Source organism: Hyperoodon ampullatus, assembly GCF_949752795.1.
Source record: "Hyperoodon ampullatus genome assembly, chromosome: 9".
Taxonomy (NCBI): domain Eukaryota; kingdom Metazoa; phylum Chordata; class Mammalia; order Artiodactyla; family Ziphiidae; genus Hyperoodon; species Hyperoodon ampullatus.
The window spans coordinates 101,829,104-101,892,523 of record NC_136922.1 but is presented as its reverse complement, the minus strand read 5'-3'; the positions used below and the strand labels follow the sequence as shown (position 1 = coordinate 101,892,523).

The following is a 63,420-nucleotide window of genomic DNA, read 5'->3' as shown; positions in this document are numbered from 1 at the left end:
TCTGGAGCTCCTAACTTAACTACTGAGATCAGTCAGAACTTTTTCAACAACCATTCCCATAGCCTTATTTCCTTCCGAGTCCTGCCTCTAGAATCAGATTATGACTTCCCGTTGTGGATTCAAAAATCCTTTTTTTCATCTTCAATCCACAGCTCCCTGTTCTGGGAAAGCAGGCTAACTGGTCATTTCCAGTCCAATAATTAACTTTCTCTTTCTACGATCTTCTAAACTTGCAGGCACTTTAGAATCACTTGGGGGAACTTTAAAAAACAGAACATCTGGGCTTCCCTGGTGGCGCAGTGGTTGAGAGTCCGCCTGCCGATGCAGGGGACGCAGGTTCGTGCCCCGGTCCGGGAGGATCCCACATGCCGTGGAGCGGCTGGGCCCGTGAGCCATGGCCGCTGAGCCTGCGCGTCCGGAGCCTGTGCTCCGCAACAGGAGAGGCCACAACAGTGAGAGGCCCGCATACTGAAAAAAAAAAAAAAAAAAAAACCCCAACAAAACAAAACATCTAGGCCCCATCCCAGATGAATCAAATCATGCCAGGGTGAGCCCCGACATAAATGTGTTTTTTAGCTCCCCAGGTTATTCTAATGACCGGCCAAGAACAAAGTAGCATAAGAAGGGCTCCATGCTGTTCCTGAGATCCTTGTCTCAGCCCCACAAGATCTCCCTGGGGGCATAAACATCCCAAATTATTACTTACTGACTAATAATAAAAAATGATTGACTTAACTATTCTTGTTCATTGTTTTATTCTGCTGTTTACTCATTGAGGCTGGCTTGCAGATATTGTTTTTCTTATATAATTTTTTAAAACTATAACCTCAAAGCCAAGAACTGATTTGATGTACATAGCTTTACATACATCCTTAATTTTGAATTCTGTTTAAACCAATCTCTCCAGGAATGTGCCTGCCTTTCCAATTTGTTATAATTCCTCATATACATAAAACTGGTTATCTCGCCTGAGTTGCTGATAGAAGTCAGCACATTATATAGGTCACATTATATATGTCACCCTGATATTTTCTGCATCAAAATTTTTTTCAGTCTCTGCCCACATGTACTTCTGTTCTCTCACTGCTTCCCAAATTGCAGTCTCAGGCTAGCTTCCCCCCAGCACAGGCAAGCAAACTGGAAGTGAAGAAACGGCCACTGCCCAGTCTTGACTGAAGAGAAGCATCATTTAAGTAACATCCAGGAAACTGTTTAACTGATCAACAAGTAATTCTTCTGCACCTACTATATCAACACTTTCTTCTTAGGCTTGCAGTATGTTTCAAAGCACTTTTTAAGACCTTCCCTCATTGGAGCCTCACAACACCTTAGGTAAACTTGGTAAAGTGTATACTAGCCTCACACTACGAGTGAGAAAACAAAGCAAGAGGCTCCCTGACTTCCTTTTTAGGACCTCTTTCATTATGATAATCCTTATTCTTATAAAAGCATTAGAAGTGCTATATACAAAATGTTTTACATTACACAAAACATACAGGAAAAAGTAACCACTGAATGACCCCAGCACCCTAGAACAACTATTATTTTGCTGTGTCTTCCTATGCTTAAAAGTGCAGTCAAACATACTGTGTATTAAAACGAAATTTTATAGTTTTGCTAGAATTTTGTCAGTTTGTGTGGTTTTGGAGTAATCATAATATGGTTAGAATGAGACTCTTTAATCCATAATAACGCATACCTCTCCAAGGTGTTGATTCTGCTGTGTCAAAGAAATCACTCACTCAATAGGGCAGAATCTGGGGAGAAACCAGACAAGGAGAACAGGACCAGGAAGTAAAATCTTAAATTCTATGATTTTAGAGTTGGAAGGGACCTTCTACTACCACCTTGTTCAATCTGCCCATTAGGATTAGGAAAATGAGGTCTACACAGTTTAAGCGGCTTGCTCTGTACCAAGCAGGTCAAGAACGTTAAGCTACAACCAGAATCGCTTGTCATCCCTACTCAGGTGGTCCTCCCACCGCACGGTCATTCATCGAGCACCCACGTCCCTGACAGCACGTGGCCCCAGTTCTCGGGTGGCTTAATTTTTAGACCAGCTTCAAGATTTTACAGTAAATACTGGCTTTGCTAATAGCAGACACAAAGCCACGTAGCCCAATGAGGTTTTACCAAACATTTTATTTGAAATGTAACCTGGCAGTTTTAAGAGCGTTGCAGCGCAGTACTTTTGAGGCCTCTCTGATTTGACTGTACCTCTCTGCATTCTTCAGTGGGCAGTTGGTCTTAAGGGGTGGAATTATGTTTTGTTTTGAAGAGGCAATTTGACCAAGCTGACAGAAGTCACTGTGTATGTATGTATAAATAGAATTATGGCCAGAGTTACATATTTAAAAAGAAAGTGGAGCTGGGACAGAAAGGAGGAATAACACCCTAGAAAGTAACAAATTACTTCTTTTGCAAGACACAGAAAGAGCGCCTTCCAGGTCCTTTACGCGGGGGCCGTGAGCTCTGGTCTAGGATGTGCTGATGAAGTAGAAGCCTTTCAAGGAAGCCTGATACAGGTGAAACAGCCTTTCCTCTCCTCGCAGTACTAGAAATGCCCCCGTGCCACCGTTTGCCCATTCCCAAGTCAGTCTACCAGGCCCACAGATCCTGGGATCTGGGACCTTCCCTCCTGACTGCAGCTGACTGAACCAAGATGAGCCTGTAACCCAAGGGCAGCCAGTCCAAGGGTTGGATGGAGACTTCTGCGGCCTGGTATAGAAAGAGGAGCTGGGCCAGATTCCACGTTAGAACGTGAACTAAGAAAAGTCAAGAGGATCAGAACCACCTGGTGTCATGGCACACACAAACTTTTGGGAGCCAGGAGATACAGAAAAGACAGAGTAAACGAACAGGCTAAATGGAAGCAAAAGATGGAAGGCAAAAGCTACGTCATCAAGCAATCACGTGCTTTTGCAGAGCGACCTCAGTTCTCTGCACTTTCCCCTCTCTGGTTGGGCCTGCACCTTTCCTGATGGCTGCCCCCTGACACCTCTGTGTGCCAGGCTCTGTGCTAAGCACTTTCACAGTTTCCCCCCAAACCCTGACACCTCCGAGACATAGCACCATTCTATTTTACAGATAAGGAAACTAGGCTCAGGATGGCTAAATAATGTTATGTTACTTCTTATGATGTCAGGACTTGAATCTAGGTCTGAATCTAGTCCCTGCTTTAAGCCATTAAGCTGTATTAACCCACATAACATGTCCTTACAACGCCCAAGCACTCCCTACTCCCATCTCCCACCAGTTTGCCCTAACTTGAGGATCTTTTGCTTGTAAGAGCCTGACACTTCCCAAGTCAAAGAATGTCCTCTGTGTAAAACCCTGCGAGAAGACTGCTTCCTTTTTCGAGTGAAGGGAACAGGGTCAAAGGTGTCCACCGAGCACACAGAAAGAACATCTCTCTGATGATAACAGAGTCCCTGGTCTGTGAGAACCTTTCGGGGAGACTTGCTTTTCCTCATTGCTCCTCAGCAGCCCTCAGATAGCCGAGGAGGATGCTTTTTATCGTCTAAGACGCTACAATGTGGGATGTGGCTGTGGGACAGCATGCCGTGCCCCTCCTCCAGAGGAAATCTGAGCAGAAATTTGGGTTCTCCATCCCATTCGGAATGAACAGATAAAGGAAGTCGGGCCCTCTTTTATCAACAAGACCGTTGCCAACTGAGACAGTGAACGTTTATTACTCCCTAGTAAGCCATAAGGCCTGGTCCTGGTTGAGATAGGCATGGACACCCAAATATTTAAAAATGCTCCAAAAAGAAGCCCAGCAGAGTCCCCCAACAGAAAGTCCGCAGACTATTACTAATGATGAGGGAAGTTATGTAAAGCACTGCTGGGAAGTTATGTAAAGTAGCTAGAGCCCAGCCACGATGTTCCAGTAACAAATATCCCGCAGAAAAGATCAGGGTCTTCTTTCACTTTCTGGACAATCAACTCCATTTATGTTCACATCTGTGGCTGAGCCAGAGGTTCATCTTACGGTGATAATGAAAAATCTAGTAAGCAAAGAGTGAATCTGGTTACAGTCAACAGCTGGATCCACTCCAAGGAGATGGTGCCTATTTATGGGATAGTACAGACTTCCCAGCCCAGCGGGCAGACTGATGAAGAGCACATTTCTAGGTTTTCCTCTTTCCCACTGTGTCTGGTCAGGAAGACCAATCCTCAGTTACTGTTAAGTGTATGGTTTGTCTCAGGAGCCCTTGATGGACCACGTTTCTCCACCCACTGGAACCTCTCTGTTGGACTTATCTTTTCCACTGGTCTATTTTACTTATCCACTTTTGAATCTTAAGCAAACAAACTCGAATTAAGAGCTGGCCTGGAGTTCTACCTGGTAGAGGACTGGTGGAGAGAAAGGGGACCAGAATGTACAATAGCTGAACCCCAAGTTTGTTCAAGGGCTGAGGACTGGGTAACATCTACTTCCATCTTTCTGGCATGATGCTGCCCATTCCCTTTCATTCAGCTTCACGGCTCTTGCCTCACTGGTATTTGAACTCTGTTCACTTCTTGCCAAAGTGTGGGCCCCCGCTGGCTACAGTTCCTTGCAGAAGGGACCGTGGGACCTATCTGCAGCATGTTAATCCACGGGTCTCTTTCATTAACAAGCTCTGTGTCCTCAGTAAACCTCTGAGTAAAAAGGAATTTCCATCTCATCCATCATCACACCTAGTGTAGGAGTGCCTTCTCCAGCAAACCCTGGCGAATGCTCAAATCCATCTGTTCAGAAAAGGGACCTCACCACATAAAGATCTGACTCTTCTTCCTTTTCATTAGGAAGATCAGGATGCAAACCAGAGCTGGATCTCACACTCAGGTTCCTAGTGGGTCACCAGTAAAGCTGGAACCCTGGTTTTGGGATCCCCAGAACACCCCCCCCAATTTTCCATGGTATGGGTCCAGATTCTAGCTAGAAAACTCTTAATCCCATATGCCAGGGTTCTGTTTATCATCTCTCTCGGTTTGTCCCATACCCTTGCCTTTAGACTATAACTTATGACAGTGGAATAGGTCTCGTACACATTTCTTAGGCCTCCCATGATGCTTGGTGTTGAGAATGTCACAGATGTTCTATAAATGTGATTATCCTAAAGAGCAGCATGTTCGGACAGAGCATTCCCAGGAGCAAAGCTAGCTGGGATGACACTTTTTTCCTAGTGTAGTTACACATAACTAGGCAGGGTGAGGTTTGGGCTGGGTGATAAGGGAAAAAATGGGTCCTTCCCTTATCATTTCATCAAGAAAGTGTCTTGTCTAAATACTTGCAGACCCTGTCACAGCCATCTCAGGAAGATTCAGGGGAAACAGGAGAGTACAGGTACAAACAACTTTTCTACCCAAGACTTAGGACTTCTGCATTCTCTGTCTTCTACCTCAGTCTCCAAGCAAGAGTAAAACAACAAATCAAACTGATTTCAGTCAAGTTTCAGCAAGAATGTCGCTGCTTTGATTTTGCTGTCTTATTTTGCTTTGCCTGGATAAAAGCCAGAGATAGAGATAGGATTTTGGCAGGAGAAGGAATGTACAAAAAAAGGTTTTTTTTAATTCTAAAGGTTCACTTTTTTTCCTTTCACCAGCCTCATTTTGCAGATGAAAATTTGAGATCTGTAAAGGGAAAGTGGCCCAACTGCAAAGCCACTTGGGAATGGGACCAGGCTCAGATGCTTCCAGGTGACTGACTGACCCTGACAAAAGAACACACGGTAGCCAAGGTCCCCAGAAGCAAAGCCAGCAGGAAGAGGCTGTCCTCATCCACGCCTGGTGCTCAGCACTCAGGGGCCTATGAAGTCCCTCCACCTGCCCATCGCCGGCAGGGGCGGTGGTGGTGAACAGACACTCTGCTGGCTCAACAAAGCAGCACTGTAACTATCATCTCACTACCGAGGAAGTGAAAGGTGACAGGCCATTGGCACTTTCGAAAACTCTGTAATGCTTCTGGAAAGTGCTGTGACCTTTTCTGCTGATGACTGTCAGAATATCAGACACCGGGAATGGAAAAGCCAGCTTACTTGCTTGGAAACAATAAGGAAGAATATGACCTAAGTGACTCTAAGAAACATGGTTCAGGCACAAACTCTAGGCTCTTCTGTCACTTCTCGGGGATCTCTAGCTTTTAAAGCTGGGGCTGAGAATCCTGCTCCCAAATTTTTAACCAGGACCCCGGCAAAAGTTTCTAGCAGTTTAAATGGCAGTAAAAGCCTGAATGCTTCAAATTAAGCTAGTGAAAGAACTGTTCTCCTTAAGAAGGTTTTAAAGTCAGATTTTTTGCTCATCCAGTATTAAACAAAATATATTAGAAGAATTAATCTAGGAGACCTAGGAAGGCAGTCTTGAGTCATCATTTCGGGAGAGACAGCACCCAAGCATGTGAGCCAACTGGAGCCACTGTCTGGGAGGAACAGGGGTGGTGCCCAGGCTTGGGCACTTTCTTCCAGAACCATCCTACCATCAAGGAGGTGATGAAAGGCTCAGTTAAACATTCTCTGCCGCAGGATGGGCTTCAAGCCTTGGAGGCTCTTCCACGCACCTGACTCTACCTAGTGATGGATCACCAGAGGCCGAATCTTGCTTTCCAACCTCTCTGCAACATTCTTCTAACTTCTGCTTAGGTAATGTTTTTGAAAAGATGGGGAAGCTGGGCTCTCTTCCAGGTCTTCCTGGGTTTCACAATGTGCTGCTCTTGTGAAGTTCCGAAACTCAAGCACGGCTCTAGTCAAGTGCACAGGGCCCCAAATTCACTGACGTGCCAGGCAGGCATTACCACCGGGTTAGCGGGGTGCAGGGGCTTCTGGGCTTGCCTCTTGCCCCGCTGCCAGCACGGCTAACCCTGAAAGGAGATTTACTAAACCCCGCCTCCAGTCCCTTCCCCATACCACTGATTGGCCTCTAGACCTTCGGTGTTAACGCCCAGGCCAGCGGTTTCGAGCCCAGTTAGGAGGGGGCCCGGGGGGTCCGGCGGCTGTCCAGAGGGGTCACTGTGCCCACCACAGCCGCCACCGTGGCCCGAGCGCAGGTGGTCCTTGAGCGTCTGCTTGTAGCGGAAGCTCCTGCCGCACTCGGCGCAGGGGTAGGGCCGCTCGCCCGTGTGGATGCGCTGGTGCTTCATGAGGTGGTGCTTGCGGATGAAGCTCTTGCCGCAGTGCGCGCAGCTGAAGGGCCGCTCGCCCGTGTGCAGCCGCCGGTGGTTGAGCAGGTGCTCCTTGCGCATGAAGCTCTTGCTGCAGTCAGGGCAGGGGTATGGCCGCTCGCCCGTGTGGATCATCTGGTGGCGGATCAGGGCCGAGTGGCCGTTGAAGTCGATGCCACACTGAGGGCAGGAGAAGGGCCGCTCCTGCGCGTGGCCCCGCTGGTGGAGCAGCAGGCTGATCTTCAGGCTGAAGCTCCGGCCGCACTGCGCGCACCGGAAGGGCCGCTCGCTGGCGTGGGCTCGCCGGTGGCTGGCCAGGCGCGCCTGGTCGGCGAAGCGCTTGGGGCAGTCGGGGCAGGGGAAGGGGCGTTCGGTGCTGTTGTGGACCCGAAGGTGGTAGGTGAGTCTGGACGGGTGAGTGAAAGTCCTGGCGCAGTGCGGGCAGGTGGGTGGCGTCTCGCTGGCGGGCGGCTGGGGGCCGCGGTCGGCGTGCGGGGGAAAGTGCCTGGGGCACTGGGCACAGGGGGCTGGGCGCTCCCCCACGGGGCCGCACTGGTGGGTCAGCAGCATGTCTTGGCTGAGGCTCTTGCCGCAGTGGTGGCACGAGAACACCTGCTCCCCGGCCGGAGGCGGGAGGGGGTAGCTGCCCAGCTGAGTGAAAGTCACTTGTCCCTCAGAGGCTTCGGCCAGGTCGGTGGCTGGACGTCCAAACGGCGCCATGGGCGCAGACTGCGGGCTTTTGAAGGCCACGTCCGGAAACGTATCCTTAGCTGCTGCTGGTGGAGAAGAGAAGGTGACGGGCACCTCGGGGCACAGGGAGGCTCTGGCGAGGCCTTCAGCTTTGATGACAAGCTCTTCGTCTGAAAGAAAGGACTCAGAGTCACACCTGTCAACAACAGGTGTCCCAGCAACTCTCCTGTGTCCCTGCCCAGCTCTGACAGGCTGCTCTGAGCTCCTCATTGGCCCAGATAAGGAAGTCAGTGGAGGGCTGAGATAATAACCAGGGTGTCTGTAGTCCCTGAGGCCAATCGTCAGAGAATTTACTACTGAACCTCTTCAGCGCTCCCCGTTTGGACAGGAAGAACCCTGGCATCAATCTTCCCAGCATTACTTTCGTTAGGATTCACCTCTGCTCACAAGCTCTGACATGTTCTCTGTTGCCTGTTGTGATTAGGCCTGAAATCATGTATTTATCTAACCTTGTGCCTTTGTATTCTGCCAGGTAAGTCCTTCACTATAGTCAGCTGTCTCCTTACTTTCCTGGAAAGTAAAGTACACGTTTCTGCTCATACGTCTTTGACCATTCCGCCCTCCCTTTTGTAGAATGCATCTCCTCTCTTCCCATCTTCCCAGATTATACCCAACCACACAGTACCAATTTTCTAAGGCCAATTCTAGCTTCACATCCTGGCTTGCGGGGATCTCAGTTCCCCAACCAGGGGTGGAACCCAAGCCCCCTGCAGTGCAAGCGCAGAGTCCTAACCACTGGACCACCACGGAAGTCCCTTCGCATCCTTCTTTAGGCCTTATCTAAATACCTAAACTAGGGCTTCCCTGGTGGCGCAGTGGTTGAGAGTCCGCCTGCCGATACAGGGGACACGGGTTCGTGCCCCGGTCCAGGAGGATCCCACATGCCGCAGAACGGCTGGGCCCGTCGGCCATGGCCGCTGGGCCTGCGCGTCCGGAGGCTGTGCTCCTCAAAGGGAGAGGCCACAACAGTGAGAGGCCTGCATACCGCCAAAAAAAATAATAAATAAATTAAAAAAATAAATACCTAAACTAAAACTGATGTGATGTTCTCCGAACTTGTTATTTCTTGTATATAAGTCATCCGTCCCACTCACCCTTGACATTTAATAACAGGCATGCCTAGTACTGATATGTGTGTCCCCAATATAAACTTCTTGAAGAGCAGAAACTGTCTTTTTTTTCTTCCCCCAGGGTCTAAGCACAGAGCATAGAAGTTAAACAGGTCGCATTAAGTTGCATAAACGATCATGTCTCTTCTGACCTTGAGATTCTCTTCTGGTTCAGATGGCAAAATAGAGATGGTGCTAAATGTCTTAGAAGACGCGTGTTTCTTCTCATGTCACTGTTCTTCCTGAGGGAGACCCCTTCATTAACATTCCCATTTGCGCCTCTCCCAAGACACTGCTGTCTCCACTGCTTGTCCCTCCCACCCCCTAGCTTTGTTCTGGCCTTCCTGCATATGCTCTTCAAATGTCCTGTCCTTCCCCATCCTCATACTTCTGGTGCATCTGTATGCACTTGTTTTTCTTCCTCGGACAATTCTAATTTGTCTTTACACTTAAGAGTATGTTTTCTCACTTAAAATCTATCTTGGTTTCATTTCCGTTTCATTTCTAACTTACTTGAACATGCCTTTTTTCCCCTTTTCCTCATTCCTCACCCACTTCCTTGCATCCACAACCCCACTTCCTCTGCCGTTTCTTCTCAGTGGTCCTGGCATAAGCTGGGTCTGGGCGGCTCAGTACTCACCGGCATAGGTGCTTTTGCACATGTCACTCTCCTTGGGTTCCTGTGGGGTGCCGACCTGGGTCTCTTCCTCTTGTTTAATCCAAGACAGAATATCCGATGTTGAAATGCCAGGCTCTGTTTGTGGGGGAAGACAATGGCCTTCAGGGCTTGACTCAGAAGGTGGAAATAATCATGTTGGTTTGCTGAATATTACATTTTGCCCAAATATTTATCTCTAATTAACTATAACAACAAAATGAAACTAGCCTTTTAAAAAATGCATATAACATTTAGAGAACCAGTTCAAAATGAAACCAAATTTATGAATCTTTACGTGATAGACTCACCTTGATTCACTATTTTCGGTGAGCCCATTTCAAAACAAATCAAAATTTTTATATTAGAGATGACACTCTGAAATAATCTAGATTCAATTGTACCTTTCATTTCATTAGCACACTTACTTTCAAAGTATTTTCACCTTTTCTCTCACAGCTTTTTTATGAAATAATGAAGCAGGGAATATTTTCTCCATGTAAGCAGGGGGGGCCCTCAGAGGTTAAGTAAATTGCCAGTAAGGAAGTATTTACAGTGAAAAGCTGTATTATCAAAGATTTGCTTTAAAATATGCCAAAAAAAAAAAAGATGAACCGAAAACTTTAAAAAAACGTTAATTTGAAAACAAATACAGGGACTTCCCTGGTGGCGCCACAACTGCTGAGCCTGCGCTCTAGAGCCCACGAGCCACAACTACTGAAGCCCATGCACCTACAGCCCGTGCTCCACAACAAGAAAAGCCATCATGATGAGAAGCCTGCGTGCCGCAACAAAGAGTAGCCCCCGCTTGACGCAACTAGAGAAAGCCCGTGCACAGCAATGAAGACCCAACACAACCAAAAATAAATAAATAAAATTGATCCTTTAAAAAAAAAAACACATTTCCAGAATTACAAAGTTAGGTTTAAGCACAAATGTGACTGCTCAGAAACATTTTTCAGGTTCCCAATTCTGGGTTCTTTCCAAGAGATCATATTACTTCTGCTTATTAATGATACAGGTTATTGTTTCCTGAACACTGGGAGTGGGGAGAATAGTATTTGCAAGTCCCTCAGGCCTTGGGGATTCTTTTGGAAAGAAAAAAAGAACAGCCTCTAAAGGCTTTGCACATAACATGCCTCATTTGGTCAGTACAGAAACAGCTGTGCTTGCTATTCCAGCCGAGGTCTATATAGCCTTTTTTGGCCTAAAAGGACAAGCTGGCATGCTGACAGGGTCCAGAGAGTAAATTCAAGCTCTCTATATTATTTATGAAAAAAGCCTTATACAAAGGTTATGGTTTTATTCCTAGCAAATGAACAGAACTCAGTGTTTTGTTTTTTGGTTTTTTTTAGAACTCAGTGTTTTGCTCAATGCCTTTCAAATCAGTTAGAGACCACTGAAATCTAAAGTCGTACCCAAAGGAGAAATAAGAGGTTGGACAAGACTAAGGCCCAAAAGACTGTCAGGTTATGCAGACAGACGGAAAAATACAGGTTTTTGCACACGTGGCAGTTGTCCTTTCAACTTCCTACTTTGAGCTACAAGGCTGAAGTGTATTAACCGTAATCCAACCTTATCTTTTTTCTCCAAGATTTTATAAACACACACATATATAAGCAGGCAGTGAGAGACTGAGTGTAAGGAAGTGGATCTTTTAACAGACATCCAAAGGATGAACTGTCTACTCATCAAAAATATGAGACTTTTAAAATGCTTAATTGCTTCATTCGTCAATTTTCTGAATGAGTTAGTGCTCTAGAACCTCCAAATGTGACTCAAGTGGTTTTGACTTTTTCTTTAGTTTATCACTATGAACTCATAGAATGCTATACACTGGATGAGTTTCAATCCATTGCAGTCATTATTTTTTTAACCATTTTTAAAATTGAAGTATAATTAATTTACAATGTTGTGTTCGTTTCAGGTGTACAGCAAAGTGATTCAGTTATACATATATATGTATATATTTTCAGATTGTTTTCCATTATAGTTATTACTGAATATAGTTCCCTGTGCTATACAGTAGGTCCTTGTTGTTTATTTATTTTATATATAGTAGTGTGTATATGTTAATCCCAAACTCCTAATTTATCTCCTCCTCCTCTCCCCCCGCTATCCCCTTTAGTAACCTTAAGTTTGTCCGTGAGTCTATTTCCGTTTTGTAAATAAGTTCAAGTCATTATTCTTTTTAACGCTCAAATTGTCCCTTTTTGGGCCAGCGGGAGCCCCTTCAGATCATTTTTGTATCTTTTCACATCATCAAACATCTAGTTTCCTTTATTTCTGGTATGACAAACTAGACCAGGTTCATCTTGTACATTTCCTGCTCCAAGCACACAATCAATAATCTCTCTGAGAATTTAGAGACAACAATCTGGATGATAAGGATGCTAACTGCTAGTAGGTTGTCACTGCTTCTAGGTCTTTTCAATGGACAAAGTTATAAAATACATACCTTTTAGAAAAAGGAAAGTGTCATGAGTTTATATTAATATTTATGATTCATATTTAAGATTACAGGGTTTTAATTAAATCCTTTGATTTTATGCTTGTGTCTTTTCCCTCTTATCCTGAGAATCTTGGTTCCTAATGACACCATAATCTTTGCTTTATCTGAATGTACATTTCAAAATAATACCAATATTATTAACAAAAATATGGACTCAATTTAAGATTTTTTTGTAGTATACAGTTTAGTTATTTCAGTGTGTGCTTGATTTTTATTTTATTTTTTTATGTAAAATATTTACAAAGCTCCAAAATCAAAACTATAAAATAAGCTACATTCAGAGAGGTCTAGCTTCCATCTCTAATCTCTCCCTCCCTGTGTAGGCAGCCATTCTCATTGGTTTTTGTTTCAATCTTCCATTGTTTCTTGGAAAAATATAAGCAAACATGTATACATCTTTGTATTTTCCCTCTTCATGAGGTATATGACACAAACTGTTCTGTACCTTCATGTTTTACTTAACAATATATTCTGGACATCTGTCTGTAGCAGTATACAGAGATCTTTCTCATTCCTTTGTGTAGCTGTACCATTGTTTATTCAAGAGTCTCCTACAGATAGGCATTTGGATTCTTTCCAATCTTTTGTTACAATATTAGTCAGCAGCCAACCATAAAAGCTATGGAGGACTAAAAGAACAAGCCAGTTCTCCAGAAATGCGAGTGGCTATTGTTATTACAGCCACTGGCTCAGTATGTCTTCACTGAACTTGGGGAACCCCAGGAAGGTAACCCTTCTTTTTGAATAATGATGCTAAAGTTCCTCTGGTCATTTAACTTACCAGATCAGTAAAACTAAGTAAATACTTATTTTATCGAATAACTGGGTCTTAGCACTGTTGTAACTGAACATGTGTAATATGGCTGTGTCGACTACACTTGGTGGGAGTGGTGGGAGTGCGTAACTGAGGGCCTTTGGGAAGTGAAATAAAAGGAGCAGGAGCACTGGAATACTAAGGGGCCTCATGCAGTCACCTGCCTGGTGACAGTAGGGCAGCTACTGGCCCAGTCACCACAATAGCACTCAGAGTACACCTGCACAGGTCTGAGGAATCCCAACAGTGGATACTTAAAGAGACACAAATGAAAGTAAAATCATTGGTTCCTGCAAGCAGCAGGCTTTGGAGAAAGCCAGAGAAGAGAGAAAAAGTGAAAATAGTGATCAGGTAAGAGGAAGTCGATAAATGCTGAGGTTTTAGGTTTGAGGGGTAGTTCAAATAGAAAGGCTGATCCCAAGAAAATATAAAATTTTAATATCTACACTGGTTGAATGTTATTTTAGCTATGAGGAAATCTTATTGTATGTGTGTGTGCATATGTTTTAAACAGGTAAGGCCCCAGGCTGTCTGAAAAGGAGCTGGAACCTTGAGGTTCTGGGATGTATACAAAGGTATTATGAACTAAATGAGTTAAAACAAGTGCTGAGGGACTTCCCTGGTGGCACAGTGGTTAAGAATCCACCTGCAGGGCTTCCCTGGTGGTGCAGTGGTTGAGAGTCTGCCTGCCGATGCAGGGGACACGGGTTCGTGCCCCGGTCCAGGAGGATCCCACATGCCGCGGAGCGGCTAGGCCTGTGAGCCATGGCCGCTGAGCCTGCGCGTCCGGAGCCTGTGCTCTGCAATGGGAGAGGCCACAGCAGTGAGAGGCCCGCGTACCGAAAAAAAAATAAATAAATAAATAAAAATAAAAATAAAAATTACAAGGTGTATTAAAATTAAACAAAAATTAAAATTAAACAAAAACAAGGTGTATTAAAATTAAAATTACAAGGTGTATTAAAATTAAACAAAATTAAACAAAAATTACAAGGTGTGTTAAAATTAAACAAAATTAAACAAACCCTGGCGGTCCAGTGGTTAGGACTCCAAGCTTCCACTGCTGGGGGCCCAGGATCGATCCCTGGTCAGGGAACTAAGATCCTGCATGCCCCACAGCACGGCCAAGAAAAAAAAAAAAAATTAAGCAAACATGATGATGTTAAAGAAGAGAGAAGCTGCCTGCTCAAAAATGAAAAGTTTTGATTCTTTCTTTTTATAATAACAAGATGTTAAAAATGATATAAATGGTTAAAGTGAAGAATAATCTACGAAAAAAATACTTTATTAGTTCTGTCACTAAAGTGGCCCAGCATTAGTATCTACCTGGCATCCGTGTGGACAGTCTGTTATGCACCTTGATGACCAGACAGTTAATACTATTCTCCACTGAAAGGAACCAGGACATTTTTAATGTGTTAGGAGAAGGAAAATCTAAAATAGGCTCCTGTTAACACAGCAGTCCTGAGACTGCCTATCCTTAGAAGGCCTGCTTGCAAGGTCGGCGCTTGGCTGGCAAATAGCTCCCTATGCTGCTATCAAACTTTCCTATATGTTGAGTGCCTAAGCTGTTTGTACAAACAGTGTGGTTTATGTTGAACATCCACTTTCCTTCTGGGAGTCTGGAATCTTGGTACATGCCAGACAGAGGGTGCCTACGTGACCAGCCTTGGGTGCTGAGTCCCCAGAGAGCTCCTCTGGGAGACAACACACTGCACGTGTTGTCACAACTCATCGCTGGAGGAATTAAGTGTGTCCTATGAGACTCTAAGGAAAGGGGACTCTGGAAGCTGGCCCCTGGTTCCCTCCAGACTTTGCCCTGAGTGCCTTTAACCTTTGCTGATTTTGCTTTGTGTCCTTTTACTGTAATAAATCTCAGCGCTGAGCGTAACTATATGCCGGGTCCTGTGTGTCCTCCCAGCAAATTACTGGGCCTAGGAGAAGTCTTGGAAATCCCAACACAGCCTGGAACATATTTTTTTAAGAAAACGAGTACTGAGGCAGTACTAGAAGGATACAGGAGACACAGGAGATAGTTTAAAAGTCCTCTCACTTGTTGACAATTTGAGCAACCAAAAGAAAACACCTGAATTAAATGAATAAAAAGGCATTAAAATATAATTAAACCTAAAAGGGGGAAAATATTAAGGGTTCTAAAGGTTAGAAACATATGAATTTTTTAAAGGCTATATATTGATCAGTCCAAATTATATGACTTCTATCCTCAAGTTCTGGTAAATATTTAGGTTGGTAATCACCAATGCAAGCTAAAACTCTAAAGAATAAAACCAGAGTACTAAATAAATGCAATGTTTACACTGTTAATTCTAAATAAAAATGTATTAAAGTATAAAGGGTGACTACCCACAAATAGAGGTTTTTTTTTAAGATTTTTTTTTTTTTCTTTTTTTTTTTCTTGAGTCAGTATCAAGATGATACATATTCTTACTGCTTTAACACCTGAAAATCAGTAGAGGCTTTATGCCTCTAAAACTTTCATCTGAGCCATAAGTTTACTGACTTTTCAGATTTGAAATTTAGACTCTAGGATAACTTTCTGCCCATTGCTTTTTAAAATGTATAGGTCAGATAGAATACGTGAATTCACAAAATTGTGATCTTTTGAGATCAAAAGCTCTTTTTCTAACTGCCTAGTCCATCACAAACATAATCTCATACTTAGGAAGGAAGAGTATTTCAAACATTTATATATCAAGGAAGGTTTTATCTAATTGTTAAGAGGTAGTTAATTCTATATAACTGGAGTAAGCTTCACCTGATACTGACCAAATATCTGAATGAAAAGTTGGAAAAGATCTGTCTTTTTTTTTTTTTTTTTTTTTTTTATTTTTTGCTTTATCACAAATTTAATCAGTTATATGTATACATATGTTCCCATATCCCCTCCCTTTTGCGTCTCCCTCCCACCCTCCCTATCCCACCCCTCCAGGCGGTTTTTGCCTTGCTGCTTTTAATATGATTTCTTTGTGTTTAATTTTTGACAGTTTGATTAATATGTGTCTTGGCGTATTTCTCCTTGGATTTATTCTGTATGGGACTCTCTGTGCTTCTTGGACTTGATTAACTATTTCCTTTCCCATATTAGGGAAGTTTTCAACTATAATCTCTTCAAATATTTTCTCAGTCCCTTTCTTTTTCTCTTCTTCTTCTGGAACCCCTATAATTCGAATGTTGGTGCGTTTAATGTTGTCCCAGAGGTCTCTGATATTGTCCTCTGTTCTTTTCATTCTTTTCTCTTTATTTTGCTCTGCATTAGTTATTTCCACTATTTTATCTTCCACCTCACTTATCCGTTCTTCTGCCTCAGTTATTCTGCTATTGATCCCATCTAGAGTATTTTTCATTTCATTTATTGTGTTTTTAATCGATGCTTGATTCATCTTTAGTTCTACTAGGTCCTTGTTAACTGTTTCTTGCATTTTGTCTATTCTATTTCCAAGATTTTGGATCATCTTTACTATCATTATTCTGAATTCTTTTTCAGATAGACTGCCTATTACCTCTTCATTTGTTAGGTCTGGTGGGTTTTTATCTTGCTCCTTCTCCTGCTGTGTGTTTTTCTGTCTTCTCATTTTGCTTATGTTACTGTGTTTGGGGTCTCCTTTTTGCCGGCTGCAGGTTCGTAGTTCCTGTTGTTTTTGGTGTCTGTCCCCAGTGGCTAAGGTTGGTTTAGTGGGTTGTGTAGGTTTCCTGGTCGAGGGGACTAGTGCCTGTGTTCTGGTGGATGAGGCTGGATCTTGTCTTTCTGGTGGGCAGGTCCACGTCTGGTGGTGTGTTTTGGGGTGTCTGCAGACTTTTTATGATTTTAGGCCACCTCTCTGCTAATGGGTGGCGTTGTGTTCCTGTCTTGCTAGTTGTTTGGCATAGGGTGTCCAGCACTGTAGCTTGCTGGTCGTTGAGTGAAGCTGGGTGCTGGTGTTGAGATGGAGATCTCTGGAAGATTTTCGCGTTTGATATTATGTGGAGCTGGGAGGTCTCTTGTGGACCAGTGTCCTGAAGTTGGCTCTCCCACCTCAGAGGCACAGTACTGACTCCTGGCTCCTCAATTTGGGATGATTTGTTGTCTATTCATGTATTCCACAGATGCAGGGTACATCAAGTTGATTGTGGAGCTTTAATCCGCTGCTTCTGAGGCTGCTGGGAGAGGTTTCCCTTTCTCTTCTTTGTTCTCACAGCTCCCGGGTCTCAGCTTTGGATTTGGCCCCGCCTCTGCGTGTAGGTCGCCGGAGGGCGTCTGTTCTTCGCTCAGACAGGAAAGGGTTAAAGGAGCAGCCTCTTCGGGAACTCTGGCTCACTCAGGCCGGGCGGGAGGGAGGGGCACGGAGTGCGGGGCGAGCCTGCAGCGGCAGAGGTCGGCGTGACGTTGCACCAGCCCGAGGCGCGCCGTGCGTTCTCCCAGGGAAGCCGCCCCTGGATCCCGGGACCCCGGCAGTGGCGGGCTGCTCAGGCTCCCGGAAGGGCGGTGTGGACAGTGACCTGCGCTCGCACACGGGCTTCTTGGCGGCGGCAGCAGCAGCCCCAGCGTCCCACGCCCGTCACTGGGCTCCGCGCTTTCAGTCGCGACTCGCGCCCGTCTGTGGAGCCCCTTTAAGCAGCGCTCTTAATCCCCTCTCCTCGCGCAGCAGGAAACCAAGAGGGAAGAACAAGTCTCTTGCCTCTTCGGCAGCTCCAGAGTTCTCCCGGACTCCCTCCCGGCCAGCTGTGGCACACTAGCCCCCTTCAGGCTGAGTTCTCGCCGCCAGTCCCAGTCCTCTCCCTGCGCTCTGACCGAAGCCCGAGCCTCAGCTTCCAGTGCCGCCCGCCCCGGCGGGCGAGCAGACAAGCCTCTCGGGCTGGTGAGTGCCGCTCGGCACCGATCCTCTGTGCGGGAATCTCTCCGCTTTGCCCTACCCAGGTATGTGGGGAGTTTCTTGCCTTTTGGGAGGTCTGGGGTCTTCTGCCAGCGTTCAGTAGGTGTTCTGTAGGAGTTGTTCCACGTGTAGCTGTATTTCTGGTGTATCCGTGAGGAGGAAGGTGATCTCCGCGTCTTACTCTTCCGCCATCTTACCCCAAGATTTTTTTTTGATGTGGACCACTTTTAAAGTCTTTATTGAAATTGTTACAATATTGCTTCTGTTTTATGTTTTGGTTTTTTGGCCCCGAGGCATGTGGGATCTCAGCTCCTCAACCAGGGATCGAACCCACACCCCTGCACTGTAAGTCAAAGTCTCAACCACTGGACCACCAAGGATTAAAAACCAAGGTAAAAATAAATTGACAAGATGGAAGCTAAATCAAACTTTCATATATAATCTCAAAACCAAATTATTTATACCTTTTCCATTCATCCCCAAACAATAAAATGATACACTCATTTTTTCTCACTGAGGACTATGTCATGTAACTAACAAAGGTGACCAAGGAGCCATTTCCAATAATGAATTTTTCTGCAATCAAATAACCCATCTTTACTTGTGATATGATTTTAGACTCATTATTTATATCCATGATATAGAGATTAATAAAATTCAACCTGTTACACTGCCTAAATACAATCACCTACACATTCTTAAAAATAGTGGGTAGCAGATATATACATTCCTCAAAACTCAGAGAATGGGACTTTCCTGGTGGCACAGTGGTTAAAAATCTGCCTGCCAATGCAGGGGACACAGGTTCGAGCCCTGGTCCGGGAAGATCCCACATGCTGCGAAGCAACTAAGCCCGTGTGCCACAACTACGGAGCCTGTGCTCTAGAGCCCGTGTGCCACAACAAGATAAGCCACTGCAATGAGAAGCCCGCACACCACGATGTAGAGTAGCCCCCACTCGCCGCAACTAAAGGAAGCCCGCGCACAGCAACGAAGACCCAACGCAGCCATAAATAAATAAATAAAATTTAAAATTTACATCAAAAGAAAAAATATAAACAAATATTGAACTCTAGGTAAATGATATTCATGCTGAACTAATTAGGGGGAAATGTATTGATATCTGCACTGATTTTGAAATACATGAAAAATAAGATGTATTGATGCCGGGATAGAGGGATGCAGGGATGGATATATATGTAACAGGGAAGTACAGTAAAATGTTAGTGATAGAATCTAGGTGATAGGTATCTAGGTGTTCGTTGTAAACTTATTTCAACTTTTCTGATTGTTTGAAAATTTTCATAATAAAATGTTAGAAAAAATAACAGTGTATGGGGCGGGGGTGGGTTGTCAGAGAAGTTCATCTAATAGACACGTCTGGAGGATGAATCTTCTGTGAGCTTTCTATCTATCAAAGAACAAAAATTGCATGAGGACAGGCTTCCCTGGTGGTGCAGTGGTTGAGAGTCCGCCTGCCGATGCAGGGGACTCGGGTTCGTGCCCCGGTCCGGGAGGATCCCACATGCCGCGGAGCGGCTGGGCCCGTGAGCCATGGCCGCTGAGCCTGCGTGTCCGGAGCCTGTGCTCCACAACGGGAGAGGCCACAACAGTGAGAGACCCGCGTACCACAAAAAAAAAAAAAAAAAGAAAAAAAATTGCATGAGATTTTTCTGGTAACAGAGGTGGGACTTGAGAGAAATAATACAACTGGACTTTTTTTTTTTTTTTTAAGACAATTATTTTTATTTTTATTTTTCTTCCTGCAGCACGTGGGCCTCTCATTGTTGTGGCCTCTCCCGTTGCAGAGCACAGGCTCCGGACGTGCAGGCTCAGCGGCCATGGCTCACGGGCCCAGCCGCTCCGCGGCATGTGGGATCCTCCCGGACCGGGGCACAAACCCACGTCCCCTGCATCGGCAGGCGGACTCTCAACCACTGCGCCACCAGGGAAGCCCTACAACTGGACTTTGACTAGTAGTCTTCCCCACACAATATCAAGGAGCTGCCAACCAAAAAAACTAGGGAGAGTTAACTAATGATAGCTGGCTCCCAAATTGGGCAAAATCCACCTTGCCCAGGTGGATGCCATCAGGGTCTGCCAGTTAAGTGCGTCCCCGAGGGACCAGGCAGACTCCCAGCCCCTTAGCACTTCTGAACAGCTGGGCACACATTCCCTCAATAGCCCTTAGGTGTGTGGTACTGATGAACAAAGGCCTTGGACAAGGTTATCTCTAAGCTCTATTTAAATGCCTGATGACCCATTCGCAGTCTACTTGCTTTAGGACTGAGAGGCTCTAGAAGCCCCAAGCCCTGCTTACCTTAGTTCTGAGCCATCATCTCTGACCAGGAAAGGGAGACAGGGAGTGGATACTCTCTTCTCTCACTCACCTTCACTGGGATCTGTGGGAATCTCACTTTCCTCTGGCCCTGCCTGGTCCTCTGTATTATGGTCCCCTTCTGGCTGAATCTGAGATAAGACATCAGGTTGATTCATGGCATAATCTAGGAGAGGAAAACGGGAAAGAGGGTATGACAAAGTGATAAATGAGGATGACAACTAATGGCCATAAAAGCTGAACTGAAGGCTGTGAGGTCCACAGGCCCAGGGAATTTCTTTTAGAGTCTAGATCACCTCCCCCCATCCATTCACCTCCAACTATGGACGCTATCTATTAGGAAACAGGTAAGGGGAGAGGTGAGGTGTGGGAAAGGCACAGGTGCTACTTGGGCACCGCCTGCTACTTCCATGGAGTAAGAGTGAGTGTGCCTCAAGGAGGAGAGGCAAGGCCCTTTCAAAGTGAAGGATACCATGGAAACCACTGCAGCTGGCACACCCATAACCCGTAACCTTGAACTTCATTCTCTGTCCCATGATTTGGCAGAAGGAGAGATCATGCTTTCCTATTTAGCAAGGGTGAACGGGAAATCTTTTGCTTGGAACCAGAAGTGCGTGAGGACAGAGTGAAAATGAGGACACTGGAGGAAAAGGGACCATTCTGAGACTTCTTGGAGCTGCTGTCACCTCATTCAAAAGGTGCCAACTTAGCCTCACCCATGGAAATGAGAGACTCGTAGTTGCCCTTCATGATATTCTTGTAAAGTTCCTTTTGCCATTCTTCTAATTTTTCCCACTCTGGAGTGGAAAAGTAGATGGAGATGTCATCAAATGTCACAGGCACCTGAAATTACAACACTGGGCTTAGTTTCTCTCACTGCAATTTAACCATTCAATAAATCTCTACGAAATGCCTACTAGTTACAAAAAACCTATGTGAGATGCTGACAGGATACAGGCAATATTTAAGACACAGGTCTAACCTCCAAGAGTTGACAGTGTTTTCACTGTGATAAACTTTAGGGCTATGAGTTCTAGGAGAGTGTAAACAGTCACTCATAGAGGTAGGTACAAATGCAAAGCAGGATTTAATTCACAGAACTCTACATATTGTGAATATCCATCAAGTACAAGGCTTATCCTAAGCACCAAGATTATAAATATGTCATTTCTGCCTAAAAGGAACATATGACTATACTCAAATTAATGACATGGACAAGAAATTTTGGAAACAGAGCTATAATGCGGTTGGGATGAGTCTAGAAAAGATGGGACTTTGCCCAGTCCTAAAAGACAGGTAGGTTATAAACAGGCCTAATGTGAATGGGAAAAACATTTAAGCATGGAACATTGGAGAGTGCATTCAGAGAACAATTATAGATTCTGCCTAGTCGGAGTCAAGGTTTCATGAAGGAAATGGTCATATACAGAACAGAATCCTCCCACCTTCCAGCACAATTCTGTATAAAGCTAGGAGCTTATCCACAGGCAAATGGATATGTTTCTCTGGAAAGAAATACAAGAGTTGCCTGGGGAATTAAGGCACCAAGTGTGGGCACTATCCCCTAGTGTGAAGCTCTTCTCCTTCTGCCATCGTCATAATGGCTAGCTCTTCCTTTTCCTGCCTGACAGCTTTCAACAGTTTTATTCTTAAATATGAGCTTATTTCTAAGTATCAGTGACCATTTAGAGAAATCCTGCCACATGATCAAGAAAGACTAAAAGGAGGGAAAAAAATAACTGTGGAAAAAATAGAAATACCTAGGCAACAGAATTTTTTAAAAACCTTAATTAGTAATCCCATAAAGATTCAAGAGATATTAAACCCATAAAATAAAAACAGGATGCTACGGGAAAAGAAATATCTGAGAGGAAGAAAGACTCCGTGTAACTAATATATATACATATACTTTTTTCCCCCAATTAAAAAATTCAATTAAAAGATACTCATCTTCATAAACTTAACATATCCTTTAAAATACAAAGGTCTATACAATTCTATGAGGCAATTGATTTCTCTCTTATTGCTTCATTTGTGTCATCTTTTTTTCCCCAACCATAAATTCTGTTCCTTAGGAGCTAGAACCATAAATTACTCATTTTACATCCTGCTCAGCATCTAAAACCAACTGAGGCAAATGTAGATGCTCAATAGTTAATTTTTTATCTAATCTCACTACACAAAAGATTTGTGATAGCTTACAACAGAAACGCACGTGATAATATAATGACAAAAATAAAGGATTGAGATGGGCTTCTGGTTCAAGATTGTGAACTAAACACACATGTACTTCCCTTTCCACCCAGAGTTCCATTGAAATGACAGTAAATAAGAGCAGGAGGGACTAAATACCAGTACCAAGAAGGAGAAGGAGAGGCCGTCACTAGATCAGAATTTCTGATGAGTTTCTCACTGAGACCTAGAGGATGCACCCGTGCTGGGGTCTAAGGTACGAGGAAGCTGCATCTCTGACAACACACAGGAAAGGACTGCAGTAAGGAATCCAGAGAATTCCAAGCTCAAAGCTGGCAGAGATGCTGAGTAGGGGTTACTGGTTATAAACTGCAGTCTGGAGGTCTACCTCTGGAATAGCGGGGCCCCCTGCCTTGTCCTCATCAGCCCTGGTAAAGCAGCATTTACCCCAAAGCTGAAACCCAGACCTCAACTCTAAAGAAATTTAAAAACCCGCCTGGAGGGCTTCCGTGGTGGCACAGTGGTTAGGAATCCACCTGCCAATGCAGGGGACACGGGTTCCAGCCCTGGTCCGGGAAGATCTCACATGCCGCGGAGCAACTAAGCCCGTGCACCACAACTACTGAGCCTGTGCTCTAGAGCCCATGAGCCACAACTACTGAGCCCGAGAGCCACAACTACTGAAGCCCACGTGCCTAGAGCCCGTGCTCCGCAACAAGAGAAGCCACCACAATGAGAAGCCTGTGCACCGCAACGAAGAGTAGCCCCCACTCGCCACAACTAGAGAAAGCCCGTGCGCAGCAAAGACGACCCAACGCAGCCATTAAATATTTTAAGAAACCAAAAAAACCTGCCTGGAGACAGCACCCGGTCCCAATGCGGTGCTGACAACTTAGAGTACCACCTTACTCCTGGCCTCTGGGTGGCCCCCGCACTGCCTGTTTGCTCCTTGCACAGCACCTTAAAGTGAAGCCCACCTATATCGGGCACCTATGGAGAGAGCCTCTCCTGCAAAGGAAAGATCCTTTGGTTAAACAGACTTACATGGTGGCAGAGAAAACACGCCAGCTTCCTCAGATTAACCTCTTAATTAACCTACAAACAACCGAGGATTACTCGATATTGAAAAAGTAAAACTAACAGCATCAAGATGAACACACACTACAAACAATCCTAGAGAATTTAAAAAAAAAAAAGCTCTAATACATATTCTCAGAGACATTCAAGTAGATACTGCATCCATTAAAAAAAAATTCAGGCTGCTTTAAAAAAGGAGAAAATAAATATTCTGGAAAATTAAATATATTCTTGTTAAAATAAAAGAAAGACTGGAAGGAAACGTCACAGAACTCTAGTTTAAACGGTGAAAAATATGAAGGAAAAGTTAAAGACACAAAGACAATAATCCATCATCTGTCAAACAGTAATTCCAGAAAGAGAACAGAAAAAAATGTGAAAGGGGGAAATGAAAAATTATAAAAATAGAATCACAGAAGAAAATTTTCCAGAGTGGAAAACATATCAGTCTTCTGACTGAAAGGTCACACTGAGTGCCCAACAAAGATTTTAAAAGACCTACACCCAGACACATCCTCAACAAATTTTAGAAAAACCAAGTACAAATAGAAGATAAAATCTTCCAGAGAGGAAAAAAAAACAAAGAGATTTCTTACAAACGAATGAGAATTGATTTGTTATTAAACTTTTCATCGATGGCATTTGATGTTATGAGACAAAGGACCAACGTCTGTAAAATTGTGAGAGAAATGGAATATTATTCAGCCTTCAAAAGGAAATTCTGACACCTGCTCCAACATGGATGAACCTGGGAGAGGTCATGCTCAGTGAAATAAGCCAGTCCTATGGGGACAGATGTCAGACTGCATGACCCTACCCGGATGAGGACCTAGAGCAGACAGATTCACAGAGACAGAAAGCAGAAGCGGGGCTGCCGGGGCCTGGGGGAGGAGGGGAAGGGGGGTTCTATAGGTGCAGCATGACAGTGTTGCAAAATGAAGAAGTTCTGAAGATGGCTGGTGGTGACAGCTGCGTAACAATGTGAATGTACTTAAGGTCACTGAACTGTACACTTAAAATGGTCAAAATGGGAAATATGTTTTCTTTTTTCCTCTCTCCCACAAAATGGTAAATTTTATGTCATATGTATTTTACCACAATTTAAAAAATTAAAATGAAGAAAAAAATTCTGAGGGAAAATTATTTTGAGTTTGGCATTCGAAAGTAAGGGCAGGATAAGAGCATTTTCAACAAATCAAGGACACAAAATTTCTTTGTGGCCCATGTTTCAATCTAGTAAATCTTCGATATATTTCAATTTCATGAAGAAATCTTTGAGAGAAATCACATTATTTTATATATGACTTTGGAGTTTAAGATGGACAGTTTAAATGTTATCCATTCATCCAGGTAAGACAGTAAGTAACTTTATGGCAAATACTAAGTTTAAATTACCCAAAAACACTTCTGGAGGTGCTCCAGATAACACAAACAAAACACACCGTGGGGAAGGTTCTCTCTAAGATGCTGACTCTGACTCCTCCGCCTCCTGCTCTCCTCTGTTCCCCTCCCCTGCCAGCCTTAAAGGAGCCTCCATCGCCTCTCTTCCCGTTTGCTCTTCAGCGTGCTCCACCCAGTCTTCTATCCCCGCCACTGCACTAAAACAACTCTTGCAAGGCCCCCAGCGAGGCTGTGTTGCCAAGTTGCATTCACCATCCTCATCCTTCTAGCCCACTCAGTAACACATTAACCCACACGACCACTGTCCCTTGACCCTGTGACCCACACACTCACTGGCCACCATTCCCACTCATGGCGCTCGGTCCTTGGACTCTTTCTGCTGCTTCTCCACATTCTCTCCCGAAGTAATCACCTCCGGCCTCATGACTTAACAATACAACCTGTACGTCAGTGATTTCCAAATATCTTTCACCTTTGAGCTTCGAAAATCACTTAACATCTCTCCTGAACGTATCCCAGCCGTCTCAAACCAATGCTGCCAAAGGAGAACTAATTCCTTCCCACCCTGAAGCATCCCCACCTCTGTAAATGCCAACACCATCCATCCAGTCCTTCAAGTCAAAAGCCTAAGAGCCCGTGGTTAAGAGCATACGCTCTGGAGCCAACTGGGTCACAGTACAACTCCATTATTTATACTTACTGACTGCATGAGCTTGGGCAAGCTAGGAGTCTCATTAAAGTAACTAAAGCACTTACAACAGTAAGTGCTCAGTAAATTATCACAGTTAATTTACAGCTCTTGTTCTTAATTCCTCATTCCCTAATTCCCATGAGTAAGTCCTACCGTCAATTTTACCATCAAAACAGCCTGAATCTGTCCACTGTCTCCATCTCCACTGCTGCCACCCTCACTCAAGCCACTCTCGGCCCTCCTACTATTACAGTTGCCTTATTGTTTTCTCCCTGCTTCTGTTCTTACCCCCAGGACCCATTCGGCCCAGAGCGGCCAAAGAGATTCTTTCAAAATACAGACCAGATATAACTCCTCCGCTAAAAAATCCCCCAATCTTCCCATTACACCCAAGATAAAGTCCACATTCCTTACCTCGGTCTCCAGTGCCCTATGTCAGTGGTTCACAACCGCAGTTGCATATTAGAATTATCTATGGAGTTTAAGATTAATGATTAGGCCCCATCCTGAACCTGTTAAGTCAGAACCTCTAGATGTGATGCCCATCAAAATTTTAAAAGCCCCCCAGGTGATTCCTGTACAGCTAGGGCTGAAAAACACTGCCCTAAATGAGCTGCCCCCTGCTTCTCTAGCCGTGCTCCACTTATTCACTGCACACCAGCCAACTGGTCTTTTTCCTTCCCCTCAGTGTTTCAAGTTTGTTCGTGCCTTTGGGACATTGCACCAGGTATTCTTTACACCTGGAAAGCTCCTCCTCAGATCTTCTCCCAGTAGGTTCCTTCCTATCATTTAGTCTCAGCCTAAAAATTAGCTACTTTATGAGACCTTCTGTGACATCCAATCTAAAAAATACATCACCAGATAGCACTTTTATTTTTATCAAAGTACTTAAATGGATTTATTTTGTTTGTTTATATTGTCTTTCCCCCTAAAATTTAAGCTCCAGGGTAGCTTACAAGAATTGTTCACTGCTGTGCCTTCAGGAAGTAGATATCAAGCAAATACTAAGTGTTCAAGAAGTATTTGTTGAATGAATGAATAAATAAATGGGCATGTTTGGAAACTAGCTGCCTCAAGGCTGTCTTCCATAGCTCAAGAATGATGTTTATTTCCTGTTGTTTTAGGGACTATTCCCTTCAGAAAGGCCGGGCCCTAGCACTGTGGCACACTCTGTAAAGGAGGCTGAAGGACAGGACCCACGTGGATCCTAGACCCACAGACAACCCCAAACCTTATATTAACCACTTAACTCCACATCCCTTCCTCTGGCCTCCCCTAACTTTTTTTTTTACCAGAATTGCCAACAAATTCAAATTGACTGATTTAAATAATATTTACTTTTGTTTCCAACCAAGACTGTAGCAGACAGGTTAATAAAGAAAAAAGTGACTTGGGGGTAATGGGCAGGAGAAAGCAAAAGAGAAAAAAACCCAACTGCCGGATAGCCAACTTTGGATTGGGAAGAGTTTTCCAATCTGAAGTTTGACACTTCACATGATCACTAAATTGAACATGGAATGCTTCCAAAATAGATAAAACACAAAACAACTTCTTGGTTCCTTCAGCCAAACTGATTGACCAAGACGACCCCTTGCTAATAGTCGAAGGTCTAGTGGTAACACTCTGCTCGCAGAAGTGGATGTATTACCTTTGGGATATCTCCTTTAATACCGGGGGGCAGCCGCAGGATCCAGAAGTTCCTGTTCCTCAGCAGATTCTCCAAGTTCTCCAGCCGCCTCTGCAGCAGCCCGTACTCCTGCAGCAGGGTCCCCAGCACCGCCCACTTGCCCTCCAGCTGGTTCCCGAGGTCAGCCACTGTCTTTTCGCAGCTGGCCAGCTTCTTCTCGGCTGTCCCTGTCCGTCCTTCCAGGTGCAGGAGTCGCCGGCTGTGGACCTCCACCTTTCTCTCGATAGCCTGCACGGCCGCCACCACTGTCCACAAGGAGATGGCCGCAGTCTGCAGGTGTGCTTCATTTGCTGCTGGGGGTGTGGGAAGAGGAAGTGCCTGCAGGGGTGTAAGGCATTCGGAGTCCCATTCAGAAGTCTGTGTGCAGCGGAGAGAGGAGACAAGACATTGAGGGTTAGAAGGAGCCCTAATCTGAACTAAAATGAGCTAAGCGCTGCTTAAGTGGCCAGCGGAGATGAATCTAAATATAGTATTAGTGGTGCCTGCATAAGCCTCATCTTTATGGAGCTCATTGACATCAAAAGCCAAGAGAATGGCTTTGGTGGTTGAGGGATGGAGTAGGTAAGACAGTGAACAGGTGAAACTGGAGCAAGAAGCAGCCTGGCACAGAGCCAGTCACCCAGAGGCCAGGCTGCTGCTGCATCCTCTGTCTCTGGAAAAGCTCTAAGTGCATCAGGATCTTTCCAGGTTTCAGTGAGCTCAGTGCCCTTCTGACAAACCCCTTATTTATTGACTTGGGCTCTGGCCCCATCCATCACCCTGCTGACAAGCCACAACCATATCATTCAGTAGTAGTTGAATAAGCTGAGAATGTTGAGTATGGAGAAAGCTTGACAGCTATTTTCAAATATGTAAGGGTCATAAAACAGAAGGCAGGACAGACTTGTTTACTCCTACACTGTGTTACTCCAGAGGGCAGAACTAGAACCAACATGCAATTTTCAAGAACGTGAACTCTGGCCGATATAAGTAAGTTCTGAACTAGATCTTTCCAAGAACATAACAGGCTGCCCCGCTCACTGAACCTACCTTGGAACAAAGAGTGTATAGGAAATGAAACTCCTACAACAAACGGGAGGTGGGACGAGGATGACCTCTGCAAAGCCTTCTGACTCTACGAGTTTGATGACCGGCTCTTTGGCCGCAACCTCCGGTCTCTGCGGCTCTCCCACTACCTTTTTCTCCTTTCACCCGCTCTGCAATCCCACTGAACCCTTGACCGTTCCATTTGCTCCTGGTTTACCGGCCTGCTCCGGGCTTTGCTTTCTTCCTGGCTGATCATTTCAGCTCACGTCAACCCCTTCATTCGTCTGCCTTTCTGTCCCACCTGCTCGGCTAACCTCCAGCTTTGAATCAGTTCAATTGTTCTCATTCTCTGTTCCTGGAAGCAGGCTGGTAAGCCCTACGAAATGAAGTCACACAACCAGGTACACTGGTGTCACCACACACCCGTGGTCTCTAAGCTCAGCAGGGACTCAGCACTGCCCTGTGCCCCATGCTCCTCTTCCCATTCCACAGAGTGGCCACTCCAAGCCCCCGGCCCTCTCCAGCTTTTAGTACAGCGCTTCTCAAACTGATGAGCATAAGCATCATCTGGAGGTCCTGCTAAAATGCAAGACTGATTCAGCGGGTCTGGGAGGAAAACTGGGAGTTTGCGTTGAAAACAAGGTGATGTTGCTGTTGCTGCTTCAGGGAGCACAGGCTGAGCAGGAAGACTCCTGTCCGCTGTGGGCCCCTCACGCTCAGGAGATGACGCGGCCTCCTACTCTGAGAAGAGGGTTAGAATGATTAGTCCTCAACTCTCTCAACGTTCTCCTCTTTCTCTTCTTTGTCTTCACCCTCCTTCCCACTTCAAACTCATCAGTAGCTCAGTCCATGCTTCCTTCTGTTCTTCCCTCAGGAAAGGTTCATCCTATTTAAAACTAATCTCTCCACTTTATGCTCGGAATGCCACCTCCTTCCACATTTTTACGTACACGAATCTTTTCTCTTGTTTATGGTCGATGTTTCAATCTCTCCTGGGTCTTCTCCATGGGACAGACCTGCACTGTTCAATATGGTAGCCACATGTGGCTACTGAACACTTGAGATGCATTTATTTCCATTGAGATGTGCCGTGAGTAAAAAATACACACCAGGTTTTGAAGACTGAGTATGGGGAGAATATGTAAAACTTCATCGATAATTTCTTAATACTAATTACACACTGAAATATTTTGTAAGCCTTGGGTTAAACAGAACATATCATTAAAGTTCATTTCATCTATTTCTCTTTACCTCTAAAATGTGATTACTGGGAATTCCCTAGCATCCAGTGGTTAGGCCTCCGCGCTTTCACTGCCGAGGGTTCAGCAGGCCACTGGGCATGCATGCATGAATAAATAAATAAATAAATAAATAAATAAAATAAAATAAAATAAAATAAAATAAAATATGACTGCTGGAAAATTTAAGGTTATATATGTGGCTTCTATTATGTTTCTATTGGACAGGGCTGGCATATAGACACATGCTCATCTCTACCATACTGAAAAACAAGATCCAAAAGGGAAAAATAGGTCTGAGGGCACAGATGACATTCCCTCTGCTCGATCCCCCACCCCCACTGCTGCTGCTGCCTTTTTCCTCCACTTCCTCTCACTTTCGGGTCACTACTCTGTAGGCCAGTCTGGCTCCTGATCCACTACAATGACTCTCTTTGGGGTGAGCAGAGGCTTCTTAGCTGGCAAATCCAAGGCATCGTTTCCGGTCCTGTTACTTGACTAGTCCCTGCTGGTTCTGCATGGCTCTTGTGTGCAGCGACTGTCTTGGTCAGCTCTGCAGGCTTGGCAACTGACGGAGCGGGCTTGGCACGCGGCAGGCCTGCAGTAAACATCCGCGTAATGAATAAAACACGCAGAAGGTAATCCCGCCCTCCGAATCTGCACCGGTCGTTCACTCTGCAAGCCCGACGGAGGGCCTCCTGCGTGTCCGGCATCGTCACGGGCTGGGCACTGGGGATCCCTGTCCTCCGGCGGTCCTTCAACACACCTAAGTGCTGCCGTCACCACGGCATCCGTGGCTGCGCGAGGCTCACGGAGGCGGCAGCGAGGGTGACTGTGGGGTCGGCTCCCAGGGCTGGAGAATGGCTGATGAAAACCCCAAACCAAGCCAACCCTACTGCCCCGCGTCCGGCAGGCAGGAGCGGGGCTGGCACCAGGCGAGGATCGCTTCACTCATTCCTCTTCCATTGGTGTAAGAGGCTCTCTCCGCTGGAAACCTCCAAACGGGATGGGCGAGCCGGGGCCTCACACCCAGGCGCAGGGACCCAACAATGGGGGAGGGCGAGCTGTCCCAGACCCGCGCTCGGCGTCGGGGTCCCCCCCAGGCCGCTCCCCTGCCGGCGGGACCCCGGGGGGTGTTTGTGATCGGCCGTCCGGGCTGCGCCCCGCTCCGGGGCCCCGAGCCTGACAGGCCGGGCTCCCCACCCTCCTCCCTTCCCTCGGGTCCGACCGCAGAGTCCGAGGCGCCCCGACCCTCCCGGGCTCACTTACCGGAGCCGGGGCTGCCTCGGCCATGGTCCTGCGCTGTCCGGCCCGAGCCAGAGTCACCGCCGCTGCCGCCGCCTCCGCGCTGCCCCACGCAGGCCGACCCCCGGCCTCTCCGTAGGCGGCGCCCGCCCGGCCCTGCCTTCCCGACCCGGCTCTCGCACTGCCGTCGGGCCCGGCTGCTCGGGGCGCGGGGACGCGGCAGAGGCGCGGGGCGGCCGGCCGGTGGAGATCGGGTGGCGGGCAGGCTCAGCCGCGCTCAGCCCGCAGCGGCCCCTCAGCTGGCGCTTTGTGGGCACCGAGCGCACCCCGGGGACCGCTCGGGCCTAGACGCGCCGCCCGCCCGCCGCGGCAGCGCGCCCCCTGCCGACGCCGGCGGCCACTTGCGCCCCACCGGCTGGCTGGGCTTCGCTCGGCTCCGCTCGCGAACGGTTTGCTCTACGGAACTAAGTGGGTCTTGTTTTCTCACAAACCCCGAGAGTGCTCAATAGATTGGTGCTTAGGGCCCAGCCACAAACCAGGGCTCATTCTGGGAAGTGTTTTTCTTTCTGGAGGCCCAATCAGCAGGCCCCGTCTAAAGGGAGGCGCCAGGGGGAGGGCAGTCCGATGCAGGAAGGTGGAAATGGGCGGAGTGCGAGGGCCAGGTGCCGGACAGGGCGTAGGGAGACAGTAGGTTAGAATCAGAGACCATGAGGCACAGATATGTGATGAAGACGACGTTCATCACTTGCAGAAATTGCAAATGTGGCTCCCAAGGGGAAGCGGTTCACATCCCACGTGGCCGGTGTTAGGACCAAAACTACAGTCGTCCTTATATCTCGGATTATTGAAGTTGGGGTTTGCTGGGTCTGTGCTAACGGACAGCAAAGAACCAAGTGCTATCTACGGAGGTTGTGTATCTAAGGCTGACAGAGCGTATGTTACAGTAAGACAACCACATAACCCTGAGTTTCCAGCAAGGCCCTCCTTTCAAACAGGCTGAACGTGACCCAAAGTCCTCCCAAACCTGTATTTCAGCAAATGATTGTCAATGCCCATAACAGTTAAAGAAGCTATAAATCACAAAAGTATGAGAACCGTCCTGTTGGGCCTGCTCTTGAGCCTACTAAGCTATTTTTAGACTGTAGCTACACCTGCAGTATGTAATTTGAGGTCTACCTCAAATTAATATATATTTTGGTCAAATGGTGAATGATGGTTAAAAGTTGTCCTTGAGGGCTTCCCTGGTGGCGCAGTGGTTGAGAGTCCGCCTGCAGATGCAGGGGACACGGGTTCGTGCCCCGGTCTGGGAAGATCCCACATGCCGCGGAGCGGCTGGGCCCGTGAGCCATGTCCGCTGAGCCTACGCGTCCGGAGCCTGTGCTCCGCAATGGGAGAGGCCACGGCAGTGAGAGGCCCGCGTACCGCAAAAAAAAAAAAAAAAAAAGTTGTCCTTGTAAAGCAATTATACTCCAATAAAGATGTTCAAAAAAATTGCTATTCTCTGAATCAGAATATAACCATAACCGAATGAACTTCTAGAAAAGAGAGGGGAAATCTGAATTTTCTTGGAAAGGAAATTCATTTTTGTAATTTTCTTATTAAAAATGTAGTAATTAAAACTTTCAAAAATTTAAAGTTTGAACTTATCAGGCAAGAACAGCAACTGCTGGACACTCCTATGACCATTAAATAGAAACAATTGTATTACTGAATAAGATGCTTTCAACTGAGCTTCTTGGGGCATAGGTCTAGTTCTGCCAGTATAATATGGTAACATTACCATTAAATATTCTTTCTTCTAATAGGAGCTTATTAAGGTAAAGATTTTCTCTTTTTTAATTCTTAGCCTTGAAAATTTGGGGGGATGGTGATAGCATTTCATCAAAGCAACTTCACTGACTGAAGTTTTGTGCACTGTTTCAAGAAAATGCATATTTTCAGAAGCAGATTTAAGATGGCCATCCTCACATTTTTAATTTCTAATTCCTTTTTTAATATCTTTTTACTTTATTTTATTTTTAATTTTTGGCTGCATTGGGTCTTCGTTGCTGTGCGTGGGCTTTCTCTAGTTGCTGCGAGATGGGGCTACTCTTCCTTGTGGTGCGCGGGCTTCTCATTCTGGTGGCTTCTCTTGTGGAGCACGGGGCTCCAGCAGCTGTGGCGCACAGGCTTAGTTGCTCCGCGGCATGTGGGATCTTCCCGGACCAGAGCGCGAATCCGTGTCGCCTGCACTGGCAGGCGGATTCTTAACCACTGCGCCACCAGGGAAGTCCCTAATTTCTAATTTCTAATGTTTTAGCCTGTTCTTGCCGCTATACATACTCACTGGAGAAAAATTTGTTCTTAAACTTTGGATCTAGAAATGGGACAATGGAGCAATTTAACTGGTTTTCAAGTTAAGAAAATAATTGAAGTTTCCATCTGCATCTTGGCTTTCCTGGTATGCACATCAATTTCAGCATCTTCCTTGGAGTAGAATCAAAAGGAAATCTTTTTTCAGCAGCAATGATGTAGGAAATACTTGCATTCTCAAGGCACATCAATTTATTCAGCAAGTTCCAGCAAACAAACTGCTTTCCATGCAAATCACCATTGGTTATTAGTAAGTCTTGCTACGTTGATAACGTTCTCTGGAAAATACAAAATTAAGGCCTTCTTTATTCTATAAGCCTTTGACGGATGTAATAGCTGTTGTTCTATCTTGTTTAAATATTTTGCATATGTACACGACAAGACAATTTCAAAGGTTCTTTTTTAACAAAATTTGTTATTGGTTGAAGAAAAATTGTGGAAGTGGTCTACAATCTTTCTGCTTGAAGGCACTCATTTTCTATTACATCTTTTAAAGCTATAACCATTTTCTGAATATAGAACTGAAGGGAGTAAACAAATTATATGCTTGTACCCATAGCCTTTACCATATTTGTTCTGTAGTCAATAATTTTGTGCATTTCTCTTTACAGATTTTACATTCCATAAATGTTTCTCAAAGTCAAATTCACTATGTGTGTGAGACCCAGGAATCTTTCAAGTAAGGAAAGAGGAAACATAGTTGAATTAATCATTAATCCTCTATGTTGTCAAACCTAAAAAAAATTAAGGTTGATTCTTCATGTCCAAATGTCACACATACCATATACGTACTGTGGTAGCATATTTCATAATTTCAATAACCTTTTTGTGTACAGCAAAATATAAATCAGGAAAAAGTTTTTAGGAATGTTTTCTAAAATAAATCAATATTTAGAATTAATAGCTTGGGCAAATCTAAAAAAATCCTTTCTCTTCAACAGCTTAAAATGGTTATCAGTCTACAGTAATTATTTCTACAAGCTTTAAAAAATATTACGCTTCACAGATCCCAAACCACAAGGCATTGTCTAATTAAAAGCATTCTTGTAAAGTCCGTTGTTTAGAGAGAAGAAATGTATTTTGGGTGTCTCATTTTATCTCCTTTCTCCTTTTTTTCCAGGCTCTCTCTATATTTTTAATCATGTCTCATTCACAGATGATTAATCATATATGTCTTGTACATGACTTTTTTTGTCCTTGTGAAATTTTGAGGTAGCCATGTTGACATTCTGCATTTAATTTTACCCTCCTAATATGTGAAAAATTACCAAATAGGGCTTTTTCTTTTTTAGGATTAACAGACCAAATGGAATTTAATTAAACGTTAGTTTCTAAAGATTACTTAGTGTTATGAATGCAATTGCACCAAATAATTCTACAGTAATTAGAATTGTGATACAATCTAATCTTTGTTATTTTTGCCCTGTGGTCATATTTATATTTTTATGAACATCTGTAGGTTCAAAAAGATATATATATTTTTTAAGTTATCTGGATGACATTCTCTCAATATTCACATTAACTGTTAATATTTAACTATCTGAAAGTTCTCATTTATTACATAAAATCAGCACCTTTCATAATCCTCAATAATTATTGTAGCATTTTACTTTTGCAATATTAAAAATACATTCATATATACCTCAACTGTTAGCATTTCAACATATAAAGCACATCATCGGATTCTGCACTTCTAGTTACATCTAGAATTTCAAATATTTAAATTTGAAAGCAGATATTCATATACCAACAATGACTGATATGCCATGTTCTTTTTAAATTACTTTTTATTGTAGTATAGTTGCTTTACAATGTTGTATTAGTTTCTGCTGTACAGCAAAGTGAATCAGTTATACCTATACGTATAACCACTTTTTTAAGGTTTCCTTCCCATTTAGGTCACCACAGAGCAATGAGTAGAGTTCCCTGTGTTATACAGTAGGTTCTCATTAGTTATCTATTTTATACATAGTAGTGTATAAATGTCAATCCCAGTCTCTCAGTTGGTCCCATCCCCCCCTTCCCCCCTTGGTAACTGTAAGTTTTTTCTCTACATCTGTGACTCTATTTATGCTTTGCAAATAAATTCATCTGTACCATTTTTCTAGATTCCACATATAAGCGATCGTATACAATATTTGTTTTTCTCCTTCTGACTTACTTCACTCTGTATGACAGTCTCTAGGTCCATGACATGCCATGTTTATGTGACTGAAGATTGATGCACTGATGGGATATGATGGAAATCTACCCAACAGCGCAGTCTTACTCATGTACAAGTTTAAGGATGCCAGAAATGGCATTGAGTAAGCATTCAACTATTCCACTTTGCAGTGGCCAAGGCTGAACACCACAGCTGAACAGCAGAATTTGGCCAAACACTGAACTTGAAGCCAAATAGAAAATAGTGCACCCCCAGTACATGTGCATGTAGTTCTCATCTGGGCATATGTGAAAGAGCTGGCAGTTGTGCAGTGACGAGATTACTGTGATTGTAGATGGAAATTTCCAAGTCTATTATCCATCTCGGTTGAAAGTATGGATGTTATTTTTCATTTAAATATTTTTATATTTATATGATGTGAATAGGTTGAAAATATTTTCTATTTTTACTACCAATGGCCACCAGAATTCTGAGGCTAACGCCTTTACTTTTTCTTTTTCTCCATTCACGTTTATTATTCTTTTTCTGTGCTTTGCAGAATATTTGAATTGTACAGCGATTATAAAGAAGACAAAAGCCACCTATAACTGCACTATTCAGAGATAATCACTCAGCATTTTGGTGTCTATCCTTCCAGGCCTCTTTCTTCTATGTATATTTGTTTGTTTGTTTAACATAGTTGGAACCATAAGTACTGTTTTGCAAGCTGCCTTTATTACTTAATACACTTGAATATCTTCCCTAGCATTAAATATTCTTCTAAAACATAAATGAAATGTTTACATATTACTTCACTGTACAGGTGTTTAATAATTTATTTATACATGTAGGTTCTGATTTTTACCACAACATAAATTTAAGATGATTCTGCTTATCCATAATTTTTATAAGCTTTCTTGATTGTTTTCTTAGATGCAGTTGCCAGGAGTGGGAGATTACTGGGCAAGGGCATGATTATTTTAGACTCTTGAGATATGTGGCTATCCAGAGAAGTTATGCCAATTTACATTCCCACCAGCAATACAGAACTCTCACTTTTGTTTTTGTTGCTGTTGCTGTGTCTTTTAATGTTCCAAAGTTTAGCTTTTATTTATTATTTAAAATTTTTTATTTTATTTTTTGGCCACGCCACGCAGCTTGTGGGATCTTAATTCCCTGACCAGGGTTTGAACCTGGGCCCTCGGCAGTGACAGTGTGGAGTCCTAACCACTGGACCACCAGGAAATTCCCCAAGTTTATTTTTATGTAGTCAAATCTGTCAGTGTGTTTCCCTTTATGCCTTCTAAATTTGTGTTTTGCCATGTTACCCTAAAACTACAAAAATAGTTTTACATTTTCTTCTAGTTGTGGGAAAAATTATATTAAAGTCTTTCCTTTTCATGATCTCTTTATAGCAATAACAACTAACATTTATTGAGTACCAAATGTCAGGGGCCATGCTATGCTCTTTACATGTATTATATGATCTAATCTTCTCAACTATTCTATAATAGAGATAACATGCCTTAAAAGTCAAATGATTTGCCCAAGGTCACAGGACTAAGAAGTGGACAAGTAGGGATTCAAATACAAGTTCCTTTGACGTCCCAGTCCAAGTTGTTTTTTTCTTTTAATTTTATTGAAATATAGTTGATTTACAATGTTGTGTTTAATTTCTGCTGTACAGCAAAGTGACTTAGTTATACATCTATATATTCTTTTTCATATTCTTTTCCATTATGGTTTATAAAAGTATAGTGAATACAGTTCCCTGTACTATACAGTAGGGTGTTGTTTATCCACAGCCCAAGTTCTTGACTACTCTACTGCACTACTTCCCCACTTTTCTTTTTTTAATATTTACTTATTTGTTTATTTGGCTGCGTGGGGTCTTAGTTGCGGCATGTGGGATCTAGTTCCCTGACCAGGGATCAAACCCAGGCCCCCTGCATTGCGAGCATGGAGTCTTAGCCACTGGACCACCAGGGAAGTCCCCATATTGCCTTTAAACTAAATATTAATGTGAAATTGTTACCTGAATGGGGTAAGAAGAGAGAGCCCACCAATCAGAGATGGCTGAAGAAGGTTATAGATTTTTCACTGAGAAGACATTACAATTTGAAACATTCAATGATATGCAAAATTGTCTTTTCACTGCCAAGTGTAAACTGATTAAGAACTTTTGGGTTTTGGAAAAGTCAACAATGATCATTGACACTATAATATTTCTTTTACGTTTTACAATCATTTATGAGTGCCCCCATGTGCCAGACATTGTACAGGGGATAAAGAGTGGAATAAGATAAACTTTCCTCATGGGGCTGTAGCTTTACTTAGCAGTGGGAGGTGGCAAGAAAGCAAATAATTTCAACTCAATGCATATTGTGTAATTATGTGACGTTGGATTCATTTCCTAGGACTGCCATAACAAAGTACCACAAGCTGGGTGGCTTAAAACAACAGAAATTTAGTTTCCCACAGTTCTGGAGGCTATAATTCTGAAATCAAGGTGTCGGCAGGGCCATGTTCCCTCTGAGGTTCTAGGGAGAGTCCTTCCTTGCTTCTACCTAGCTTCTGGGATTTGCTGGCAATCCTTGTGTTCCCTGGCTTGTAGAGGCATCACGATCACTCCAATCTCTGCCCCCGTCAACTCATAGTGTCTGCCCCATGCCTCTGTGTTTCTGCTTCTCTTCTCCTCTTCTTATCCGGACACCAGTCATATTGGATTAAGGGCCCACCCTACTCCCATACGACCTCATCTTTTTTGTTTGTTTGTTTGTTTGTTTGCGGTACGCGGGCCTCTCACTGTTGTGGCCTCTCCCGTTGCGGAGCACAGCCTCCGGACGCGCGGGCTCAGTGGCCATGGCTCACGGGCCCAGCCGCTCCGCGGCATGTGGGATCTTCCCGGACCGGGGCACGAACCCGTGTCCCCTGCATCAGCAGGTGGACTCTCAACCACTGTGCCACCAGGGAAGCCCTATTTTATTTTATTTTATTTTATTTTTAATTTTATTGAAGTATAGTTGATTTACAATGTTGTGTTAGTTTCAGGTGTACAGCAAAGTGATTCAGTTATACATATACATATATTCATTCTTTTTCAGATTCTTTTCCCATATAGGTTATTACGGAATATTGAGTAAAATTCCCTGTGCTATACAGTACTTCCTTGTTGGTTACCTATTTTATATATAGTAGTGTGTGTATATTAATCCCAAACTCATAATTTATCCCTATCCACCCCTCCCCCACCAACATTTCCCCTTTGGTAACCATAAGTTTGTTTTTGAAATCTGTGAGTCTGTTTCTGTTTTGTAAATAAGTTCATTTATATCATTTTTAAAATTAGATTCCACATATGAGTGATATCATATGATATTTGTCTTTCTCTGACTTACTTTACTTGGTATGGTAATCTTGAGGTCCATCCATGTTGCTGCAAATGGCATTATTTCATTCTTTTTTTTATGGCTGAGTAATATTTGATTTTATGTATGTACCACATTTTCTTTATTCATTCCTCTGTCGATGAACATTTAAGTTGCTTCCCACTTAATTATTACAGCAACCTTTCAGATATGGAAACCAAGATTCCAAGTGTCAAGTGACTTGCTTGGTGTCACAAAGATGGCGGACGGTATGGCCTATATCCAAAGCCAGGTCTTTCTCACTTTAAACTCAAGCTCTTTCCACCATAGCTGGCTTCCTTGTGTAATAGGACTCCCTGAAGTCAGCCAGAAAGAACTCTGGGGAAAATGGAGATGTGCAAAGTTGGTTTGGGATGGCCTAAAACTTGGGGCAGGATTCTTGTGAGGCCGTGTAGGGAAACACCTTCCTCATTCATGGGGAACAGAACCTGGTACAGATGGTTTAGGAAGCCAAGCAGAATTTTACAAAAATAGCTGTATTCATGCCTATTTGTGCGAGACTGGGCTGCCATTTACACACCAAGTGTGTAATAGGTAGGGGTGTCCTTCAGGTGCTCACCTTTCTGGTCTCCTGGGAATATCATTTGAATGTCCCAGTAAAAGACATTGTAAGCCCAGAAACTTCATTAGGCTGAAAACTGTAATCACTTGAGGAAAATCCATACCCCCAACTTTGAGGCCCCAGCAGCAGCTTTAGGAGAAATAATCACTGGCTACCACAACAACAGTGACATGCTCATTGGCAGCAGCAGAGGGACAACAGTGGAGACACTACAAGAGTCACTAAGGAAGCTTGTGAGCCCTCCAGACACACATAAAGAGGAAGGGGTTTCAGTGGCTTTGAAGTCTCAGGAACACTACTAGTTAAGGGCATAAAGCAAATTTCACTGTGATAGAGCAAAGGCTGTCCAAGTAGTACGGATGGATATTAGAATAATAAGAACTACTTTAGATCCATATCTAACACCATAAACTGGATAGTTTTATATAGTTAAACAGTTTATCAAAGAAAATAAATTTGTATTTACTACTCACTGTATATACAGAGAAATTCTAAATACTTAAGTATCAGATTGCATCAAAGACAAAAATAAGTGAATTTGAAAATATACATTTGAAAAATCTGATAAGTCAAGCTACTGAATAAGAAATGTATGAGAAACATCACTGGATTATGTGATGTGACCGTGATGTGATATGGAATTTATATAAGTATGTAAGATCATTTTCTAGGATCAAATAGGGAATGAAGAAAGCGTTACAAAGGAGGAAAAACAAATTAATGCATAGAAAAGCCTAAAGCCTCATGGAACTACCCCCACACACAAATTAATAGAAGTGAAACATGGGACCTCTCTGCATTATTTCTTATAACTGCATATAAAACTACAATTATTTCAATAAATTTTTCAATGTAAAAAAGTCTATAGCGTCAATAGTAATTAAAGAAATGTAAATCAGAACAAAGTTAAAATAAGACTATTTGACGCGAAGAGATATTTCACCAAAGAGGGTCTGTGGGTGAGAATTAGGCACATGAAAATGTGCTCGAGGTCCACTCCTGCGGTCGGCGCAGCGCGGGCGGCTCCCGCGGCCGGCGTTCGCTCCTCCTAGCCGCAGGGGGCGCTGTGGCGGCGGAGCGGCCGCCAGTCCCAGCGTGCACCGCGCCCGGGCCGGGCCGGCTGGTCTGGGCGGAGCGCGGGACCGCCGTAGGGGAGGTTCCGCGGCGTCGCCTGGATGCTCGGGTGGCTGGGTGGCTGGGGGGCCGGGGTCGGGCGGGACCGCGAGGGGACATGGCCGAGCCGGCTCGGGTAAGAGGGGCCGTGGAGGATGCGGGCCCCGTCGCGATCTGGAGTGGGCTCCCGGTTCAGGGAGCGAGGCGGTGGGAGCCCCGGCCGGGGATTGTCTGTAAGCAGGACTGCGCTCCGACCCCGGGCCGGAGAAGGCGCGGTCTAGGTGCTCGAGTTGTTGTGAGGTTGATCTGGGAGAAAGGGGCCCCGTGGAGAAACCCAGGAACTCGCTCGTGGTCCGTTCAGTTCCCCTGCTGTTCCCGTCCTGTGCGGGGGTCTCTGAACGTCCTGGTTTCTCTTGGGCTCACGTTCCGAGCTCTGCTGACGTGGAGTTTCAGAGAAGCACATCTTCATGAGCAAATGAGGAAAAGTTGGAAGAAGACTGGAGACTGCTTCCTCTAGGAAAAGACGGAAAACTTAACCAGTTTGGGTGGTTATCCTAATTCAGATTTACCACGAATACTCTAGTGATTTAATGGAAAATTTGAACACTTGGTTTTAGAGTTTGAAAGACATATCCCCAGCCTAATCCAGGAAACTCTACATTCAATTAAGTATAACCTGCCTAAGTATGCAAGTTCTCCTTGTATCTCCACTGAGATTTCCTATCTAATAATCCCACTCATGTAATGCATTTTCTTTCCTTCTGCTTCTCACCCCTCTCCCCCAGCATTCCTTGGCAGGTACCAATTCTGTTCAGATTTCTTCAGGCCGCCTCTCTTCAACGTCCTGGAATATCTTTCTCTGTTCTGTGAAACTTGGTGGTTTGTAATAGTTCTTCTTTGACTATAATTTTGAGTCCACAGAGAAAGCTCAAGTGATGTCAGCTTCTTGGCTGTTGTGTTATTGGGGGTAGGCAGGGAGAAATCAGCATTTTCTGGTTGATTTTCCTTTTCACTGGAGCAGTTCAGTGCTAATTGTGAGAATGCTCACAGAAAAGTCTTTTGTAGGTGGAAAGCACGTGGGTGAGTTGCAAGTAAACAGTAGAGGAATTTCTTTGAAAGTCCCACCTTAAATGCAACACCAAGTTTAAACTTGTTTGTTATACTAGCTGATACTTCCCCTTTGGGCGCCTGTAATAGTTTTGATGATGGAATTTGATCTCTGCCACTTTTCTCTTCAGAAAGTGTCAAGTGGCCCTGGTTGTGGAGTTTCCTAGATTCCTTTATTGGGAGAGTTTACTTTGTAGCATTTGGGACCAACATTTTTCATATACTTGTGAAGAGCCCGAGCTGTCTTGTGAGTTGCCCAGCACTTGCCTTGGTAGGCTCTCATCTACATTTGTAGCACAGAATTTGAAAGGAGTGAAATGGAATCTTCACAAGCTAAATTATGTATCTTCTCTTCCTTCCCTATTGTCACAGTGCATCTGTCCTTTGAACCTCCAGGAAGAGTGGTCCTGGTTAGTCAGTCCATACCAGAGGTTGTAGATTAAACGTCCATGAACAAATTGTGGCTCGAAGCTGTGTGTTTTGGGTGTTTGTTTGTTTGTTTTTAACCATTCCTTGTTAAAATTGTGAATTTTAGTTGCCAAAATGTAAAAATCAGGAGAGTTCACATAAAACTGTCACATCCAGGGACTTCCCTGGTGGCAGTGGTTAAGACTCCACACTCCCAATGCAGGGGGCCCGGGTTCGATCCCTGGTCAGGGTACTAGATCCCACATGTATGCTGCAACTAAGAGTTTGCATGCCACGACGAAGGAGCCCACGTGCCGCAACTAAGGAGCCCTCAAGCCGCAACGAAGGAGACTTCAAGCCGCATCTAAAGGAGCCTGTTTGCCACAACTAAGACCCAGCGCAACCAAAATAAATAAATATATATGTGTGTGTATATATATATATATATATATATATATATATATATATATATAGACTGTCACATCCAAATGTAAAATGTTAAGCTCTAAGATGACATTGGAGAAAACCTTTGGGACCTAGGACTTGGTGAAAAGTTCATAGATATGGCACCAAAAGCACAATCTATAAAAGAAAAAAATGATGAGTTGGATGTCATCAAAATTAAAAACTTTTGCTCTGGGAAAAATTCTGTTAAGAGGGTGAAAAGACAAGCTACGGATGGAGGAGGGCATATTTGCAAACCACATATCTGGCAAAGGACTTACATCTAGAATATATAAAGAACTCTCAAAATTCAACAACAACAACAAAAAAACAGTCCAATTAGAAAATGGGCAAAAGACATGAAGAGACAGTTCACCAAAGAGGATATGTGGATGAGAAATAAGCACATGAAAAGATGCTCATCATCATTATTCATTAGAGAAGTGCAAACTCAAATCACAATGAGATCACTGCACAACTATTAGAGTAATGAAAATAAAAAATAGCAACATTGGGAATTCCCTGGCAGTCCATTGGCTAAGACTCCACCCTTCCAAGGCAGGGGGTGCGGGTTTGGTCCCTGGTCAGGGAACTAAGACCCCACATGCTGTGCAGTGTGGCCAAAAAAAAAAAAAAAAAAAAAAAAAAAGCAACATTACCAAATGCTGGTGAGGATGCTGAGAAATGATCTCTCATGCATTGCTGGTAGGAATGTAAAAGGGTTCAGCCACTCTGGAAAATAGTTTCTTAGAAAACGAAACATATACTTCCCATATGACCCTGCAGTTGTAGACCTCAGCATTTATCCCAATAAAACGAAATGTATCCCCACCAAAAACTTGTACATGATTATTTATAGCAGTTTTTTTGGTAATAGCCCCAAACTAGAAACAACTACATTGTCCCTCAATAGATAAGTGGTTAACCAAACTGTGGTATACCCATACCATTGACTACTGCTCAGCAATAGAAAGAAATGAAATATTGATAAACAATAAACACAACTTGGATGGATCTCAAGAGCATTATTATGGTGGCTGAAAAATGTCAATTTCAAAAAGTTGCACACATGACTTTTTTTTTGGCCATGTTACATGGCATGCAGTATCCCAGTTCCCTGACCAGGAATCGAACTCATGCCCCCTGCAGTGGTTGCACAGAGTCCTAACCACTGGACTGCCAGTGAATTCTCTGACTTCATTTTTGTAACAGTCTTGAAATGACAAAGTTACAGAGATGGATAATAGATTAGTGGGTGTGATTATGAAGGGGTAGCCCAAAGGAGATCTCTGGTCATGGAATAGTTTTGTTCACGATTGCAGGGTGGTTATATGAGTCAGCACATGTGATGAAATCACGTAGAATTATACACACACTACCAATGTCAGTTTCATGGTTTTGACAGTGTACTATAATAATGTACCATGTGACCATTGGGGTAAACTGAAGGGTACAGGGAACCCTTCTGTACTACCTTTGAATCTATAATCGTTTCAAATTTAAAAAGTTACTTTAAAAATTGACACATCTGGGGCTTCCCTGGTGGCGCAGTGGTTGGGAGTCCGCCTGCCGATGCAGGGGACGCGGGTTTGTGCCCCGATCCGGGAAGATCCCTCATGCCGCGGAGCGGCTGGGCCCGTGAGCCATGGCCACTGGGCCTGTGGGTCCGGAGCCTGTGCTCCGCAATGGGAGAGGCCACGGCAGTGAGAGGCCCGCATACCGCAAAAAAAAAAATTTTTTTTGACATATCTGGCAACCCTGGCCGAGTCTTACATTGCAGTAATTGTTTGCTGCTATGTTAAGTATCCTCCGTTAGATGGTACATGTGCTCAAAGGCCTGCTATTCATTCATTCACTTTACTTAGTTCCAGTAGACCTCTGTGACCCCTTTATTATGGTCATGGCACCATCCAGAGATAACTACTTTAATACTGTTCCTGTCTCTTAAAGACATGGATGTTGAAAAACACAGTAGCCTTGAAATGAAAATATATGTATGTACTGTTTATGATTTCAGTTACCCATGGCGTTTGATGATGTGCCCTTATACTTTTTGGAGCAAGAGTGGGAAATCCTGGAGAAGTGGCAGGAGGAAATGTATCAGCAAGAAATGAAGACCAACTATGAGACCCTTGATTCCCTGGGTAAGATGGGTTTCTAAGGAATCGTTTTGGGGGACCCAACCTAATACTGATAGGCTTTCTTCCCTTTATTGGCTGTTGGCTGGTTGAATATGATACTGTGCCCAATTCACATTCAGAATGTCTCTTTAACTTCCTGTAATGGCCTGGGAATTTTGTCCCTTTTTATCCAGTGATATCTGTGCCCCTCAGCCTCGTTAACACTCTGAATTCTCTGTCTCCCACTCCAACCCTCCCCCATTTCTCCCACAGTTAGAATTACAAAATAATCTAATTGCCTCTCTCTTTTTTAAGTGTGTTGTTTTATTTCTTTAACTGATACTTTAGTGCCTGCTTATGTTGCCTGAATGAGATGCATCCTTATAAGAACTAAGGCTCTCATGAAGGGGCCATAGTTATTATATTAGAGTAAGCTGAGGACCCAACACGTTGCAGAACGTGGATACGACAGGGAAGAAAGTTTCCCTGGTAAAGGGAGAGAGAAGAGAGCAGGGGCGTGGGATACTTAGGTATCTCCAGGGAAGTACTCAGGAAGTGGATTGGAAGAGAAATTTGGGGAGATTGTACCTCACTGCTTACTCATCTTGCTCTAACTCAGTCTTGTATCATTAAGAATAGTTCTCCTCTTATCAATTTAATAGGTGATCTCAGTGTACCTGAAGAATTCTTTCTCTCTTTGGGGGTTTATAATTTATTCTGTCTGAGATATGAATGACAAGAGGGAGTCAACCATGTGAAATCATGGGGAAGAAAATTCTAAGCAGAGAAGGAACTAGTGCAAAGGCCCAAAGGTTGGAGGGAATGAGCTCAGTACATGGTGGGAACCACAGTGAGGCTATTGTGGCACATGCACAGAGGGTGAGCACAAAAGTGATGGGAGGAGAGGACAGAAAGGGCAGCTATGCCGAATTGTGAAGGGCCTCTGGGCTGAGGTGCAGGGTTGGATTTTATTCTAAAGATAAAGGGAAGATGATAGGGGGATTTTTTTTTTCTGCCGCACCACACAGCTTGTGGGCTTTTAGTTCCCTCACCAGGGTTTGAACCTGCGCCCTCGGCAGTGAAAGCACAGAGTCCTAACCACTGGGCCACCAGGGAATTCCTATAGGGGGATTTAAATAGAGAAGTAATATGATATCTTTTTTTTAATGATTACTTGGGTTGCTATGTGCAAAATAAATTGTAGTGCGTAGAAATAAAGGAGACAGACCAACCAGGAGCCTTGGCAGTACTGGTGAATCTTTGTGGCAGCTGAACCAGGTACGTAGTAATGAAGATAGAGAACAGGAGGCAGTCTCCAGGTATGTTTTGGAGGTAGCATCCCAGATTTTGCCAGTGGCTTGCAGTGGAGTCCGGTGAAAGAACCAACTTCTAGATTTTTGGCTTGAGTATCTTGATGGCAGTGTTTTTTTGTTTTGTTTTGTTTTAAAGAGCAATGCCTTTTGTTTTTTAAATTTTTATTTATTTATTTTTGGCTGCATTGGGTCTTTGTTGCTGTGCACAGGCTTTCTCTAGTTGCGGCGAACGAGGGCTACTCTTCGTTGCGGTGCGCAGGCTTCTCATTGCGGTGGCTTCTCTTGTTGCAGAGCATGGGCTCTAGGTGCATGGGCTTCAGTAGTTGTGGCACACGGGCTCAGTAGTTGTGGCTCACAGGCTCTAGAGAGCAGGCTCGGTAGTTGTGGTGCACAGGCTCAGTTGCTCCGCAGCATGTGGGATCTTCCTGGACCAGGGCTTGAACCTGTGTCCCCTGCATTGGCAGGCGGATTCCCAACCACTGCGCCACCAGGGAAGCCCCGATGGCAGTGGTTTTATTCACTGACATGAGGAAGGCTTGGGAGAGAGCAGGTTTTGGCCACATTAAGTTTGAGATGCTTATTAAACATTTATATGGAAATATAAAGTAGATAATTGAGTATGCGAGACTGGAATTCCAGTGAAGATCAGGACTGGATTCACACATTTGGGGTCATTGTATAAATGACATTTAAACCACAGGGCTAGTTGGGATCATCTAGGGAGAATATGTCAATAGGACAGGACAGGACACCCCCTGCTCTCCCCAGGACACCCCAACATTTAGGGTCAAGCTAAGGAGACTGAGGCAGGTAGGGTAGGAGAAACTACAGCCCTGTGCTGATCCAGTGTTGAGTTTTGAGTTATCACAATCCTTGGGCTTGGAGAATCCAGTCTGATTTTCCCAAATTTTAAAACCAAACAGTATTATTTGCAAATGATTTTCTTTACAGGATGTCCAGATCCTAACTCCAGAGATTAGGATTTAGCAGGTCCAGGCTCAGGCCCAGGAATCTACGTTTTTAACAAGTACTTCAGGTGCTGCTAATGCTGGTGGTAACTAGGTCACTTCGAGAAACACTGATCCACGGGCTGAGCCATAGGTGACACCACTGCAGGGTATCTGATGCATCTTCTAAAATCCCTCCACTACTTTGTAACAACCCCTCTTCCCTTCAGGCTGATGTCATTAGACACATTACTCTCCACTTCTTCATAATCACTGTCATTTAACAGCCTCCTGGTTCCTTCATTCCGCTGATCAAGAAAGAATGTGAGCGGGACTTCCCAGGTGGCACAGTGGTAAAGAATCCTCCTTCCAATGCAGGGGGCCCGGGTTCGATCCCTGGTTAGGGAACTAGATCCCACATGCATGCTGCAATTAAGAGTTCGAATGCCACAACTAAGGAACTGGCGAGCCACAACTAAGGAGCCTGCAAGCTGCGACTAAGGAGTCCGCCTGCTGCAACTAAGACGTGGCACAACCAAATAAATAATTAAAATATTAGAAAGAATGTGGGCACCTCAGTAATTAGTTCCTTAGATGTGCAGAGTCTAATCAGAAAAGTTTAGTCACCTGGGTTCCCTCCTTGACCCACCCCGACCCCAGACTGCTTTTTATTCTACTCACATTGTTTTCCTAATGATCCCTTTTGAATACTTTCTGCCTGGATCCTCATCATCCCCAGCCTCTCTGTTTCCTTTAATTTTGTGAAATATTGTCGGGAACATTTAACAGTTATTCATGTAATTTCAAGGGTTTCCATTTTTTTTAACCTAACATTGATCTCATGTCTCCAGTAATCAAGGTCAGCCATGAAACTAAAGTTAAAATTAAAAATTAAAAACTAAAATTGTTTTTAGTCAAGTACTCAGGAAACCCAGACTGAGTCTGTGTGGACTCTCTCTGCAGGCTGTATTTCTTCAAAGCCAGATTTGATCACCTGGATGGAACAAGGAAGAATGCTGTTAATCAGAGATCAAGGACACTTAGAGAAAACACAAATGACACTTAGCCTTTCTGGTGAGTAGATGGATTTGAGGGCCTGACTCATTTATTCTCCTAGCCTTGTCTGCTAATCTTTCTGCAGAGTCAGCAGGATGTAGTGAATAAGAAATATTTTGATGGAGAATGTTATTTTTTTTCACTCAAGTTGGTAGCAAATATAAGAATGTCTTACTTTTATAAAGAAGGAAGTTGTATATATTTCATTAAAAAAAAAACAAAACAGAAAATGGAACTGCCTTTAAGAGAACAGTAAAGGATCCATTTGCCCAGTCCTGAGGAAAAACCGTCTTCCCCATCACATCATCATGTCCATTTGTGTACAGAGAAATGAGAAGCCTTCCAGTTTTGTACAAGATATTTTTTTATTGTACAGATTTTTAGAACTTGGGATTTTTTAATTCCTTTTGAAGGATTACTTTTTAATTCCTTGTATCATAAGGAAAACATTTTAAATATATTAATACTTTAAGTATTTAAGAGAATATGCCATTTTTTAGAGTATGTTAATGCTTTACTAAGTGGAGATCTACTAAGTCTCTGGGTATCAAGGACTCTCCTGAAAAAGAGGGAATTTAAACCCAGGGAGTGTGTGACTAGCTCCATCGGAGGATAAAAGAATTCCCAGGGGCTTCATTTCACTGCTACCGTCTATTAATTCACTCATCTAATCAGTATTGTCTCTACCATGTTCATAGGACTATGTCACATATTATTTAGGCCAGGGGTTGGGAGAGGTATATATATATGTGTGTATTTTCCCATTCTAAGAGTTTATTGTCTGTCTTACTGACCTACTGACATGGCAGTTAAGTTAGTCAATTATATTGAACTATTGGATTAGTCAACTATAAAATAAGACTGTATACACTTATAAATAGTAAGTGGCAATGATAATAAAGTGCTATAGGGATTTAGAGGAGAAAGCAGAGGAGAGACAGCAATATCCCAGGAGGACTTCTAAAGGAATTAGGATTTAAATAGCATAGAATGGGCATATGCAAAGAAGATTCAACAGGGGTCATACATGAGCTGAGGCTTAGAGGTGGGAACAAGCCTGTTATATTTAGAAAATGGAAGGCGCTGAGTATAGCTGAATGTTATTTGTGGGACATAGTGGAAGATGGTGGGAGGTGGCAGTGGTGGCACATAATTGGTATCAGAGACCAAAAATGCCATGGTGGGAGTTTAATTTCATCCTTTAAAAAGGGCCTGGAAAGGTTTTTGAGTACCAAAGAATGAACGACTTTGGTAGCTGTCCCTAAAAACAAATGTTTCCTTTGTACCAGGTAGTACTCACCCAGCAACACAACTACTCCCCTGCCTGGGATAAACAGTAAGTGATGAGAAATAGGATTCAAGGAGACAGGCAAGTATGCTCTTCTCGTGGTCCAGGCAACAGCTGTGGGTGCTAACTTAGTAAATGACGTCATCTAGTTGGAAACATCTGTGTTGTTGAGAGAACCTCAGAGCAGAATCAGAGTCCTGCTCTGGGGCAAGCCTGATAGGTGAGGTTTGCTCCCAGGTTAAGAGATTTAAAAAAGGAGAGCTATGTGACCCACTGCAACAGGATGAGGGAGAGAAAGATGTTCTGGAATATAGCAGCTCAGGTGATTGTCGGGAATTGTCCTCTCCAGGTGTGGTGGGTGAGAATAAGGTGGCAGCTCAGCTCCCTCTGTACCCTGTCATCATGGCTTTTACTTTGGGAACAGCAGTGACTTCCTTATAATTCGGAGTTCCTTGGGAAAGGGAATTATTTCCACAGTGTTCTTTGTGAATTCAGTAAATTGCCATTTAACATACCTAAGAAAGATACTTCCTATTAGCATTTCTTCAGAAAACTTTTCCTGAAATCTGTGGTGGAAGGGTGCAAGAATATGACCCGAAGCCTTCCTACTTAAATATTGTGCTATTTATTTCACAGATTTAAAGAAATATTATAATGAAATGGTCAGGTTCTCAGAGTAACTCATTTTTATTTTCTTCCAAGTTCTGCTTAGCCTCTGAGGGCCCTCATAGGCTCACAAAATGTATTTGCCTGCCATTTTTTTTCACGTTAAGCCTTTTGTTAACAAATGATGAAAGGATTTGCACATCCAAGTTAAATTCAATATAATTCATCTGTGGCAGGCAGATTCACAAAGTCATGGGGGCAACGGGAGTCCCTTTCCCACGTTGTCAGTGATGTGAAGACAGCCCGTGACCCCGCAGACCCATCACTGATGAGGGTGGGCCTTTTTGTCTCTCCAAGTGACCAGGGAACTCCCGGGGCAAAAGAGGAGGAATGCCATTTAAATGGTCTCCAAGAGCAGGGCTTTTGTGCTCCCTTATCCAAGGAGGAAAGAAAGATTTTATCAGATCAAAGAGCCGCCTTACAACACCCAAGTCTCCAAGAAACAGAGATTCTAAATAAAAGCTTCGACATCACAGCATCTAATCAGAACAAGAATGATCCACGGCATAAGCCAATGGGAACCCCAGATCACGTGGAAACTCCACCAGGTCTGAGACTTTGTTCCTGCTTTGTCGGTAGGAAGCTCTTCCAGATAAAGAGAGACTTCGTGAAGCACAAAAGGAACCACCGCGAGAGCCAGTCCTGTCAGTATCCGAAGCACAAAAACAAGTCCAGGGGGAAGGCGGAGCTCAGGTGGCTCCGGCCGGTCCCGTGTAAGCAGCAGCCTTAACGGTGCAAGCAGAGCAGCTGTCTCAGGTGCAGCCTGGCCCCGCACCAGGTGGCTCGCCCGGGCCCGTGGCCCTTCCAGTGCCCCAAGTGTGGCAGGGCCTTCCGGTCCAAAGCCGCCCTGAACAAGCATGTGTGTTCGCCCAGAGGGGAGAGGCCGTTTTCCTGCCGGGAGTGTGGCCGGGGGTTCACCCAGCAGGACGAGCCGGCCGAGCACCTGCGGGTGCACAGCGGGAGGACACCCTTCCAGGGTCCGCAGGGCGGCAGCGGCCCCTCGCGGGACGCGGCCGCGAGGGCCCACCGGTGGGCACACCGCAGGCAGAAGCCATTCTCCTGTGACGACTGTGACCGGAAGTTCACCCACGGGAGCAAGCTCACCGAACACGTCCGAGTTCACACGGGGGAGAAGCCCTTCCGGTGTCCCGAGTGCCAGAGAAGCTTCCGCCGCAAGAGCAGGCTGCGGGCCCATCTCTGTCGGCACAGCGGGAGGAAGCCCTTCCGGTGCCCAGAGTGCGGCCGGAGCTTCCTGCTGGAGGAACGCCATGAAGGCGCATCAACGTCTGCACAGCCAGAAGAAGCCCTTTTCCTGCGGGCAGTGCGGCCGGGGGTTCACCCGGCCCTCGAAGCTCGCGCGCCACCGCCGTGTCCACGCCAGGCAGACGGCGTTCCCCTGCGAGCGGTGCGGGAGGACCTTCCCCCGGCGCTCAGGGCTCACGCGGCACCTCCAGGTCAACACTGAGGAGAAGCCCTTCTCCTGCGCCCAGTGCGGCCGGGGCTTCCACCGCCGCGCGCACCTCGCCGAGCATCGGCGACTCCACGGCGGGGCCGAGTCCTTCCGGTGCCCCGAGTGGAGGCGGAGCTTCTTCTGGAAGGCCTCCCTGAAGCTGCACCGGCGGCGGCACGCGGGCGAGCGGCCCCTCCCGTGCGGCGAGTGCGGCAAGGCCTACGCTCAGCCGTCCCAGCTCGCCGAGCACGCGAGGGTCCACAGCGGGGAGAAGCCCTTCCGGTGCCCCGAGTGCGACAGGGGCTTCCGGCTCAGAGGGAACCTGAAGAGCCACCTGCTCCAGCACAGCGGCCGGAAGCCCTTCTGTGCGACGTGTGGCCGAAGCTTCGCTCAGCGGTACAGGCTCACGGAGCACGTACGCGTCCACAGCGGCGAGAAGCCCTTCCGGTGCCCCGAGTGCGGCAAGAGCTACTGCCTCCGGGGAAGCTTGAAGGCGCACCTGCCCACGCACAGCGGCGAGAAGCCCTTCGGGTGTCCCGAGTGCGGCAAGAGCTTCCTCCAGAAGAGAAGTCTGGAGACCCATCTGCACCGTCACCGCGGGGAGAGGCCTTTTTCTTGTGCTGAGTGTGGAAGGGGCTTCACCTACCTGGGGGTGCTCAACACCCACATTGCCATGCACGCCAGGGAGCAGCCCTTCAGCCTCGAGGTCACTCCACTCAAAAAGCAGTGACAGCTCTGCGGTGGGGCCATTGGCTCTGTTGGCTCTGGCTGAGGCAGGACGAGAAATTCAGTCAACATGCTTCAGCCACACTGGCCAGCACGGAGCAGGTGGCCGTGAGGGCTCCTTGACGAAGGTTCCAGGTAATCCAGGCACAGCATCTAGACACTGGAGGAAAGCAGGCTTTTTGTGAAAGGCGCTGGTCATCCTGATGTGAGAGTCAGGTTAGAGCTCCTCCTTTAGCCTTTTTCCCCCTCTTTTTTGTAATAAAGTTTCTTGTGACAGAAGTTCCTTACATTATGGGTGTTTTAGTCTGCTGGGGCTGCCATAGGAAAATGCCACAGACTGGGTGGCTTAAACCACAGAAATTTATTTTCTTATAGTTCTAGAGGCTGGAAGTCCAAGATCAAGGTGCCAGCAACGTTGGTGTCTGGTGAGGGCCTCTTTTCCTGGCTTGCAGATGTCACTTTCCCCCTGTGTCCTCACGTGGCTTTTTTCTGGGCAGGGGTGGGGTATCTCTGGTATTTCTTCCTTTAATAAGGACACCAGTCCTACTGGATTAGTACCCCAACCCGGTGACCTCATTTAACCGTAATGAATTAATTTTGAAGAACCTGATGGTATAGCCGTAGACCTGAACAAAGTGAATGAGGAGGCAGAGACTAGGGATGATGTGCTGGTGGAGCCTCTTCTAAATGGAAAGAAATGCCAAGCCTGGGGAAGAAGCGTGCCCCCCACCAAATCCAACAGCCAGCTGTACCTGTCCATTCGCCTGTCTGTCTGGCTCTCCTGAGCCACACCTTGTGCAGCAGTTTCCTCTGTTCTCTGTGAGGTGATGATGACTTTTAAATCTATAAATTCATGTTCATGTTTCCAGCTTCCTCCTGATTGTTTCTGACTTCCACAGACATCTCAAACACAGAATGCCCAGAATAAGACTCCTGATCAGTACCAGCCCTCACTCTATACCTCTTTTCTTTACACTCCCCTGTTTTTCTCACCTCAAAATTATAACTAATCTCCAGAGCTGTAAACTTGATAATGATCCTAGATTTTCCTACACGCAATCTACTAAATTTCTCCCAAATAAAAGCCCTTCTCTATCTCTGCTGACACCATATAAGCTCACTTTTGAAAAACTTTTTTTTTTCAAGTGTTTTTCCTAACAGATTTCCCTGCCTCTGGCTTTTTCCAGTAATACATTATCACTCTTGTGACAAATTGGTTTTTCTAAAATGCAACTCTAATGTTATTCTCAAAAGATATTTTTAAGAAGTTTCCAATTGTGTTATAAGTGAAAACTCATTTCTCCAAAGAAGACATGAGGATGGCACATGAAAAGATGCTCAACGTTGCTAATCATTAGAGAAATGCACATCAAAACTACAATGAGGTACCACCTCACACCAGTCAGAATGGCCATGATCAAAAAGTCTACGAATAAATGCTGGAGAGGGTGTGGAGAAAAAGAAACCCACCTACACTGTTGGTGGGAATGTAAATCGGTGCAGCCACAACGGAGAACAGTATGGAAGTTCCTTAAAGAACTAAAAAGAGGGCTTCCCTGGTGGCGCAGTGGTTGAGAGTCCGCCTGCCGATGCAGGGGACACGGGTTCGTGTCCTGGTCCGGGAAGATCCCACATGCCGTGGAGTGGCTGGGCCCGTGAGCCATGACCGCTGAGCCTGCGTGTCGGGAGCCTGTGCTCCGCAATGGGAGAGGCCACAACAGTGAGAGGCCCGCGTACCGCAAAAAAAAAAAAAAAAAAAAAAGAACTAAAAAGAGTTATGTGATCCAGCGATCCCACTCCTGGGCATATATCCAGAAAGACCTCATTTGAAAAGATACATGCACCCCAGTGTTCATAGCAGCACTACTTACAATAGCCAAGACATGGAAGCCACCTAAGTGTACATTGACAGATGAATGGATAAAGAAGATGTGGGGGCTTCCCTGGTGGCGCAGTGGTTGAGAATCTGCCTGCTAATGCAGGGGACACGGGTTCGAGCCCTGGTTTGGGAGGATCCCACATGCCGCAGAGCAACTGGGCCCGTGAGCCACTACTGAGCCTGCGCGTCTGCAGCCTGTGCTCCACAACAAGAGAGGCCACGACAGTGAGAGGCCCACACACTGCGATGAAGAGTGGCCCCCGCTTGCCACAACTAGAGAAAGCCCTCGCACAGAAACGAAGACCCGGCACAGCCAAAAATAAAATAAATAATTAAAATTCCCCTTCCTTTAAAAAAAAAAAAAGAAGATGTGGTATATATACACAATGGACTATTACTCAGCCATAAAAAAGAATGAAGTAATGCCATTTGCAGCATCACTGATGGACCTAGAGATTATCATATGAAGTAAGTCAGAGAAAGACAACATATGATATTGCTTACATGTGGAATCTAAAAAATGATACAAATGAACTTATTTAAAAAACAGAAATAGGGGCTTCCCTGGTGGTGCAGTGATTGGGAGTCCGCCTGCCAATGCAGGGGACGCAGGTTCGTGCCCTGGTCCGGGAGGATCCCACATGCCGCGGAGTGGCTGGGCCCGTGAGCCATGGCCGCTGAGCCTGCGCGTCCGGAGCCTGTGCTCCGCAACGGGAGAGGCCACAACAGTGAGAGGCCCGCGTACCGCAAAAAAAAAACCCCAAAACAGAAATAGACTCACAGACATAGAAAACAAATTTAAAAAACAGAAATAGACTCATGGACATAGAAAAGAAACTTACGCTTACCAAAGGGGGAGGATAAATTAGGAGTTTGGGATTAAAATATAAAATAGATAACCAGCAAGGACCTACTGTATAGCACAGGGAAGTACACTAAGTATCTTGTAATAACCTATAATGCAAAAGAATATTATATATTTATATTCAGATATATATATATCTGAATCACTTTGCTGTATACCTGAAACTAACACAACATTGTTAATCAACTATATTTCAATAAAATTAAAAAAAAATTAAAAATAAATTAGGGACTTCCAGTGGTTGGGACTCTGCGCTTCCACTGCGGGGGCGGGACATGGGTTCCATCCCTGTTCGGGGAACTTCGATCCCAGGTGCCTCACAGTGCAGCCAAAAAATAAAAATTTAAAAATAAATGCAAACTCATTAACATGACATAAAAGAACCTCTGAGCTGAACTGGACCTGCCTTTTCAGCCTCATCTTGTTACCTATTCACAGTATGAATTTCACTCATACCAGATGACTTTCATCTTTCCCAAATGCATCATATCCTCATGACTGCTTCCTCTGGAATGCCTTTCCTCTCTCTTCTTCTGAACTCCTTCATATCCACCATTCACTCTCAACACCAGGAACATTTTGGGCACGTGCTCATCTCCATAGCATCCTCTAAATACCTCTCTCTAATAGCACTCCCCACATTCAACTGAAACCTTCCCTGCTTCCCCTGCCATGCCCCCTGGAGGGCATGGATTTGATCTTGGTTTTACATTTTCTCCATCCAAACCAAGACATTCTGGGCTAGGTCCATCCACATTGCTGCAAATGGCAGATTTTCATTCTTTTTTATGGCTGAGTAACATTACAGTGTGTGTGTGGTGGGGGTGTGTGTGTGGGTGTGGGTGTGTATCACTTCTTCTTTAACCATTTTTATGTTGATGGACACTTACACTGCTTCCGTATCTTGGCTATTGTAAATAGTGCTGCTGTGAACATTGGGGTTCATGTATCTTCTCCAATTAGTGTTTTCATTTTCTTCTGATATATACCCAATAGTGGAACTGCTGGATTATATGGTAGTTCTATTTTTAGTTTTTTTGAGGAATCTCCATACTGTTTTCCACAGTGGCTGCACCGATTTACCTTCCTACCAACAGCATAAAAGGTTTTCCTTTTTTCCACATCTTCACCAACATGTGCTATTTGTAGACTTTTGGATGATAGCCATTCTGACAGGTGTGAGGTGATATCTCATTGTGGTTTTGATTTGCCTGTCTCTAATAATTAGCGATGTTGAGCATCTCCAGATTTTCTGTCTGGATGATCTGTCCATTGATGCAAGTGAGGTGTTAAAATCCCCTACTATTATTGTATTACTGTCAATTCCTCCCTCTATATCTGTTAATATTTGCTTTATATGTTTAGGTGCTCCTGTATTGGGTGCATATATGTTAACAAGTATCATATCCTCTTCTTGTATTGATCCCTTTATCATTGTATAATACCCTTCTTTGTCTTTTGTTACAGACTTTGTTTGAAAGTATATTTTTTCTGATATTGGTATTGCTACCCCTGCTTTCTTGTCATTTCCATTTGCTTGAAATATCTTTTTCCATCTCCTCACTTTCAGTCTGTGTGTTTCTTTAGCTTTGAGGTTAGTCTCTTGTAAGCAACATACAGATGGGTCTTGTTTTTTTTTGTCCAATCAGCTACCCGATGTCTTTTGATTGGAGCATTTAGTCCATTGGCATTTAAAGTAATTATTGATAAGTATGTACTTATTGCCATTTGTTACTTGTTTTGCAGTTGCTTTTGTAGTTCTTCTCTGTTCTTCCCTTCTCCCTTTAGTTTCTTCCCTTGCGGTTTGATGATTTTCTTTAGTGGTATGCTTGTGTCCCATCCTCTCTCCTTTTTTGTGTATCTATTGTAGGTTTTTGATTTGTGGTTACACAGGAGTCATATATGTTTACCTATAATAATATCTATTTGTTTTAACCAGGTAGTCATTTAAGTTCAAACACATTCTAAAACATCTCCACTTTTGCTCCCCTCCCCCACATGTTGTGTTTTTGATGTCATCTTCTACTACTTCATGTTTATCCCTTTACTGATTATTGTAGTTATAGTCAATTTTACAATTTTTTGTCTTTTAATCTTCATACTAGCTTATAGCCTATACTATATACTTGTCTTTACTGGTGGGATTTTTCCTTTCCTCTAGATTCTTGCTTCTTGTTATAGACTCTTCTTTTCCACTTAAAGAGGACCCTTTAACATTTCTTTTAAGGTAGGTTTAGTACTGATGAACTCAGTTTTTGCTTGTCTGAGAAGTTCTTTAACTTTCGATTCTAAAGGATAATCTTGCTGGGTAGAGTATGCTAGGTTGCAGGTTTTTCCCTTTCAGCAAAGTTTTAAATTTTAATCTAATGTATTGGTCTATCCTTTGCACTTTTTGTATCTTAAGACTGTGTGTATAAAAATATTCAAGCAATATTATTTACGGCCACAAAATTTTTTAACTGCCGCTAAATACTTTACATGACCCTACCTGTTATGGGCTTAATTGTGTTTCCAAAAATTCTTTAAAAAAATTATTTATTTGACTGCACCAGGTCTCAGTTGCAGCACGCGGGATCTTTGCTTCAGCATGTGGGATCTTTTAGTTGTGGTATGAGGAATCTTTCTGATTGTGGCATGTGGGATCTAGTTCCTTGACCAGGAATCAAGCCTGAGGCTCCCTGCATTGGCAGCACAGAGTCTTAGCCACTGGACCACCAGGGAAGTTCCCCAAAATTCATTTGTTGAACTCCTGACCCCCCAGTACCTCAGAATGTGACGATATTTAGAGATAGGGCCTTTAAAAAGGTAGTTAAGGTAAAACGAGGTCTTATGGGTCAGCCCATATCCAATGTGACAGGTGTCCTTATAAGAGGAGATTGGGACTGAGAACACCCAGACCGAGGGACAACCATGGGAGGACACAGGGAGAAGCGCAGCCATACGCAAGCCGAGGAGAGAGTCCTCAGAGGAAACAAACACTGCTGACACCGTGATCTTGGAATTCTGGCCTCCAGAACTGTGAGAAAATTAATTTCTGTTGTTTAACCCGCCCAGTCCGTGGTACTTTGGTATGGCAGCCCTAGCAGATTAATACACTACCTTAAATTGCAGCCATTTAAAAGTATAATTATGAGATTATGAGAAATATGGAAAACCTTGATATGGTAAGTGAAAGATAAAAAGACAAAAAATTATGTGTGTCTCAGAAGCATATAAAAAGAACATGTCTGTGGACAGAGACTGGAAGTCTATATGAAACAAAATCGAGCATTTACATTAGAATACCAGAATTATGGACAACTTTCACTTCTTTTAAAATTTGCTTAATTGTTGCTAAATTGTATATATACAATATTGTTTGCTAAGGAAACCTTTAAGTTAGGGATAGCAATTACATATATCTAAGCAGTTCAACCATACTGGCTGCTTAAGAGTGAAAGGCAGAGTAAGTTTAAGATCCATTTCATATTTAGGTTATAGACCATTTCTTGAATTTTATAGACTATGAGTCATGTTCCTAATGTAAGTCCATGGGGCCAGCGATGTCATGACTCTGCCTGACCTCCTGAGGATGAATACCCAGCCTCCTCACCCTTGGCAGGACCATTCTGAGGGATGATCTGCATCCTCTGAGTCCCCAGCAGAATGGACTCCCAGTTGCCGACGGGGGGACCTGCTCGTTAATGCTTAATGCCCCTTGATTTCTCACCTCCCTCGCTTGGTTCCTGAATCACCTCACAGATGACCCCTTGAACCTAATCCTTGACTGGGGTTGGCTTCGGGGAGGAATCAAACCCCTGCACTCCCTCTCATTGTTTCTATCTCGGTTAATAGAGAGTATCCTATCCATCCATTTGCAGTGGACGCTGCATTTCCCCCTCTTTCCGTCTGCATCTCCGTCTCCCTCCTCTGGGTCCCCCAAGAGAGTACGAGGATCGGTCACGGCCGGGCGGCTGCGGCTTGCGACTGACGCCGGTCCGCACGGCGCGGGCTGCCACTGCAGACAGCGCTCGCTCCTCCCGGCCGCAGGGGGCGTTGTGGGGCGGAGCGGCCGCGAGTCCCAGCGTGCACCGCGCCTGGGCTGGGCCTGCAGGTCGGCGGGGAGCGGCGGGGTGGGAGGCCGCGGGCAGCCGGGACGCCTGGCTTGGCCGTAACCCGATCCGGGGCCGGGTGGGACCGCGAGGGCCCATGGCCGAGCCGGCTCCGGTAAGAGGGGCTCCCCGCGCGGACGCCCAGCTCGGGGATCTGGGCGGGTCCTCGGGTTCCGACTCGGCGGGCCGACATCCTGAGGTCCTCCCGGGGCTGAGGCAGACGGGTGGGGCGGGGTCTGAGGGTCGCGCTGAGCGCCTGGTGTGGGGTCTGGACCCTGGACGGAGCCGGTGACCGCCGCCGCTGGGGCTCGTCCGTGTCCAAAGCCCTAAACAAAGCCGATCGTGGAACTGGCGGAGTCTGGGCCGGGGGCGCCTGTGCGTGAGACGGGCGGATGAGAGAATGGATCGAAGTTGGTCTGGGGCCGGCAATGCGTGTTAACTAGTTCAGCCAGTTTTACATTATAGTTACTGAATTTAGAACTAGTGTTTGAAAAGATTTAAGATTCTGAATGGTTGAAATGATGGTTGGCAGGGACTTAAATGGCAGAATTTAACGCTAACGTGTTGAAGTTTGTGTTGAGTGTAAGAAGGAAGGAGGACACATTGGAAGGAAGAAGATATAAAAACCTAAGTAGGGTACACATTATTTGATTATTTAGTGTTTTGTTGAAATTGAGGTTTTATGTTTTTCTCTATAAGCTTACATATTGAGCATTTTTTCAGATTACTAAATGAATTCATGAGATCATTACTTTTAAGATACCGTTAACAATCTCAACAAAAACCATAATTCCCAGGACTAAATATATAAAAGATATGTAACACCTTTTTTTTTTTTTTTTTTTTTTTTTTTGGCGGTATGTGGGCCTCTCACCGTTGTGGCCTCTCCCGTTGCGGAGCACAGGCTCCGGACGCGCAGGCTCAGCGGCCATGGCTCACGGGCCTAGCCGCTCCGTGGCATGTGGGATCTTCCCGGACCGGGACACGAACCCGTGTCCCCTGCATCGGCAGGCGGACTCAACCACTGCGCCACCAGGGAAGCCCCTGTAACACCTTTATAGCAAAAATTATAAATAACAGGCATACCTTGGGAATATTTCGGGTTTGGTTTCAGACTGCTGCAATAAAGCAAGCATCACAGTAAATGAAGTCACGATTTTTTTGGTTTCTCAGTGCATATATGTTTATGCTGTACTGTAGTGTGTTAAGTGTGCAGTAGCATTATGTCTTAAAAAACAATGTACAAACCTTAATTTAAAATACTCTGGCTAGGGCTTCCCTGGTGGCGCAGTGGTTGAGAGTCCGCCTGCCGATGCAGGGGACACGGGTTCGTGTCCTGGTCCGGGAAGATCCCACATGCCGCGGAGTGGCTGGGCCCGTGAGCCATGGCCGCTGAGCCTGCGCGTCCGGAGCCTGTGCTCCGCAACGGGAGAGGCCACAACGGTGAGAGGCCCGCGTACCGCAAAAAAAAAAAAAAAAAAAAATACTCTGGCTAAAAATGCTAATCATTGTCTGAGCCTGGAGCAGGTTGTAATCTTTTTGCTGGTGGAGGGTCTTGGCTCCTTGCTGATGGTTGCTGACTGATCAGGGTGGTGGTTACTGAAGGTTGGCGTGTGGCAATTTCTTAAAATAAGACAACAGTGCAGTTTGCTGCATCAGTTGACTCTTCAGGAGTCATTTCTCTGTAGCATGCAATGCTGTTTAATAGCATTTTACCCACAGTAGCACTTCTTTCAAAATTGGAGTCAGTCCTCTTGAGCCCTGCCACTGCTTTATCAACCAAGTTTATGTAATATTCTAAATCCTTTGTTGTCATTTCAACAATCTAAATGGCGTCAGCAGGAGTAGATTCCATCTGGAGAAACCACTGTCTTTGCTCATCCATAAGAAGCAACTCCTCATCTGTTAAAGTTTTATCAGGGGGTTACAGCAATTCAATCACACCCTCAGGCTCCACTTCGAATTCTAGTTCTCTTGCTGTTTCCACCACATCTGCAGTTACTTCCTCCACGGAAGTCTTGAACCCCTCAAAGTCATCCATGAAGGTTGGAATCAACTTGTTCCAAACTCCTGTTAACATTGCTATTTCAGCTTCTTCCCATGAATCATGAATGTTCTTCGTGGCATCTAGAAGGATAAATCCTTTCCAAAAGATTTGCAATTTACTTTGCCCAGATCCATCAGAGGAATCACTATGTATAGCAGCTATAGTCTTATGAAAGGTATTTCTTAAATAATAAGACTTAAAAGTCGAAATTACTCCTTGATCCATAGGCTGCAAAATGGATATTGTGTTAGCAGGCATGAAAACAACATTAATCTTATATATCTCCTTCAGAGCTCTTGGGCGATCAAGTGCATTGTCAATGAGCAGTAATATTTTGAAAGGAATCTTTTTTCCTGAGCAGTAGGTCTCAATGGTGGGCTTAAAATATTTGGTAAATCATGTTGTAAACAGCTGTGCTGTCACCCAGGCTTTGACGTTCCATTTCTAGAGCACAGGCAGAGTTGATTTAGCATAATTGTTCAGGGCCCTAGGATTTTTGGAATGGTACATAAACAGGGGTTTCAGCTTACAGTCACCAGCTGCATTTAGCTCTCAACAGAGACTCAGCTTGTCCTTTGAAACTTCAAAGCCAGGCATTGATTTTCCTCTCTAGCTCTGGAAGTCCTAGAGGATATCTTTCTCCAATATTAGGCTGTTTTGTCTATATTGAAACTCTGTTGTTTAGTATAGCCACACTCATTACTTATCTTAGCTAGGTCTGGAGAACTTGCTGCAGCTTCTACACCATCACTTGCTGATGCACCTTGCACATTTATGTTTAGGAGACGGCTTCTTTCCTTCGGCCTCATAAACTGTTCTCTGCTGGCTTCACACTTTTCTGCAGCTTCCTCACACTTCTCAGGCTTCATAGCATTGAAAAGAGTTAGGACCTTGCTCTGCATTAGGCTTTGGCTTAAGGCGATGTTGTGGCTGGTTTAATCTTCTCTCTAGACCACTAAAACTTGCTTTGTATCAGCAGTAAGGCTGTTTTGCTTTCTTATCATTTGTGCGCTCACAGGAGTAGCACTTTAATTTCCTTCAAGAACTTTTCCTGTGCATTCACAACTTGGCTAACTGACACAAGAGGCCTAGCTTTTCAGCCTGTTTCAGCTTTCCATGTGCCTTCCTCACTAAGCTTCATCATTTCTAGCTTTTGATTTAAAGTGAGAGATGTGTGACTCTTCCTTTCACTTGAACACTTAGAGGCCATTAAGTGTTCACTTGAACACTTAATAATGTAGGGTTATTAAGCGGCCTAATTTCAGTGTTGTTCTGTCTCAGGGAATAAAGAGGCCCGAGGAGAGGGAGAGAGATGGGCCAGTCGTGGGGCAGTCAGAACACACACACATTTTTTAATAACTTTTTTTTTAATAAATATATTTATTTTGGGCTGTGTTGGGTCTTTGTTGCTGCGCGCGGGCTTTCTCTAGTTGCAGCAAGCAGGGGCTACTCTTGGTTGCGGTGCGCGGGCTTCTCATTAAGGTGGCTTCTCTTGTTGCGGAGAACGGGCTCTAGGTGCGTGGGCTTCAGTAGTTGCAGCATGCGGGCTCAGTAGTTGTGGCACACGGGCTTAGTTGCTCCACAGCATGTGGGATCTTCCCGGACCAGGGCTTGAACCTGTGTCCCCGGCATTGGTAGGTGGACTCTTAACCACTGCGCCACCAGGGAAGTCCCAGAACACATACATGGATTGATGAAGTTTGCCATCTTATATGGGCATGGCTCATGGCACCCAAACACAATTAAAATGGTAATATCAGGGCTTCCCTGGTAGCGCAGTGGTTAAGAATCCGCATGCCAATGTGCAGGGGACATGGGTTCGAGCCCTGGTCCGGGAAGATACCACATGCCGTGGAGCAACTAAGCCCGTGAGCCACAACCACTGAGCCCACGTGCCACAACTACTGAAGCCCGCACACCTAGAGCCCGTGCTCTGCAACAAGAGAAGCCACTGCAATGAGAAGCCTGCGTACCGCAACGAAGAGTAGCCGCCGCTCGCCACAACTAGAGAAAGCCCACGCACAGCAATGAAGACCCAACACAGTCAAAAATAAATTAAAAAAAAAAAGGTAACATCAAAGATCACTGATCACAAATCACCATAACAAATACAATAATAATGAAAAAGTTTGAAATATTGTGAGAATTACCAAAAAGTGACACACAGACATGAAGTGAGCAAATGCTGTTGGAAAAATGGCACCAATAGGCTTGTTTGACACAGAGTTGCCACAGACCTTCAGTTTGTAAAAAATGCAGTATCTGCATTTTTTACAAAGCACAAAGCACAGTAAGATGAGATATGCCTGTAAACAGGAGATAAATCATGCCCATAAATGGGAAGACTAAATATAATAAAGATGATACTTTCCTTCCAAGTTAATATATAAATTTATTGCAACTTCATCAAAATGGCAGTAAGATTTTTCTAAATTATATAAACGGATTCTAAATTTCGTTTGGAAAAATAAAGGTCAAAATATGATGCTGAGGGCTTCCCTGGTGGCGCAGTGGTTGAGAGTCCGCCTGCCAATGCAGGGGTCACGGGTTCGCGCCCTGGTCCGGGAAGATCCCACATGCCGCGGAGCAGCTGGGCCCGTGAGCCATGGCCGCTGAGCCTGCGCGTCCAGAGCCTGTGCTCCGCAACGGGAGAGGCCACAACAGTGA

At 44.7% G+C, this 63,420-nt stretch overlaps 1 protein-coding gene and 1 long non-coding RNA gene across 2 annotated transcripts in view; one reads left to right on the top strand and one right to left on the bottom strand.

Annotated features, from left to right (window-relative positions):
• Positions 1 to 6,856: 6,856 nt before the first annotated feature.
• Positions 6,857 to 30,216, bottom strand: ZNF398 (zinc finger protein 398; the record flags this gene model as incomplete). The annotated part of the gene is made up of 6 exons (XM_079711873.1): positions 6,857 to 8,001; positions 9,641 to 9,754; positions 20,243 to 20,356; positions 20,907 to 21,033; positions 27,201 to 27,596; positions 30,178 to 30,216. The coding sequence occupies 6 exons, from the start codon at positions 30,214 to 30,216 to the stop codon at positions 6,857 to 6,859; spliced, it is 1,935 nt and encodes a 644-aa protein (XP_079567999.1).
• A 28,496-nt stretch (positions 30,217 to 58,712) lies between these two features.
• Positions 58,713 to 63,420, top strand: part of LOC307058096 — a 5,299-nt gene continuing 591 nt past the window's right edge. Inside the window, exon 1 of the long non-coding RNA XR_013811082.1 lies at positions 58,713 to 58,821. This is a non-coding gene — a long non-coding RNA (uncharacterized lncRNA). The remainder of the gene's footprint in view (positions 58,822 to 63,420) is intronic.